At 40.5% G+C, this 71,091-nt stretch overlaps 4 protein-coding genes and 2 long non-coding RNA genes across 11 annotated transcripts in view; 4 read left to right on the forward strand and 2 right to left on the reverse strand.

Annotated features, from left to right (window-relative positions):
* The first annotated feature begins 1,552 nt into the window (after window positions 1-1,552).
* gmps (guanine monophosphate synthase) lies at window positions 1,553-18,141 on the forward strand. The gene is made up of 16 exons (XM_038693269.1): window positions 1,553-1,824; window positions 3,351-3,523; window positions 3,657-3,771; window positions 5,059-5,156; window positions 5,757-5,860; window positions 6,121-6,314; window positions 7,068-7,233; window positions 7,649-7,800; window positions 8,052-8,225; window positions 9,281-9,386; window positions 9,592-9,707; window positions 11,784-11,909; window positions 13,876-13,991; window positions 14,097-14,227; window positions 15,793-15,965; window positions 16,145-18,141. Exons 1-16 carry the CDS (start codon window positions 1,798-1,800, stop codon window positions 16,244-16,246), a joined length of 2,073 nt encoding a protein of 690 aa, XP_038549197.1. The 5' UTR covers window positions 1,553-1,797; the 3' UTR covers window positions 16,247-18,141.
* Window positions 18,142-18,263: 122 nt separating this feature from the next.
* On the forward strand, window positions 18,264-26,207 carry LOC119882910 (vomeronasal type-2 receptor 1). The gene is made up of 13 exons (XM_038693274.1): window positions 18,264-20,066; window positions 20,588-20,879; window positions 20,958-21,497; window positions 21,647-21,772; window positions 21,989-22,173; window positions 22,380-22,500; window positions 22,593-22,820; window positions 22,940-23,063; window positions 23,674-23,834; window positions 23,946-24,141; window positions 24,327-24,556; window positions 24,721-24,920; window positions 25,189-26,207. Exons 1-13 carry the CDS (start codon window positions 19,570-19,572, stop codon window positions 25,508-25,510), a joined length of 3,222 nt encoding a protein of 1,073 aa, XP_038549202.1. The 5' UTR covers window positions 18,264-19,569; the 3' UTR covers window positions 25,511-26,207.
* LOC119882912 lies at window positions 24,821-33,159 on the reverse strand. Its single transcript, XR_005440566.1, has 3 exons — window positions 32,918-33,159; window positions 25,183-25,373; window positions 24,821-24,940 (listed from the first exon to the last, which is right to left on the reverse strand). It is a non-coding gene; the product is annotated as an uncharacterized LOC119882912 (long non-coding RNA).
* LOC119882909 lies at window positions 27,269-33,532 on the forward strand. Of its 5 annotated transcripts, XR_005440564.1 has the most exons (13): window positions 27,269-27,663; window positions 28,642-28,743; window positions 28,906-28,962; window positions 29,048-29,116; window positions 29,247-29,306; window positions 29,381-29,641; window positions 29,758-30,036; window positions 30,153-30,379; window positions 30,470-30,561; window positions 30,874-30,978; window positions 31,067-31,266; window positions 32,528-32,692; window positions 32,832-33,532. XR_005440564.1 is itself a non-coding variant. In XM_038693272.1 (12 exons), exons 7-12 carry the CDS (start codon window positions 30,265-30,267, stop codon window positions 32,863-32,865), a joined length of 711 nt encoding a protein of 236 aa, XP_038549200.1. In that variant the 5' UTR covers window positions 27,287-27,406; window positions 28,642-28,743; window positions 28,906-28,962; window positions 29,048-29,116; window positions 29,363-29,641; window positions 29,758-30,036; window positions 30,153-30,264; the 3' UTR covers window positions 32,866-33,283. The 5 variants fall into 5 exon arrangements, 4 of the variants coding, with proteins under 4 accessions (XP_038549200.1, XP_038549198.1, XP_038549199.1 ...); XM_038693272.1 differs by lacking the exon at window positions 29,247-29,306 and having other exon boundaries at window positions 27,287-27,406; window positions 29,363-29,641; window positions 32,832-33,283; XM_038693270.1 differs by lacking the exon at window positions 29,247-29,306 and having other exon boundaries at window positions 27,295-27,663; window positions 29,363-29,641; window positions 32,832-33,283.
* A 309-nt stretch (window positions 33,533-33,841) lies between these two features.
* On the reverse strand, window positions 33,842-35,067 carry LOC119882911. Its single transcript, XR_005440565.1, has 2 exons — window positions 34,838-35,067; window positions 33,842-34,235 (listed from the first exon to the last, which is right to left on the reverse strand). It is a non-coding gene; the product is annotated as an uncharacterized LOC119882911 (long non-coding RNA).
* Window positions 35,068-46,582: 11,515 nt separating this feature from the next.
* The window catches only part of kcnab1a (potassium voltage-gated channel, shaker-related subfamily, beta member 1 a), a 149,397-nt gene continuing 124,888 nt past the window's right edge, over window positions 46,583-71,091 (forward strand). The window contains exon 1 of one of the 2 annotated variants that reach the window (XM_038693709.1): window positions 46,583-47,127. In XM_038693709.1, the coding sequence (XP_038549637.1) occupies window positions 46,850-47,127 (278 nt within the window). In that variant the 5' untranslated portion in view covers window positions 46,583-46,849. Of the gene's footprint in view, window positions 47,128-53,328; window positions 53,980-71,091 lie in introns of those variants that run through there. The other variant, XM_038693708.1, reaches the window with a different exon arrangement.

Genomic DNA, 71,091 nt, shown 5'->3' on the forward strand with positions numbered 1-71,091 from the left:
CCAACCTCTTTGAAATGTTGCAAATGATTCTTCAAATCTTGATAGCCTTGCAAGCACCAGGGCAGTCTTGTTTCTGAATGAGAATCATATTCACAGTGTAATGCAAAGGTGGAACTAATAACATTAATAATGGCTCTGTTCCAGCAGTTATTGCAATGCTATGCAACAATTATTAAGGTTATAAGTTACACATCAGTGTTTCATGACACATTTCCCCCAGGTTGAAAACTATTGCCTTACCACTTTTGAAAAGTAATTTCTTTAAGACAGCTTGGTATGTTGTCTCTTATACCTGGAGAAAACACTTACTAGTTAAAGGTAGCTAAGAACTACAAACTTGCTCTGTACAAAGTGGAATGTGACATCTGTCTGTTTGACTAACTTGTGTCTTTGCTGTGACATTCCTCTTTAACTTTCCAGGCTGGAGATGTCTGACAGCATGTAATAATCTTCATGTAGAAAAAATGTGCACACTGAAACTACATTATTATTAGCAAAATAAAGAAATTGTGCAAGAAATATATGTCAAAGGCAATCACAAAAGCCACACATGGATATGTGAGCCTGAAGCTAACTTATGTTATTGATGTTGTCTGAAAAAGACATAGAATAAGGAAAAGTCCTGGAACTTACGGTAGAGTAGATGTGCTAAAGAACAGGGGGTACCTCTCACATACCTGCTGCTACTGCCTGACAGAGTCTGAGGTATGAGGCTCTGTAGATTGTATATTAACAGGACTAACAGGCGCTGGGTGGTTCTGTGAGACTATAAAAATGTGTCAACTGTAAGAGAGAGTTATCCCTTTAATACCACCTAAAAGAGCAAGGCTGTATTGAGCTAATATTGCATTTATATGATTCAGTACTGATTAATTTGTCAGAAAATGTTGTATATTATCATAAATGTTGACACAATACTGCAATAAAAATGTAATTAGAGTGATACAAGATGTCTATCCATATCATCCTGTGCCCCTGTCATAACCCACAATTCTGTCTGCCTTCAGATTTACCTGTGTACCTGTCCATAACCAGTCCTCATTAAGCATATACTTTTACTACAGCACAACCTGTCTGCATAAGTGTATTAATTTCATCACTAATATACACCCATCTACCACAGTATTGTATATTGTATTCCTCTATTTTAACAAATGTACTTTTTATGTCTTTGTATTTGATTCTCTTTTTCTCATTACTCTTTCAACTTGTGTGATTTTCTTTCACACATTTTGACCGTGAGAACAAGAATGTCATTGGCAAGGACTGCTTTTCTGTAAATGTTGTGCATATGAGAAATACAGAGTTTGAACTTGATTTGTTGTGGTCACTGAAAGGGGGGATCAGCACAAGTTCCTATATTATTCAAGCATTTAAAATATAATACTTTGGACACCCCTAACTATTTGAGATCCCATATCTCATATGTATATATGTAAAGATTAAGCACCAATATATTTTAACATGATCAGCCAAAGTCTACCATGCTGTCTAAGCCCAGCCCCCATGGGGCCACTCTCTTTTTCTGGATTGAACTTTGTGCTCCACCCATGGAGCACAGACACATTTATTTAGTCTGCTCCTTAGTCTGAAAGTTATTCCCCGACCGGATGAGGAGAGATTGACAGCCCATCTTCCAGCCAACAACCCAATCTGCTTTTGTAACAGTAGTCGGCGTGCCGAGCCAGGAGCTAACGAGTAGCTCTGTCTCTCTCTCTCTCTCTCTCTCTCTCTCTCTCTGAGACCTGGGACACCAAGGCGAAAGAGAGAGCTCATTCCTCAACACGGCAGTCCTCCATGGCTCTGTGCAACGGATACATCAAGGTCAGTGGAGCCGGCAGGACCGCTCCTCCGGTACCGGGTTGCCCGGTCGACTTCGTGTTAGGACCGTGGTTGCTGGTGTAGTCCCTCCCGGTTAATTACGGCCTGTGTGTACCTCGGGGGGGGAAAGTTAGAGAGCATGTAACGTTACCACCAGTTCCGCTCAGGAGCGATGAGTAACGTTACGCTGTTGTGTGCCTGTTGCAGGGTTACATTAACATGTTGCTCATAGCTGCTAACTAGTCGGACAGGACATTTCCATAATGTTTAGCATAAATAAAATATTGAGCCACTAAACTGGATGCCTTCTTATGGTCGTTACCCCCCTAACACCGTTTGCCTCCAAGCACCGCGTGGGTTTAGCATAGCTCCGCTAAGTTAGCCTCTCACAGTACGTGCTGCTAACAGGCTAATGGTGAGAACTAGCAACTAAATACTGTCTGCGAGCTAGCATGCTACAGAGATAATGTGTTAGCTAGCTTTAGCCGGGCAGCCTGGATTTGTAGAATAGCATTTCTAACCGATAGTCTGGTATCATGCTGCTTTGGCGTTAATTTTGGAGAGAGCTTGTGGCAAACTAATGTATTTCATACGACTGCTGTCACAGACTTGAGGCTAACGTAACGTTAACTGACAGGTATGCTAACGTCGTCACTAAGCTAGTATGAGCAAACTTGCGGTCACCGGTCTGACAACTGGAGCCACTACTGCCGTGTTACCGGCAAATTTGGTAAAGTTTCCTGTAACACTGTCGAGTATTTTCTCGTGATTGTACGGCTAACGTTGCTGTGAGGGCTGAAGGGATATAACAGCGTTAAGTGTACTTTTCTAGATAATACATCGGAGGTTAGCATGCTTAGTGCAAGTTGTTTTTAGAAACATCTACAGCGGTAGGGTTTCTACTAATCACGTGGGATCACGTTTCTCTTCTTGCCGTCATCAATCTGCCCAGTTGTATTGTATATGGAGGTTAATTAGATCTCAGTGAACCGACTTCTCCATTGTTATTGTGCTGGCACTTGTTTCCCAACTTTGATCTCATGTGTTTATTAAAATAACACGCAGACATACAGAGTTGTCCCAAAGAAACACCCTATAAACATCTTGAAAAGTGATATAAGGGTCCGTATTATGGCCTTTGACTAACTTGTGGGTTTCATGTGATTCTACTGATTGGCTGAATGGATACAGCACGTTTCACAACAGTGACTGTCTGTCTGGGTTGGAGCTCACATGCCCCTAATTATGTTAGGCCTTACTTACTATGTTAGTCCCATTTTCCACAGGGAGGTCACTGATGGATTGTGTTACCTTGTGCCACCTCTCACCCTAACCACCAACAAACCTGACCCTAAGGACAGCATTAAGACTATATCTTTAGTGTGCTAATCAAAGTCCAGTCACTTAGTAAACACTAGTGTGCAAAAGCAACTCTGAGTGTATGCTTTTCTGCTTGCTCAGCTCAACACAAGCTCTGCTGGCACTTTAAACAACACAATGTGTGTTTTTCTAATTGTGTGTGTCCACAGCTGGAGATCAACAGTGCAGAGCAGAATGGGTCATGTGAGGGGGCAGTGGCGATCCTGGATGCTGGAGCCCAGTATGGCAAGGTGATTGACAGACGGGTGCGAGAGCTGTGTGTACGCTCTGAAATCCTCCCTCTAGAGACCCCGGCCTTTGCTCTCAGAGAACAGGGCTACAGGTGAGCATGAAAGCATATGAACCAGAGATGAATGTTCTCTCTTGCCTCATAGCATTTTTACACTATTCTGTCAAGGTGAAAGTGCTTAAATATACATGTTGGCTTGATTGTATTCTCTCTCTTTCCATCTTAGGGCAATCATCATTTCAGGAGGTCCAGCCTCTGTGTATGCAGAAGATGCCCCCTGGTTTGACCCTGCTATATTCACTATAGGAAAGCCTGTCCTTGGGATTTGCTATGGGATGCAGGTATGTATTAGGGCTGGGCGATATGGACCAAAAAGTTATTTCCCGGTACTGTTAGGCAGAATTCCAGTATAAAGTATATATCGTTATTTTCTGCTGGGCTGGGCTGTATGGGGGGGGGGCGCATGTTTAAGTAATAACTGAGGTGGTTTCTTATTGCACCATTTTAATTATACTTCATTCTCTATCTTAAGTGTCACTCACTTATTGAATCTGCCTCCTTCAGTTCTCTTCACACTCACAGATCTAACGTACCTCTGCTGCTAACACATCAGCGTGCCACCCTTCTTTCTGTCTCCCTCTCTCTGTATATCTGCTCCGGTGATCAGTTGTAAGCTACGTTGTGTAAAGTTGCTTCTGTGATTCCGTTCACAGCAGCAGCTGTGGTGCTTGTTGAGGAGGTGTGTTGACGATGTAGCCTACCACAACAAAATCAACGTGGTAGCTAATAAATGACATCTGCGCCTGTGTGTTCACTGTTGCTTAACCTGGCCCGCTCTTGTAAAATATCCAAATATCTGTGGCGCGATTTGTAACATACCACTCTGTGTTTCTCTGATAAGCGCTACAATACAATGTGTCGCCAAATATACCTGGGCGCCCTGCAAAGTAAAGTCTGTGCGTGGGAAACACTGACTGAACCATTGTTTTTCTTTTTACAAGCCAGATCTTCAGCCATGTGTCTCCCTCCATGTTGTTAGAGACTTTGTGAGTAGACGGCTGCGTGCAGAGGGAGGGCAGGGCTGCGCGGTGAGGGGCCGAAAGGAGCAAATGCTGGCAGGACTTTACGGAAACATTAATTAACTCAACATCAAACTATACTGGTATAAACAGTATTGTGTAATTTTATATCTCTTTTGAAATTATATCGGTATACCTAATTATACCGCCCAGCCCTAGTATCTATGCACACGCATGCATACACACAGCAAAATTCTGCTGCGGGAGGCTTTTATAGTGATTAGGTAGACCATCCTTCTTTCATAAGGCCCTTGTTCATGCTATTCACTTGGAGGAGCTACACTTTACTATCACTCTTCTCCAGGCTGCTGTTCAGCTCTCCTGGGCCAGTTGGGACTTCACCACCTTCGTCAAGGGCACGTTGACACTAGCTGAGGGAGATAAGAGCATTACTTGCTCAATTTTCCCAGCTAGCCTGGAAATTAAAACCAGCAGCCATCCATTCTCTGTCACATTTCTTCAAACAGCAGGCAGCAGTGGTATCTTTGGAATCACTAAAATGTATTCTTTGTGTCCAGATGTTAACTCTGCTGTGTGTTTGTGCTACAGATGATGAATAAAGTGTTTGGCGGCACAGTACACAAAAAGAGTGTGAGGGAAGATGGAGTGTTCAGTGTTGGACTGGACAACACTTGTTCTCTCTTCAGGTAATAACTGGTTTATTTTATGTGTTATGTTTATGTATGTGTGTTCATACTGTACTGTAAAAACAGAGATGTGCTGGCAAGACATTTTGAAGGTATTTACTATCAGTAACTGAAGCTCAGTATTGTTGCACCATTGATTAGGCAGCAGACACTCATTTTGGTGATTTCACTCAGCAACAAAAGTCCATCTGGCATGGATTTAGCTGATTGAAGATAGCCAATGTTATCGTCACTCGACCCTAAAAATGAAGATTCACAAAATCGCTTCTAGATCTGTCAGTGAACTAACAGCACCATCTCTTCTCTCAAGTGTTGTGGACTATGTGTTAAACACAACTGCTGCTTTAAGGGCTTGTCCCAGTGCCATTTTTACTACATAAACTGCAGGAGCATTCCAGCTGTCACATACTTCCCTTGGTTGTAACACAAATACTGCAGAGTCTAAAATAGATGGCTGCAGTTTTTATATTACTGTCTGCCTCTCACACTTAACTCACATTCACACAGTGAAAGCAGGGTCCGTACTGTATAGCTGTTATGAGATGATATTGAACACCAGACATCTTCCTCTGACGTCTCAGTGTGTGTTTATCTTATCAGAGGCCTTCAGAAAGAGGAACTGGTCCTGCTGACCCACGGAGACAGTGTGGATAAAGTGGCTGATGGCTTTAAAGTGGTGGCCCAATCAGGGAACATCATTGCTGGTGAGCAGCACGCTGAATAGACTGTGACCCTGATGAATGCTATCAGAAATTGGATTGGGGTCATAAACTTACTTGCAAGTCCTGAAAAAACAGCCTCACACTGTATATATTTACATCTGACAAGAATGTTGAGTCTGTATTTTGAGTATGTTTTGAAATCCTGATTTTGGCTTATTGGTTTTGCTTGAATGTATTGTTTTAAAAAGTGGCCTTCAGAGAGGATAATATGTCTATGTCAAATATATCTGTTTCCCCACCAGGCATTGCTAATGAACAGAAGAAGCTGTATGGGACACAGTTTCACCCTGAAGTCGACTTGACGCAGAGAGGCATCGAGATGCTGCGTACCTTCCTGTTCGAGATTGCTGGATGCACGAGTAACTTCACCGTACAGAACCGCCAACAGGCCTGCATCGAAGAGATAAGAGAAAAAGTAGACAAGTCTAAAGTGCTGGTAAGTGAAACCAAGTTTCGTGTGTGTGTGTGTGTTTTAGTCTCCAAACAATTTGTAGGGCAGAAAGGTGACCTTTAAAAAGGAATAAAACAAAAAAAAAATTCTCTGCACATTTTAACCTTCTATGGGAGATAATTTGACTACAAGTATAAAGCTGAGGTGTGAAGTGTGTTAGCTGCTCAGGAAGTAGTGACAGAAGCAGTGGTGGGAAGTTAAGTAGAACCAATTAAACTCTCAAATTAAGCCCTGTTTTTTCTGAAAAGAGGTAGTCGACTCCCTGAGCGACTTCGAACTGGGCTTCATCTCTGGGGAGTATGAAGGCGATTAAGTGAGTGTAGGAAGAAGGCTCCAAACACAGGATTTATATTCAAAGAATTACATGCAGCCACTGTTTCTTGTTCCTCAACTACAGTCTAAGGAATACATTTCTCACAATTTGTGATTATAAAGAAATAAGTGTCAAGGCTGTAGTCATATCTGCCTTTTTAATTAAACTCATAATGCTTAACATTTTACAGCCTTCCAGCAGACAAAACATCAGTTGTCAAAGACAGCACGACTAAAACAATGGGAGGCTAACATAAATAGAAATTAGACATACAATTAATTGGAGATTAAGACAGAATAGGAGAGCAGCTAGTGAAAGTGTTGTTGGATTTAATCTGCGATGACAAATTTAGCTCTAAAGAGGTTTGATGTCGCCGCTCGACCATTTGGTTGCACGTTTGTGACGGTTTCTAATGATTTCTTCAGGTGCTGCTGAGTGGCGGGGTGGATTCAACAGTTTGCACAGCTCTCCTCAACAAAGCTCTCAACCAGGACCAGGTGATAGCGGTTCACATTGACAACGGCTTCATGAGGAAGAAAGAGAGTCAGAGTGTGGAGGAAGCCCTCACCAAACTGGGCATCAAACTGAAAGGTAGGGACCAAGGTCCTGTTGATCAACAAAGGATGCTACAATAAGACCAAGCACATCAAAAATACTAATAAAATTATGCCCAAAATAATTTATTGATTTGTTTTCTTGTGATACACAATTGTTGCAAAAAATGTTATCTAATAGAAGTCACTAAGTGAAATAAGAGAGAGCATTATTTGAAAAAATTACTTATTACACTTTATATTTCCATGTGATGGATCATTGTCATTATTATTATTATTATTTTTTTTTTTACATTGAATAGGCTAAATGACTAATCGGTAATGAAACTGCGTATAACAGCATACTGAAGTATATTGATTCTATTTATTTTCTCTTCTGAAGGGATCTTGGGAGGAAAACTTTTTTTCTCTCTCATAACCCAGTTGTGTTCCAAAATTGTTGCTCTATTTAGTGGTGAATGCAGCTCACACCTTCTATAACGGAACAACAACCCTCCCCATCTCTGAGGAGGACAGGACGCCACGAAAACGCATCAGCAAGACTTTGAATATGACTACTAACCCAGAAGAGAAAAGGAAAATCATTGGAGATACATTTGTCAAAGTGAGCACTAGGTTTTTTTATGAAAAGTGCTGTGTAATATTATTGTGTATATTATTGTCCCATTTTTTTGTTAACCTGCCTTGTTACAATGCAATACATCGCCATGTGTCATTATATTTTCTCCGTTCAGCTGAATTCTTTACTATACTTTTGTGTGCGTCTGCCAATATGTCTGCGCTGTTGTTGGTGTTTCTGATTTTACTAGTTCACTGTTTTTGTTTTTTTTTTTTTTAAATTGTCTTGCATCACAGGTGGCAAATGAAGTGATAGGAGAAATGAATCTGAAGCCGGAAGAGGTTTTCCTGGCTCAGGGTACCTTACGGCCCGATCTCATCGAGAGTGCCTCTCATCTTGCCAGCGGCAAGGCAGAGGTCATCAAGACGCACCACAACGACACTGAACTCATCCGCAAACTCAGAGATGAGGTACTGCACACGCACATGCACAAATACTAACTGCATTCATTTCCCTGATACACACTGCTGCTTCAGAGTATGGCCTTATTCAGTTAAGTGGATACATGGAGCAACTGTGCCTTCAATAGTTGTGCATACGTTTTTACCATAAAACAAGAAGAAAAACATAGGCCTTTATCCTGTTCATGTTTAGTTTTAGGTGTAACAACATGGTACTCTACAAACCAGTAACAAATAGTTAATTTGGCAAACGTTTGAACGGGTGCATACAGGTTCTGCTTAATATCCTTACAAATCACCTGAACTGAAGTCATTTAAACTATACGGGACAATACTATATATTTTACTGTTGCTGGGGGTATCACTCATCACCATGGCACTTCGTTATCCACTAATATGTTCATTACATACACATTACTACACATTCTCTTCTGGCGCTGGAAAACGTATTCAACAACCCCTGTTGACAATCAGACTACCATATTATAAAACCTTAAATTTGAGCAGGGGACGTGAGTTGTTTTTGTAGCAGTCTGTGCCTGACAAACCGTTTGACACTGTGGTTTTACAGACAGATGCTCAGACCGTGATGTTGTCTATCTGGTAATGCTCTGAAGGACTGTGATAATGTCAGCTTCCCCTAAAAAAAAACAAAAAAAAAAAAAAAAACACAAGTGTGTAAAAAGAGCATCATCTGCTGCAGTTTAGAGCAGCGATTAGAAATATCACAAAAGCAGAGCTATCATGCAGAACCCCTGAGCTTCTGTTTCCTCACATTCAACAAGAGCCGGCAAACACCTAAACATAATTTACTTTTTATTGAAAATGTATTTCTACTTTATCCTTCATCCCCCAAAGAGGCATCCTTCTTCAACAGTGGATCAGTGTTACACTATACTTAAGGGAGCGCTTAAACATTCTCCCCCTTATTAGCTGTTTAGTGCTCATATATTTGTTGTTTTGCTCCACCCTTTCGTCTCAACGCACAACTATGCAATACCTAAACATATTCCTCATTCCCTCACTGTTAACAATGCTGATCCCATTCCTTTGTGATCCTCCAGGGAAAGGTAATTGAACCGCTGAAAGATTTCCATAAAGATGAGGTCAGAGCACTAGGGAGAGAGCTGGGCCTGCCAGAAGAGATCGTCTCCCGACACCCTTTCCCAGGCAAGTACATAAACACATGCGTATGATGTGACTGAAAAAAAACGTGATACAAGTGATTGTATTACCATTATGATTAGTGATGTTTGCATCTGTCTCTGTTTCCCTCTTGTACTCATTTGCTTATTCGATCAGACAGACTCAAATCTGTCCTCGCATCACTCCTCTATTTGATAAAAGGTGCACCTCCTCTCTCATTTGCCTTTAGGTCCTGGTTTGTCCATCAGAGTGATTTGTGCAGAGGAGCCCTACATCTGTAAGGACTTTGCTGAAACGAACAACATCCTCAAAATCATCACCGACTTCTCTGCAAGTGTCAAAAAGGTACAAAACAATACACACAAATAGGGATGGGGATCGTTCATTTTTATTGATATTGATACCCTTATTGAGACTGCTTAACGATCCGATTCTTTATTGATACCACTATTGATACTTTACTATTATTTATTGATGGTTATTTGGTAAGACCAGACCCAACATGCAGGCATGAGGTAACGTTAGGCCTGCACGGTATGAGGAAAATATTCAATATGCAATAACGTTATATTGAGATGACATATCACTTGCGATAAATAAACATATTAAAGTGTACATATTAACTGCCTGGTTGTTTTTTAATTTAATATTTTAAATACAGCTAAATGTTGTTTTTAGACAACAGCAAAGTTACTCAGTAACTTTATCTGACATCACAAGTAGTGAGTGATGTTTAGAAAGAATAACATCAGTCTGTATCAGTCCCTCCTTCTCTCTCGCTGGCTGCAGGTAACCTTACCAGGTAGAAGGAGAAGCGGCTGGTTTGTCTCAGCCAGCAGCTGAGTTTTTAAGACTACAGAGCAGTCTATGCTCCAGACAGCTTTCTATTTAGCTTGTTTTTAACATTTGGCTAATGCCAAGCTAGCGTTAGCTGTGCTTGTATAAAACATACAGGATGAGATACTGAGGACAGAGATGATTAAATTAACCATTTCTACATGTTTAACGTTCCCTTACAGACAGGAGTATTGATCAAGTATTGTCTTTTTACTTGCGAAGTTTTTATTGCACGTACTTACAGTAACGAGCGTAGCTGTCATCAACGTTACAGTAGTTTGGAGCTAACTTACCCCACCATATTCCACCGCAACGGCGCCGCCTCTTGCTCTGCTGTGTGTGCGTTTGGGAGCAGGCAGAGACTGCAGCCTGATGATTTCCTTATCCACTGCGTTTCTAATTAAATCACAATTGACGCTGGAGACATAACGTTACATCATAGGACCCGCAAGTCTCGATAGCAGTATCGATAAGCTCGAACCTTATTGATTTTCGGGTTTTGAGAAATTTTGGAACCGGGTCTCAATCCCCATCCCTACACACAAAGGTACAAAACAATACACATAAAGAATCTTAATGAATAGTTGTCTGACATCCTGTGTTGGGGAGATACCACTTGTCCGTGTAAGTGGATCCTAATTCATATCATTGCAACTAATGACAGGACATTAATTACTATATTATGCAATTTAAACTAAAACTCCAATTTATGTGTGTCCCCCCACTCAATCGTGACCAATCTGTATCCTTCATGAGACTAAAATTAATACCAGCTCAAAATATCATCTACTGGTGTGAAATATTTGGTCATTAAAATGCCATCGGAGCATAAACAGTGTTTGGACTCATTTATCATTGTGAATTGACCTATCAGCATTTTCCCTGTAGTTTTTGGCAACTTTCTTTTTAGAAATGAACTCGGGGAAAGATCACAAAATGTAGCAATAAAGCTGCCAATTTATCAGCAGTGGCTGTTTGTAGCCAAGCATGCAGTCCAGTGGAAGTTCTGCACACACATCCAATGAGAAGATTTGTGTCTGTTTGTCCTGACTGGTTCATTATGAAGTTAATCATGTGCAACCTCTGCTGGTTGGTTGGCCACACAGCACCAAAAGCTAAATGATTCTGATGATTTTTAAGATGTTTTGCGTCTAGTTTGTTTTTCACTTCTTGCAGACGGGCTGAAAAAAGACCAGACCATGAACAGAAAATCAACATTAGGTTTGATTTTGTGTTTGCAGCCTAATTTCTGACAGTAGAACGGGGGAGTTGTTTGCCCTATCATGCAGAGCAACTGTACATTAGATCAATTATTGAAGTTCTGATGACATGATCATAATTTGATATGATTTCTACTACTTTTGTGGCTCCATTGACAAAGTTGATGGGCATATTTGAAGGTCCTCTGAGATTTTTTGACGCTCCATATTTATCTTAATTTTATTTTGTGGTGAAACAGCAGGTAAATGAATAAAAAGTAGTCACAATGTGGACAGAGCTGTATTTGTGAAACTTTGATTCTGTCCTTTGGGTTCCATTTTTTTAGACACTACTGTTTTAAGTGTTTGTCTCTCTACTCTCCAGCCCCACGCCTTGCTTCAGAGAGTCAAGTCATGCATATCAGACGAGGAGGAAGAGAAGCTCATGCAGATCACCAGCCTTCATTCACTCAATGCCTTCCTGCTGCCCATCAAAACTGTCGGCGTCCAGGTAACCCAGCTGGTCAATTCATCAAACATCGAGTCACAATGTATGTCAGATGCGGGTGGGTTTTCCGTTTGGTGGCCAAATGTTGGAAGGCCACCTGCCACATTGGTGGGTAAATATATTCTGCATGATATTGCCATATAATTTTTATTTGATGGTAATTAGCAGCAGACCGACGTTCTTGTTGGTTGTGTGTCGCACTTAAATTGGTCCCTGATGTACCAAGGGATCTAAAATCGCGTAACACACGTATTAGGGGTGTTCATTGGTTGTTGTTTATGTTCTTTTCATGCTACTTGTGTTTTATTGGTGTAGAGTTGTAAGGGGGTGGGCGTTAGGGGACAGGCGACAGGAGTCAGTAGGGAAAGAGCGAGAGTGTAGCCGCTTTCATACGGAGATCAGCACGGAAAGAATATCCGCGTGTGCTTTCATATAGCGGTCTGGCTTTACTGGAACCAGCAGATCATTCCTACTCTCTGTTTCATGTCTTTCACCAACTTTCCCTGCTCAGATACGGATAAAATCTGCTACTTAGCTTTCATAAAGTGCAGCGATCCAGGCAGATTGGCGCAAAACCCCCGTGAAATAAGGCAACGTGAAAGCTGCTAGTGTTAGGAGCTAATTTCCAAGGTGTAGCCTACGAGGAGTGCTTTTAGCTGGCTAGTTGGCGGTCCAGTCTAGTGTCTGACACACTGTCAGATCTTCTAATGGTCCTGCTGCCCTCCCTGGAGATCAAGGAGAATGATCCATAGGCTGCATAATAAATGTTGATCCACCAAAAGCTGTGATGCTGTGGCACCAGGACTCTGTCAGAACCAGGAGGCCAGAAGAGGGTGATTGTAGAAAGTCTGAGGAGGAGGTTTAAGTTGAATGATTAATAAGCATCTTGTAAGTTTATAAAACAATTTACTGTTGTGTTTTAAGTACATTTTTTTTAGCAATAATATTGCTTCAAATTTCACTCTGGCCTCTTCTCTAAGTTTGTGTTTGACAAAGTACTTCATTATCTCAATTCAAAGGAAGGAAACAAATGTAACAAAAAAGGCAATTTATTATTTTGGCCAGTAAAAAATACGCTTGGCCGGTGGATTATTTTCATCTACCAGCCACCTTGGCAGATGCCGGTGAGTTAATTTTCCAGCCCTGCTATATTTCATCCTCTATTTTCGCTTGATGTGAATAAGGCTTCCAGTCATGTGCAGTCAAAATTGTTTTAAAGCAGACTTGAGGTCATTTTTTAGTTTAGTCCAAACATAGCATATTTGTTTGTTTACACATGGATGTCCAGAAGCAGGCGAAGCTTGAAACAGTAAGTCTCGCTTTTGCTGTTTGTCTCGTTGTGTAACCACAACAATTTAGTGGTTAACCACGAGACGCTCACGCCCACATGACGCTTCTCGTTTATTTTTATTTTTGACTCTGTCTGTTGAGCCAAGGGGGTGATCTGTTGTAACTGGGCCACAATTCAGTTTTTCTTCTCTGATGTTGACTGTTAGTCTCTGACATTTCCAAAGGGTGGGTTCTGTAGAAATATTTAAATGTGGTTAAAAAAGAACAACTTTCCAGTAGTTTATACTGAGTGTCGTCATGACTACTTACAAACATTGCAGTCAACCGGTGACTGTTTGTGAGTGACCCATTACTTCCTGTTGAAGCCAGAGTTTTAAATTTATCCATAACCTCAAATTGCGGGGCAGACAGGAGAGGTTAGACAAACACACGCAGCTTTTCTTGCCTTGGGATTTTGTTGGAAGTGAAGACCAACAGATTTAGCAGACTGTATTTATAGAAACCTTTTTATCAAACAAAAAAATCTAAATGTATGGTTTAAGATAACACAGGCTAATGTAACATCTGTTGGAGATTTTTGTTTCTTTTATTTGTTGCTCTGTAAAGACTGTTTTATAATAAGCCTATTTCTTAACACCATCAAAATTACATAACAATTTATTTTCTGTCTGTCTCTCAGGGTGATTGCCGGTCCTACAGTTACGTGTGCGGTGTCACTAGTAAAGAATCTCCGCACTGGGAGTCGCTCATGTTCCTGGCCAGACTCATCCCTCGCATGTGCCACACCATCAACAGGTGATACACAAGTCTTTGCTTACAGCTTTGCTCTCGTCTATCCTCAGTGATGCCAGTGAGTAGGAGAACATCTCACCCACTCATTCATGTGTCTCCTTTTTCCAGAGTTGTGTATGTTTTTGGCTCCCACGTGAAAGAGCCGCCAACAGACATTACTCCAACCTTCCTGACCACAGGCGTTCTGAGCACGCTCAGACAGGCTGACTTCGTAGCTCACTCTATCCTCAGAGAGTCTGGTAAGTCATTTTAGTTTAGCCCTATGTATTGACGCATTACAAATTATTTGGGGAGGATTTATATTTGGTGAGGATGCAACCACAGGACTATCAGTACAGTACAGTTTCTGTAGAGCCGTTCAGTCCTTTCACAAAGTCCACATACCTAACAAGAATAGTGTACTCGTCTGCATACTTGCATCCACACGGGGAATTTAACGCTCCCCCAGGGTCAAACTAAATATATGTTTGAGAAATTTTGCTAAATGTCTGTACTTTCCTGACTGTTGCTGTGGTTTCACTTTGCATGTCATTGTGCTGATTTAAGATGGGATTAAAAGGGTGAGTTTAAAGATCATTTTGTCCCTATAGTTAAACGTAGGCCATTTGGCTTCATTAAGACATTTTCAAGGTCAGCCATGTGAGCAAACTATTTTTTTTTCATTGTTGACATCTATAATTGAATCAATCCGGGCATCATTAGAAGAACAAAATTTATTTATTGAAACAAAGAATTTGAAGTGTCGACTTTTTCATGTTCAAACTACAATAAATTGTTAAAGAATCTAGTGTTTGCTTAAACTCTTCTGTTGGTGTACACAGTGAAGGTGGTATTTCATAGACCAGCAGACAGGTGCTCTGGGACAAACTTGACAAATATTTCTAAATACAGAGAAGGGAAGAACTTTTCCAACTTTTTTAGTGATTGACATAATCCAGCAAACAGACGGGACTAGGGATGCAGCGATTACCGGATTTCATTATTAACCGCGGTTTGAAACCTCACATTTAATTAATCGTAAAGGCTTCGCTACACCGAGTGTTTCTGTTGCACAGAACGAAACTGTTATAACTTGCACAAAACGAAAACAAAGTTACAGGAGCGGTGCACCAGCTTAAGTGTTGTGCTTATCAGATGCTACTGTACACTGGTTAAACTATGGCAGAGGGACCAAACTGTGAAGCTTTAGTTCCACCAAAGAAACGGCTGAAGTCTTACCTGTTAAAAAAACTTGCCGTTAAAAGGTTCCTGCTAAAGGAGCAAATAACTACATTAAACTTTGCCCAAGTAAAGGTAGGCCTAATACATTATATTTAATAACGTAAGAAGTTGGTATGGAATTAAATATAAACGTGTCACTTACAATCGATGCCGTAGCGGTGAGAGTCGAGCTTTCAGTGCATTTATGGAAGACAGAACGTAGTCCTCTCAAGAACCTTCAGTCACTGAACATTTAACGTTACATCATGTTGTCTTCTCCTGTTTATGTTGAGAAAATGTTGCCAGGTGTCAAACACTAACATACATCAGGAGCTTATAGACTTTCAGGACTCATTTTCACTGAAACAAAATATGTATGGATGAGAGTTTGACGACAGTAAGAGTTCAATTTATTCCCCTCCTTTATAACTAATAATTTCCCCTGAAGGATAAAAGTTAATATTCCTCTTATATTAATAATACTTACTTAGAACTTTAGAAATAGAATTGTTAATTGTTAGTCTTAGTCAATGAAGCTAATTGAAATGTTTGTAATAGCAGCAATAAAAGATTTTCTTTCTCTTTGGCTGTGCTCCTCTTTCAGGCTATTCCAGTAAGATCAGCCAGATGCCTGTCATCCTGACCCCCCTGCACTTTGACCGTGACCCACTGCAAAAGCAGCCATCCTGCCGGCGCTCTGTGGTGGTCCGCACCTTCATCACCAGCGATTTCATGACCGGCATCCCTGCCATGCCGGGCAACCATATCCCAGAGGAGGTATACCATGATTCAACCACTCAACTTTTCTCAGTGTTTTTGCTAGACTTGTTATATTGTCTTCCCATCATGGATACTACCCCTAGATTCAGGGATTGGGTATTATTTATCTTATTAAGACTACCTTACCTTTACCTTAACACTTATTTAAATGAGTCTTTTCTTGTATGTTTTCCCAGGTGGTGCTAAAGATGGTAAATGAGATCAAGAAGATCCCGGGCATCTCCAGAGTCATGTATGATCTGACCTCCAAACCGCCTGGCACCACAGAGTGGGAATAAGGCGCAACATGAAGTCATACCGACAAGACATGCACTCACACACAATACACAAACACGCTCACCACCACCACCACCACCCCCCCCCCCCCCCCCCACACACACACACACTCCTCCCCCTCCTCCCTACTTTACCTCCACCCCTCTCTTAAACATTCCCATGGAAGGCAGACCGTACTGTGATGGGCGCACATGCAAAGGCGCTACTACTCTGCTCTCCCCACCACTCCTCCCTGGTCTTAATATTTTTTTGGCAATAGGGATTGATTAATGTTGTTTATTGATAATATATTGTCCTTTTTTATCCATGTACAACAGTGTATTTCCTCTCTATGAAGAAAAGGTAAATTGCTGCTTCCCTTTTGTGAGGTCAACCATTAAAGACAAGTGGCGAGAAGCTGTGAAAGTTCAGAAAGTGGACTTTGCTGTTGTGCCTCAGGTTGCGTTATGAGTTGAGCTAAACATTGGAGAAAAAAAGCAAACACTAGTGTCACACAAAGAAATGACAGCAGTAGAAGAGTTTGAAAATCTTCAAGTGTTTTCTGCCTTTTTTTGTCAGATGTTTTTGTCTTACTGTTGTAGGTCAGAATGTTCTCAACCTAAGACTATCCTCTATTTGTTCATTTTCAACTTCTGCCTGTATACTGTGCTATGAAGAAGGTCGTCTGTCAAAAGTAAAACTGAACAGAGAACCTATGTGACCAATCAATCATTTTTAAGCTTTTTGTTTTGCCAAAAGTAGAATATGCTGTGGTAAATATAACATTGTGGGCTCCTCTGACGATCTTGTCCAAGCTACATTTGTTGAGAGCTCTTGACTTGTTGCAGTACCCATCTTGGATGGCAATCCACCCAAGATTAGCTTCTGGATGAAAGCTAGGTGCAGCTGTGCAGGAGGCCAATATATGCTGGGTAACTTTGTATGTGCCTGTTCTATTGTTTATTTTTTGGTGTGGCCCAACCTGGACTCTGATGTTTCCAGACAGGAGGATACAACACTGTTTTTCCTCATGCTACATTATGTATGCTTTTTATGAAGAATAAACATGGCAAGAGGACTAACTAAAAGCAACATAAGTACCGTAGAGTTTATAACCACATTGTGTAACTTGCTGTTGTCATTTCATCATTATTCGGTTGCTCTTTGTTGTGCAGGGGGTATATTTTTGCACATTTTGTCTTTTACTTCCACCTGTAAAGCCTCTGCATTATTTATCAGCTTAACAGAAACATACAGCCAGCGGGAACTTCACCGCAAGTGTGTCGCTCTGTACTGTCAAAGGTTGAGAGTACTGTCTGTTGCCATCTCTAACATGACTCTGACACTGCGTCTCAGAAAGGCTTCATTTTTTTTTCCTGTTCTGTACTATCGAAACATTGAGCACATCATAATCTCTGGTCTTCAGTTTTTTCATATAGACCTCAGTGAATACAGTGCTCAGGTTTAACTGAGTTTTAAAAGTGTATTGTACCCCGATAGACATTTCACCCCGATGTGGTGGTTTTCATGCCTCCACAATTTGTCTTTGTGCCTCTCATCCTCTGTTATATCTTTAAGCTTTAGTGGCAAAATACTTCTAATGCAAAATGAACTTGTCTTAACTGCTATTAGTGTTTCTCCCTGTGTTCTGCCTTTTACACGAGGGTCTTTTCTGTTACACTCTCCATAGAAAACAGCTTGATATATATATATAATAATTTGTAGTTGGATTTAATTGCAATATCGATAAGATTAAGTTATGCAATTTATTGTTGGATTTTTTTTTTTAAAAGGTTTATTCAACAACGCTCATTCTCCTTAGTAACGTGCCTCAAAACAAGCCACTGCATGCAGTTTCAACTATGATGACATTTGTACAATAGAAAACTGAGCTTTAATAAAGATCTCCATGTTAAAACTTCTCACTTCTATAATGAGGTACTTATCAAGTTGTTTGCATTTAGTTTGTTTTAACCTGGCAAATTTTGAAGATGAGGATTTTTGCAGCACCGTTTGACTTAAAATAAGCAAACTAAAACGCATAAATTAGCCTACACTAGAGGCAAACTGTCCCGTTGTCTTGCTAGACAAATTAAACACCAAATAAAGTGAAACCACACTGAAATGAAAAGGCCGCAAAACGCAGTGGACAATTATGAAATCAAGATCACTTTTAAAGTAAGTTTTAAAAAAAAAAAAAAAAAAAACAACTTTCTAGTTAATGGTTAATTAACCATTTTTAAATGACATAACTACTATATATGCTTTTACAGAACTTGATGGAAATGGTAAAATAGTTTAATACGTTCTCATTCCTTTTCCCAATTTCTTAGTGCTCTTGCTATTGAATTTTTTTTAACTTACTTCCATTGCAGCTTTATGTGGTTTGAAAATGTTCTTATACCGACTGTAGGCTACTATAAAAAATGATTACTTACAGTAAGTATCACAGCAGTTTTGTTAAGCACGGGAAGCGTAGTCTGTGTCACTACACTGAAAAGTCCTTAGTATTAATGTTGTGGTTTTTATTTAAAGTACGCAGACAAACAACTTGCTGGGGTGTTGAGGGGAATTCCCTTTTTTTCCTTTTAACCACGTGCCTCGTTGAAATGAGTACAGTAGTGTTTTGGTAAATTACTGTACATGGCCTAATAGATTTCTCGCAGAGCTCATCAGTATCAGATATCTCTCGTGGCTGAGACAGATCACAAGGGCACAGTCACACACTCGCGCATACACTGAAGCCTTTAATTTGTCATCAGCTACTATTCAAGAAATACATGAGAATATCCAACTCCTTTTTAAGATGCCTTCTGTGTGACAACTTCCCTTTAGTATAATTCCATGTAATAATAGCGACGTACAACTAACAACCAAATTGTTGAAAGAAGTTTAGACTGTAATTTGATTTTAATAAGAGCCTATAAGTGCGCAGTCGGCCCAACCAGCACTGGTCCCTTTGTGTGGCGGGAGGTTCAGGTGTGTGTTTCTCCCCGCTGACTGAGAGACAAGAGCAGACAAGTTCAGTCACCCATCAACACACCTCAGACCCACACTCAGGGGACAAGGCACGATTTGGGAACAGTAGCCATGCCGCAATGTTGCGTAAATACTATACAAGTCACCACACGCAGCTGCCAATTAACTCCTGGCCTGTGGCAGAATTATCCCTTGCAGCTGACCTGCGTGCAGACTAATAAACTGATGTATTTACAGGAGAAAAGAGAGCGCGAGAACAGAGGGAAACCAAATGAAATGATGGGATGTTTCTTCGAATTTATTTGACATAGAAGTGTTTGTTGGTGCATACTTTGTGCTCTTGGAGGGAGACAAAACCAGTGTAACCATGGTTTTGAACCACACTTACACCATTAATGAGAGAATTATGCTATGGTATTTACTAAAAATAAACAAAGTCCTTCTTGTCTATGTTTCACATGGCATAAAGATCAGTAGGCTATGCCCTCCTCTTCATTTTGCACAGTTGAATCTGTTCTCAGGTTGCCTCGTGCTGCACATCTCCCTTGAGGGTATATTAGACACCTGTCACACTTTGCTGTTGCCTTTCCTCGTCTGCCACAGCGAGAGCTCTCCCGTCTCCTTTCTGCGTCTACATAGCATGGAAATCGGTCGTTTTTTGCTTGTGCTATGTGCCTTCTTCTATTTTGACAGATCTGTTTCAGCAGAGTCCACATGCAAGCTGAAGGCCAAGTTCAACCTGAGCGGCTACAAGAATGTAGAGAAGAAGAAGGTCGTTGTTGGCGGGATGTTTCCTGTTCACAACCGTGTCGCTTCCACTGATGGCAATACTTCAAGGGTGCCCGTCTCTTCGGGTTGTGAGGGGTGAGTCGAGCAGCCTGTCTTTTTTTAAATCTGTCTCTTCCAGCTGTGTGACACTAATCACAGATCGTCTCACAAGCCTATTAAAGTTAAATGATTTCATATTTTAGCCCTTAAATGAGAAATACATTAACTTGAGTGAGTTAATTTTATGTTTCAACCGCACTGTGTACTTCTGAGATCTCATAACCTCATGATTTTAAATCAAGACAGAGCAGGGCAGCACCTCTGGGGCCAATTATCCACAGTGGCCTATATTATTGTGGAGATTGGTCTACAGTGGAGTATACAAGTCCATGAACTGTCCTCTTGAGGCTAATTTAGATGATAAAATAGTCTGTATATATCTTGTGAATGTGAATGCGAGTTTTTCTTTCGTTCTTTCAAATAATATCTACAACATCAAGGCAACACACACTTTTGTACTGTGTGTTGAGGCTGTAAAAGACAAAATATGTGCCTGTTTTCCAACCAGCAGAGAAAAAACATGCTGTTAATGTCACCACTCTCCCATCATGCTCCAGGTTTAACTTCCGTACCTTCCGCTGGACCCAGACCATGCTGTTTGCCATCAACGAAATTAACAATAGGAACGACCTGCTGCCCAACACCGACCTGGGATATGTCATCTATGACTCCTGTTTCACCATCTCCAAGGCTGTGGAGGGCACCCTCACCTACCTGACGGGCCAAGACGAGGCCGTACCCAACTACCGCTGCGGGACAGGGCCTCCGCTGGCTGCTCTAGTGGGTGCTGGGGGCTCCGATCTGTCCATTGCCACTGCGCGGATTCTTGGACTTTATCACTTCCCACAGGTAGGCCTGTTGTTAGTTACGTAAAAGTAAAGATGGAGAAGAAACCCTTGTGTGCCTCCTCTCCTCTGTCATCTTTAGGTCAGCTATTGTTCAACTTGCTCCGCCCTGGAAAGCAAGTTCCAGTTCCCCACCTTCCTGAGGACCATTCCCAATGACAAGCACCAGTCTACAGCTATGGCTCAGCTGGTGCTACACTTTGGCTGGACCTGGGTGGGCACCCTGGCTGCCAATGATGATTACGGCAAGTATGGCATCAAAAGCTTCAAGGAGCAGGTGGAGGAAGCTGGCGTCTGCATCTCATTCTCGGAGACGCTGCCCAAGGTGAACAGTTCATCCTTTCGGTCTGTATTTCTCTATCCCACCTCTTGTTCTGCATCACAGTTAATTTCTGTTGGAAAAATTAATATTGTGTTCAAACAACTTAAGGTGAGTTCCCCAAAGGACATCCAGCGTATCGTTCAAACTGTAGTTGAGTCCACGGCCAAGATCATTGTGGTCTTCTCATCAGACGTGGACCTCAGTCCTCTTATCTATGAGCTGCTCAGGCACAATGTGACCAACCGCACCTGGATCGCCAGCGAGGCCTGGGTCACCTCCAGTCTCATCAACCAGCCTGGGGTGAGTGCTCAGTCGGGCAATGACCGGCTCATTGATTGACTGAGGGATGTTTAAATGAAACAGTTACAGATGTTCCAGGGGCTTTAACCAGTCTCAATTTGTAAATCACATTTTGAGCTGAAGTTAATCATTTGCATGTTTTTCTCCAGGTGAGCTCACTTCTGGGTGGCACCTTGGGCTTTGGGGTAAAAAGAGCCACCATTCCTGGTCTTCAGCGCCATCTACTGGATCTGGACCCCTATGATGACCCACTCACTGAGGAATTCTGGGAGACGGTGTGTTTATTAAGCATACTAACTGGCCAGAGGAACTTGGGGCGACACATCTGTTAGCCAAAGTCTAATTTTTGACTCCGCTTGTAATCACACATCTTGGCTTGGACTGACAATTGCTGTGACAGTTAACCTGACAACTTGAGAGGATGAACCTTCAGTGGAAACATCAAGTCATTTAAATATCTAGAGAAAATGTGACCTTTTTCTGTGTTATAGGTGTTTAACTGCACATTGGACTATGGCAAAGCTTTGAGGCAGGCCAAACTGACGGCCAAGGAGGTTAACGGCACGCTCTCCAGGGCAGTCAAGGGGGTCCCTGATGGGCTGTGTAGAGGAACTGAGTCTCTGGCACAGCTCAATAACACCTACTCTGATGTCTCCCAGTTACGAATCACTTACAGGTCAGTTCTCACTGCTCATGCTGCAACTACATGTATTACTGATTCTAGTAATGTCGCTACTGCAACAGCTCCTAGCACATGCACCACTAAGTGCAAGAACATAGTACTTATCTACCACCATAAAGGAGCAGCAGAACTAACCCATTAATGATAAAATCATACAGATGGATGATGGTGTGATTGATAATGATGATGTCTCCCCATAGTGTGTACAAAGCTGTGTACGCTGTGGCCCACGCCTTGCACAACCTGGAGCACTGTGAGCAGGGACAGGGGCCATTCAACGGGAAAGACTGTGCTGACATAACAAACTTTGAGCCATGGCAGGTAAGCCTGTGTGTGTGAGAGAGAGAGAGATTACAACTGTTTCTGTGTGCATATGTTTAACTGAGATGTGGCTCCCTCTGTCTCTTCCTTAGCTGATGTACTACATGAAGAACGTGCGTTTCAAAGTGCCGCACACGGGCGAAGAGATCTACTTTGATGAAGGGGATGTAGAGGGCTTCTATGACATTTTAAACTGGCAGTTCAATAGTAACGGGGAGATATCCTACATCACTGTGGGACACTACAATGGCTCGGCAGCCCCAGAAGACAGGATGAAATTAATGAATGACTCCATTGTGTGGAACAATGAAGTGTTGGAGGTCAGCAGCATATGGATTAAGACCATCCACACACTCTGTGAGTGATTGTGATTTATAGTTTATACATGTGTCTGTGTATGAAGGCAGCCTATGTGTGTGTGTGTGTGCGTTTGTTGCAGCCTCCTCGGTCAGTGTGCAGTGAGAACTGCCAGCCGGGCACCAGGAAGGGGATCCGGCAGGGAGAGCCAGTCTGCTGCTTTGACTGTATCCCGTGTGCCGATGGAGAGATCAGCAACACAACTAGTCAGTAAACAGCTTTCAAACTGCACCTTGTAGACATGACAGTATCTTCCAGAAAAGTCTGAACTTTTCCTGAAATATAAACCTCCGTGCATAAAGTGAGTCCATTTCAATTAAACAAACTTTATTCATTCACATTCAACACACATGGACAGTTTTCTGTATAGTAGTTTTATTTGACTACTTAAAATTACATAATAGCATGAAGCTTTTTTTTATCTTCAATTCATTTTAACTGTGGCATACTGGTATCTGTCCAAAATGCAGATTTATGATCCTAAAATAATTACAAAGTAGGGTGATAACGACATCTTATAAAGCTTTAACCCGCATTACTGAAAGAACTGCCAATTACCACAGGGAGCACACAACACACACCACAAAAGCAAAAACAGTTATTATTCTACTGTTGTCACACTGAAATGGTGCCAGATCAGGATTATCTTATTTGGGCTATTAAATCCTGTCATGTTTTAGAGGACATTTTCTCTTCAGTGCCAACACACAGTAGACACTGAGACTGTTTCAAGGGTCTCGTGCACGGCATCAGTCTAAACAACTTTAGATAAACACGACTCTGCTGCCCTCTTATCGCCCCCTCACTCTCTGACAGATGCTCGCGAATGTATCCTGTGCAGTGAAGACGACTGGTCCAATGATGCTCATGATACCTGTGTACCAAAAATCATTGAGTTCTTGGCCTTTGGAGAGCCACTGGGGATCACTCTCATCATCATCTCAGCCATCGGAGCTCTTCTCACCATTGCTGTTGCGGTGAGACCCACGCAGGGAAAACATACCTCCTGGTGATGCCAACATATCCCTTGTTGTGGAGAGTAAGGAGCTAAAACATCAAATGGTGTGTTTCACTATTCTTCCTTTCAGGTGGTGTTTGTTGTGCACATTGGCACCCCTCTGGTGAAAGCCAATGATGCTCTGTTGAGTTTCTCGCTGCTCTTCTCACTGCTGGTGACCTTCCTCAGCTCCATCGTCTTCCTTGGAGAGCCTCAGAACTGGAGCTGCATGACCAGCCAAGTAGCCCTGGCTCTGGGCTTTGCTCTCTGCCTTTCCTCTATCATGGGTGGGTATACTTTTACTGTATTGTTGCATGCATTTGTCTTCGTATGTATTCTTTGAATACATAGTAGTGGTGCTTTTTGGTGCACAGGAACCCTGTTACTGTACTATCTGGGCTTTTGTAGTTGCCAGTAGTAAAGAATGGACCTTCACTTGAGCATTTTACATTTTGATGCGTCTTTACTTCAGGTAAGGCTGCAGTGTTGATGATGAGAGCTCAGGCTCTGAAAGCAGCCCGTGTCAGAAACAAAGCAGCTGCTAAAGCTGCAAAGGCTGCAGCTGAAGCAGCAGCTAGCAGTGGCAACCCTGATGTCATTGTAACCAACACAAATAACAACAATGACGCCACTGTTTGTGAAGTTGACATGCTCACGTGTGCACAACAGAGGGCGATAGCTGCTGCTGCAACATTAATACAGGTAAAGACATTGCATTTACAGTTAAATTTACTCGTTTGGCAAACACTGTTATTCAAAAACGACTTACATTTTGAAAAAAAAAAACTTACTCTCACCTAATAATATTTGATCCGCTCATCTTCCTGATCCTGTAATATTGCTGACTTCATCATTCCTCTACCCAGGCTATAGCGTGCACAGTGTGGCTCATCATCATTCCTCCGCACCCATTCAAGAACACCTCTGCACAGAATATTAAGATTATCCTTGAGTGTGATGAAGGCTCTGTGGTTTTCATCTGTTGTATCTTTGGCTATGACATCCTGCTGGCTCTTCTGGCCTTCATCTTTGCCTTCATAGCCCGCAAACTGGAGGACCACTTAAGGTAGGAAACACGCAAGGTTTCTGGAAAAACAGGGAAACATTTCATAAAGAAGGTAATAACATTCATTTCATGGCTAGTTTAGATATACCTCATACATTTTTAATGTATTCCATATGTAAATCCATATTAAAACTGATCTTGAATTTAACTTTAGAAAACATGAATGTAAGAGTAGAATTGTACTGTAACCTCTGAGATATCGGGAATTAATCCTTCTCTTGTTTTGGGGCAATGAACATTTCTTTTGATGCTCGTTTCTTACTTCCAGTGAGGCGAAGTGTGTGACCTTCGGCATGCTGGTCTTCTTCATCGTGTGGATCTCCTTTGTCCCGGCTTACCTCAGCACACGTGGCAAGTTCATGGTTGCCGTCCAGATTTTTGCCATCCTGGCTTCCAGCTTTGGCCTGCTGACCTGCATCTTCCTGCCCAAGTGTTACGTCCTTTTGGTCAAACCTGAACGCAACACAGAGGAGATGATGAGGCCCCGCGCCAAACTGCGGGATGGGACCTCGACTGGGACCTTAGCCTCATTCACTACAGCTGCTACTGACGTCAATAATACGATTGCATCCACTGCTATTGATGATTAGTGGAGCAGTCCTAAGAACTAAATCCATCCACAATACTGAAACCATAAAATAATGTAGATGGCAGATGTGCCTCTGCTATATTGGGCTACTGGTCCAGTTGATTAGGATTCCTAGTCTTGCTATTCACATTTATTTTATAATCACCTTGTTTGGTCTATAAATAATAGACAGGCGATTTCTGTATATTATTTACAAAATATTTTTATTTACACTGATCAAATGTGTGTCAAGTTAAGTGTACCTTCAGATGCATTAGAGCTGAATGCAATAAGCAAATACATGAGGGAAGAAATCTGCTACCTCTTTTTTTGATTACTAAATGTCTCAAAAATGCATTTTCAAAAACATTACTATTTCAGAAAATAAAACTGGTGATCTTTTGACTTTACCCACTTTACTAGATGTATGTAAGTCCTGCTAACAGATATTTAAACAAGGTCAGACGCTGCTGTTGTTTCAGTTGTGGTAGTGGAATTAAAATTAAGGCAACATTTACCTCAGATTTTGTCCTGTTGTATATCTAGTGGCAAATCAATTTCAAACACATCTGGCAATTTTTTAAATTCAAGCCCATTAGCTGATGTTGTTCCAATCAAAATGTTTACACTAACATCTCAATGTGATACAAATTAATGCAACTCCGTTAGCATAATACATTTCCTCAAAATATAATAAATGTTATTTTCAGTCACTATAATACGTGTTTTTCTTGTAAAAGCAATCAATTCGTCTTAAGCTTGTTTTGGGGCAGTACTTTTACTGACTGTCAAATACTGGTAATTGTACTGCATAACTGTCAACTCTGAAATTGAGTTATTGTCTTCTCAGAGTTAGCCAGGATCGCAGAGAATGATCTTGCTTCGTTATATTGTCTCACCACTTTTCCATGCCTCCTTATTACCTTTGAGGGACACCAGATAAATGAAAATGAAAGAATCAACAATACCCAAGTGTTATTCTCTAGTACAAAGAGTGAGCAGTGCTAAGCTATGGAACATCCAAAGTGACAGAACTGAATGAAAGAATAAATAAATAAATGGGGAAATAAATGAAAGAAAAAAGGAATGAATGAAAGAATAAATAAATAAATGGGGAAATATATCAAAGAAAGAATGAATTAATAAAATAATAAATACATACATTTGCTTTTGCCTTTCCCCAAGGAGCCCTATTGTCTTTGCTTTTTCCTTCCTCTTCCTTAACTGTCAATCAACGTGTTGTGGCCCGCCCCCTAAGTCAGGTTGAGCAGCCGATGACTGATACTATCTTCAGTGTGGATGTGCTGTCCCTGGAAGAGTGTTATGATTGGTAGAAAGTTTAGAAGGAGTTATGCTGCGTTTAAGACCGGTCGGAACTGGGATATTTCCCAGTTGAAACTTCCGGCTTCCCACATCAAAGCGTTCCAGGTGCATGGTGGTGCATGACACCGAAAGTGAACGAAAACCATGGCTAACTGTGACGTGTACACACAGTTGCACCCTCAGCAGTGTTTTAGGTGTTAATTAAAAGGATGGCAGTTTAACGGCAACAACTTAATAAAACATAAATAGACTATAGTTACTAGTTAAAGGTTCAGTGTGTAATATATCTGAGGATCTATTGACAGAAATGCAATATATTATCCATAACTATGTTTTCAGTGGTGTATAAAAGACCTTGCATAATGACCCCTTATGTTTTTATTACCTTAGAATGAGCTATTTATATCTACATACACAAGGCACCCCCTGCTGTGGAGGTCGGCATATTGTGTCATCATGTTTCTACCGTAGCAAACAGCGAACAAACAGCACTGCAGAGCGCGTTTCGTTACTACCATGAAAGAGAAGCAACAGAAGAAGTAGGAGCAAGAGCAAGAGCAAGAGCAAGAAGAAGTTGTACGTTTCTAACTACTAGGTAGTAGTAGAAGCTCTCCTTTATTAGTAGTGGAATTTTGGACAAATGGAGGACCACAGCTATTATTTAGCACAAGAGTCGACGGAGTGTGTATCTGCTTCGATGAAGCGAAAGCATGATGAAGCCAGACTTATACGGGAGCGACGCAGGCAGAAATCACGGGTAAACATCGGTGTGGCTTTTCCCAGATAGAATGGTCTAATGAGGGAAAAATGTTTTCAAAGCGACACCGAAGTTGCCTGTTTTCTGATGGATAGGTGAAGTATTCCAACTTTAGCATTGCAAATGAAAACTGTTGTTTGATAATGTTAGCATTAGCCAGAAGCTAGCCATAGACACCGTGAGAAGTGACTTTCCCTTGTTAGTGGTGTAAAATATGTAGTTGGATAGTTTCATGTGGTTCTTCTTCCTCGCTGTGTTATGGCTTCGCTATGTGGGGATAAATGTGCTGGTTACGTTCGTGAGACAATCAGCTAATTAGTATTACTGACCTCAAAACAGTAAGTTAGCCTACAGCTAACAGCTCATATTAGCCAGCTAAACTTTTACTACCCTGTTAGAAGAAATATGTAACGTTAGTTGGATTGTTATTTTGAAGGTTTTTCTCCAGCTTCGGCTTCGTTTAGTGAACAGAAATGTGTCTTTTGTGTTTTTGAGACAATCACCTGATGATTACAATTAGCTAAAAAACCGTAACATTGCATGGAGCATGGTGGCTCAGATTAGCAAGCTAAATGTTTACTGCCCTGGTGGAAAACATTTATTTTTACTGCTAACAGCATTACGATAACAACACTGTGTGCTTATCAAGTGACTAATTATGCTTATTGTCAGAATTTACATTAGAAACAACGTATTTGTTTGTATTGCTTCTACGGTGCATGCAAAGGTTACCACAAGCTCAAATTATGGCTGTCAGTATTTATTTGTGTTATATTATATTGTAGAGCACCCTTGATCCTCACCTGACTATGGCTTTGTAAACTTACCCATGATGTGGTTTATAATGGACTGTGGTACAGAAACAGTGACATTTTTACACACTCTTGGCTTACGTTTTCCATGTTGTCTGTCGGTGATCATACTTGCACTAGATGTGATAGTTTTTGGGATGTTCAATTTATTAGGCAAGATGAGCAAACCCTACCAAGATATAACACATTGTGGATTACAGTACAGTAATGTATTACAGTCATGTAGCACTTCATTTATTGAGGCTGCTGCTGTTTCTCCAGCTACGAGACAGGTCCTGCAACATCGACTCCCTTGGAGAGAAAACCTTTGCAAGTCCCAGCTCCAGCATTGTCTAGCATTGGTGCTTCTAGTGGAACAGACCGGTAAGTCATGCATACAATATATTAATTTTATCCTAATACATAATTAGAAACATGAACTTTATGATTAGTGTGTAATAGTGTGTTATTTTATTTTTGGTCTATATCTACTGTTGAATGAGCATATGTGGGATTTACACAACTTGCTCCGGTTATTCTTTACAGAGATGAGCATCTTGATGTCATTCCAGAAGCCACAGAAATTCAGGGCCTTGAACAAAGGTAATATGTACACATCATAACTTTTAGCCCTATATTGCTTTTCTCCAAATGTTCATAATATATATTTGTAATATGTTTTTTGCAGCTTACATGACATGAGCATTGTTGAGGAGGACTTGGAGGAAAATGTTTTCAATCACCCAATGAACAGTGTGTAAGTAGTACTTCCTAAATACATGTATTATTTTTCATTGATATTGTTCGAGAACTTGTTTTTATCTGAAAGTTGTCATTATGTAAAGAATTGATTGGGCATATAAAGCTTCATCTTACTCCCTTGAAAGAGATGATGGACAGAATGGTTTCAGCTCTGATGAAGAGGATCTTCCACCAATTTCTATACGGTGTGTTATTTGTCAGTCTCAATTTGCAATTGTTTTGTGGTGTTTGTTTACTACAGATTTTTGTGCCTCATTAGAATGGGTGGAGCACCGAAGAAAGCACACTCTATCGATGGACGACCCTGTTTTCCCAGAACCAGAATGTCCTTTGTGAAGATGACATCATAGGTGTCAGAGCCTCCATAGTGTACAAGAACTGCTTAAGACAACTGGCTACATTTCTGATCCTGCCTGTGGATAAATGCACTGGCCTTCTGAGGACTGGTGCGCCGTGCTACTCTGTTGCACCCTTTGAGATCAACGTCACCACCAAGAGCACAGCAGCTACTATTGAATGGGTAAGTCCAGACAATCACAGAATATCACAACTTTAAATTAGTATAAAATGAAATGTTATACCAAAAGCCAGTGTTGTACATGACAAAAGCAAATGTTTCGTCTCTCTGACTTTTAGATCTGTTCTAATGACACAGCTTGTGGAGGTGGAATTCCTAGCCTGTGATGAAGTTTGCGATGCAAGCTGGAGATTTCTTGTCCACCAACATTTTGTTGTCTGGCAACAACTACGCAAAGGTTGCCCTCTTGTTCAAATTCATGAAAATGGGGATGGTGAACAGGAACACCTTCTTCTCCATTCAGGACACTTATTGCGTCAATACAATAAAGGACTTCTGGGAAGAGAGAAGGACAGAGGTTCTTTGTTGCCTTCAAGGGAAAGATGTTGTTGTCCTTGGTGTGTAGTTGATACTGTATTATGTAACCTAGCTATTGAATACACTAAGCAATGACAGTATGGAAACAACTAATAACTGTTTTTCTGTTGAATTATATTTAAAAAAATTTCAACAGATGGCAGAAATGACTCTCCTGGTCACTGTGCACAATACTGCAGCTACACCACCATGGAGAATGACACCAAGGAGATCATTCATGTTGCCACCATAGACAAGTGGCAAACATCATGGAAGTCTGTCGTCTTGGAGAAGGAGTTTCATCCAGACTGGACAAGCTTACATCAGAAATAAAGCTAGTGGAGATCTGCACAGGTGCTCATGCACAGATTGGTGCCCTTATGAGTAAGTATTCATGTGATATATTGTATGGATGCATGTGTATAACAGCAATATAAATATTATAGTAACATGACATTATTTACCGCTTCATAGACCCAGACAAAGGCAAATACAAGGCCCTTGGAATTCATCACTGTCTGGACATATGGCATGGTGCGAAGAACCTTGCCAAACAAATAGCAGCAGTAAGTGTAATAACTGGCTAATGTTGTGAAACAATTATTAACCATAAAGTTACTATTCTGTACATCAGGGTTATTGAACTATGTGCAGTTGATGGATGACAGTATGGAAGTTTTCATTGTACTCAAAGACAACATTTTGTTTACTTTCCTCTGCCAGAAGATGTGTTACTCATTCTAGACATTTGGTGTAGTCATTTAGTGTTTTCTTTTTTGGGGGGGGGGGGGTGTTGAACATTTACACTTTCACCTCTACACACAGACTATAGTTGAATGCCTGTATTTTACAGTAATATTTATTTTTCTTTTTTCAAGGCAGCAAAGATAAAAGGAGAGTGCATCCTCTTCAACTGGCTGAAGGACATAGTCAACCATTTTCGGTGGTGTTGCAAGACTGCCGACACACGTGGGCAGTTTCTTGTAAGCACACAATTTTATTATATCTTTGAGTAATTTCATTCATTGCTATATTAAGGACATATTTATAGTGCATTTTTATGTTTTGCAGGCATTATGGGTTGGCATCCTTCACCATGTCTGCAACATTCACACCTGGACTATGGGAAGTTGCAAACACGGGCACCTTGAATCGGATCAAATGCGGGGAAAGATGTGGATCCAGAGAGACTCCCAGTGCCACAAAGCTTTAGTGGATATAGTTCTCAATAAGAGGTGGCAGAAAGATGTTCACAACTATCTGCGATTCAGGTAGTGTGGCTATACTTTTTCACACTGATGTACACTCACCTAAAGGATTATTAGGAACACCTGTTCAATTTCTCATTAATGCAATTATCTAATCAACCAATCACATGGCAGTTGCTTCAATGCATTTAGGGGTGTGGTCCTGGTCAAGACAATCTCCTGAACTCCAAACTGAATGTCAGAATGGGAAAGAAAGGTGATTTAAGCAATTCTGAGCGTGGCATGGTTGTTGGTGCCAGACGGGCCGGTCTGAGTATTTCACAATCTGCTCAGTTACTGGGATTTTCACGCACAACCATTTCTAGGGTTTACAAAGAATGGTGTGAAAAGGGAAAAACATCCAGTATGCGGCAGTCCTGTGGGCGAAAATGCCTTGTTGATGATAGAGGTCAGAGGAGAATGGGCCGACTGATTCAAGCTGATAGAAGAGCAACTTTGACTGAAATAACCACTCGTTACAACCGAGGTATGCAGCAAAGCATTTGTGAAGCCACAACACGCACAACCTTGAGGCAGATGGGCTACAACAGCAGAAGACCTCACCGGGTACCACTCATCTCCACTGTCCAAAATTGGACAGTTGAAGACAGGAAAAAATGTTGCCTGGTCTGATGAGTCTCGATTTCTGTTGAGACATTCAGATGGTAGAGTCAGAACATGGATCCATCATGCCTTGTTACCACTGTGCAGGCTGGTGGTGGTGGTGTAATGGTGTGGGGGATGTTTTCTTGGCACACTTTAGGCCCCTTAGTGCCAATTGGGCATCGTTTAAATGCCACGGCCTACCTGAGCATTGTTTCTGACCATGTCCATCCCTTTATGGCCACCATGTACCCATCCTCTGATGGCTACTTCCAGCAGGATAATGCACCATGTCACAAAGCTCGAATCATTTCAAATTGGTTTCTTGAACATGACAATGAGTTCACTGTACTAAAATGGCCCCCACAGTCACCAGATCTCAACCCAATAGAGCATCTTTGGGATGTGGTGGAACGGGAGCTTCGTGCCCTGGATGTGCATCCCACAAATCTCCATCAACTGCAAGATGCTATCCTATCAATATGGGCCAACGTTTCTAAAGAATGCTTTCAGCACCTTGTTGAATCAATGCCACGTAGAATTAAGGCAGTTCTGAAGGCGAAAGGGGGTCAAACACAGTATTAGTATGGTGTTCCTAACAATCCTTTAGGTGAGTGTATATTAGTAATATTTATGCTTACTGCTCATGTACACAGAAGTATGTATTTGTTTGTTCTATCAGATCGACTGCAGACCTAGAGTCATTACAGAATCATATGCTGATGTATGCCAGCAAGCGCTATGCTTTCAGCCCCCCAGTTTATGAGGCAAGAGTTCTGCTTGCTGCTTTGGACTACAATTTCCACCGGAACCGACCAACAATGAAAACATTGGACGGCAAAGAGACGTACGTTTTACACTTGTATAATATTCCCATTCATAGTACAATATTCAGCCCATGTTTTATACGCAATTGATTGTCTTTACACTCAAGGTTTTCTCCTGTTCTACTTACAAACTGATGGTTGTAATTTGTGTAATTTCAGTTTCAGAAGATTCTATAAGAACGGTACGCTTTGAAATCTGAAATACATACCGAGTTGCAAAGAAGGATTGTGAAGAACAGACTCACAAGTGGAGGGTGGATGCCTAGATTGAGGAGCCTTCTCCCAGATGACCCCAGACAGCTTGGTTTGGTGCCCACCGTACCTGCACCAGCCACATCAGATTTGTTGCCTATGTTGTACCATATTACATGTCACTATATTGTAATGTAAATATCATTCAGTCTGTAACTGTTTGATGGCACTGTCTTCAACAGGACTGTTATTCCAACCAGCATCTGATGTGGAAGGATCCCCATAGGAGATCACCTTGCATGTGTCCTGGTACTTGTCAGGATCACAAGGGAAAGAACTTCAGTTCACTGACAAAGTCATAGCTTTTACTCTTCAAAAAGAGAAATTTATTAACATTAAATTCTGTTCCTACCCTCCTACAGTGGTTATTTCATGTTTTTCCAGTTTGTACACGTTTCATCTTATTCTGCTAAGTCCACTGTGGCCAGCGCATATTATTTTTAGTAGGTAGCCTAAATTACAGTTTACAATTTGAACAGTAATGATAAGTAAGGCTACAGCTGTCCCCTATTATGTAAATATAAATAAAATTGGTATTGGAAATGTTATGGCAAAGTTTGAAATTCTAAACACATGTTCAAATGTATATAATAAAAATAAAAACACCATGTGCTTCTATTTCTTACCTTTTTATTTTTTCGATGCCATAGAACTGCAGTTGAACAACTATAACACAATATAACTATACAACATACATCAAATTTAAATAAAGAGGAGAGAAATATGAATAAATATATATAGAAATGTAATAATAAATCAAATGTTAACTATGTACATTTGTTTGATTCCTTGATGAGGCTGAGGCAGGTTTGTGAGTATTTGTGTGAAACTGTATGACCATGCCAGAGAGCCTGGAAGGAAATTCACAGTCCAGGAATAAAACCCGTGTAGTGTCCTTGAGGATCAGGGAACTTGTCTCTAATCCTCCAAACACAACTAGGGACGACAAGTTGGTTTCCCTGGCCTAAAGGTCCATGTTGCCAATAGATGAAGTGTCTATAGGCACCATTGTGGTCCTCCCTGTTGTCATCCCCAGGCTCCCTGATGTTGCCTAATGCCATAATGTCCTCCCGGTACTGCCTGTGAATGCGAATAAAGCCTTCTTCAAGGCAGTACTGGGAGAAGTGTGGCAGTAGGCTCACACTGTTCGCTTCCCTACAGTTACCACAAGTACACCAAGGTACTCCTGGCACTCCGGTGCACCATGTCTGCGCTGATGCATCATCAAGGCATCAAAGACCAGGACTGGCTGCCTCTCCAGCAGAAGGGTGGAGAGCTCTGTGTTCTTCAAGGATCATCTCTTGAAGAAGTCTGAAGAAAGAGGACACAGGGAAAAATACTCAATATGCAATATTCTCTGCTTCAATACTCTGGTTACTCTGTCTCGATGTTGTTTTTAAGATTGTATCCATTCCAAATGAAATATACTGGTACTCATTATTACTATTAATATTTAATGCACTACTACTATTTATCATTACACTTCTGTTGATGCTGTAAATTACTTTACATGTCCACATTACCTTTATTTAGATTTAGATTTTATAATTTTTATATTTAATTGACATGCAAGCTTAGCAGTTGTGACCAAGAATTTCCCCTCAGGTATCAATAAAGAATTTGTGATTCTTTTAAAATAAGGCTTTATAAGTTGCATGACATTATGTTGGCAACATGATACTGCATATTAGGATTTGCAGGCTGGCCAGTGTTTGCTCAACTTGTATAATATGGCTTCATATAATCATTGTTGCCCAGTAAATGACATGTTACTACTATCTACCATTACAGTACCAGGGTACATGTGCACTGAGCTGCTATGTACATAACGTTATCACTGTGTGCTGGGGTTTGTCATAAAGTGCAAACAGGTCAGAATATAATAACGTTACAACAACCTTATAAATACAAACCTCGGTAACAGCCCTCGGGTTCCTTTGGAGGGCTTCCACTCTTTCTTCGTCCTCTATTGAGCCATCACTCCAGGTAGGTCCTCTGCCTCTCCTTGCCCTGACTGCACCTCCAACACTTCTGCCTCTCCGCCCTGTTCCTCTCCCTCTCCCTCTCCCTCTTACAGTTATCTCCGGTAAATGGACTTCTGCATTTAGATCACATTGACATGAGCTGGTTCTGTCTAAAATTAGCTTCTTCTTCTTCTTCTTCCTTGTGCTTTTATTGTCAGTTGGCAAACAACAAATTGTTGTTCAGTTGTTGTTCGTTACCGCCACCAACTGGTATGGAGTGTGTATCAGACCTTTATACACCTCTGATCATGCAGAGAAATACTTCTGTGAGTGATTAGTTGGACTTAGTGGGCGGGCCACAACAAGTTGATTGACAATTAAGGGGGAAGGAAAAAGCAATGACAATAGGTCTCCTTGGGGAAAGGCAAAACCAAATGTATGTATTTATTCTTTTATTCATTCATTCTTTCTTTGATATATTTCTGCATTTATTTATTTATTTATTCTTTTATTCATTCATTCTTTCTTTGATATTTTTCCGCATTTATTTATTTATTCTTTTATTCATTCATTCTTTCTTGCATTTATTTCCACATTTATTTATTCATTCTTTCATTCAGTTCTGTCACTTTGGATGGATGTTCCATAGTTTTCAGCTAAAAAGACAAATGATACCTTCTCAGCACCACATGACACACATGAGTTAGCAATATTTAATGTGGCTCTAAAATACAAACGGATGCCAACAGGAACAACAGAATAGTTAGTGTAAATGTAATGTGACGCCACATGTTACATTGCTGTGACAAGCAGTGCTAGTTAGCATATTAATACTGTAGGTTAGCCTTGCAGACCTAGTTTAGAGGCAAGTAGGAGAGGTTGCTGCTCCATTTTTGTTCTAGTAGTCTGGCTTCATTCTCCAAACATGATCAGTAATAGGTCAGTAATACAGGAGGATCTCAGAGTAAAGGTGCTGCTCCTCCACATAGAAACTTGCTGAGGTGTTTCTGGTTGGTGTTGAAGGTTCAGTGGACTGGGAAGATGAGCAAGGACAAGGTGGCAAGAGAGATCCAGCAGAGGGAGCTGGAGGAAGCAACTTTATGTTTGTGTTGCTTTGGCTGTGCTGGAGTTATTTTAAGAACTTGATGGCTTTATCCAGTTTGTTATGATATATGTAACAAACGTTATCGCATCTCTCTTCATTATACTTCCACACAAAAAAAGGCTGTTTTTAAAGGTCAAGCATAGCCTAAAGATTTTTATTATATTCCAGTCAAATCTGATGTTCATTTATAAATTTTGCTCATGGATAGTAGTGCCTGTGCATCACTTTGTATGTTGTGCAGGCCTACAGCCTATGTCAGCTGGTTAATTTGCCTAATCTTCACAGGTCTTTAGACCATGGTGGAAACGCACACAACAATGGGCTCAAGGAACCTTTTAGTCCACCACAACCCATCGTGAGTTTACAGATGGATTGTGATAAACTTTACAGAAATATTATTATAATTTAATAGAAGGAAATATTCACATGATCTTGTTATTTATATTTTTTGAATTGCATTTTAAATGTGGGTGAGACGTTTAATATTAAGATTATCTTCCCACACTTTTGCAACAGACAGTAGAAAGCGATGAGGAATGTATGAAAATGATGCTCCCTGAAACTTTGAAGATTTGAAATAAGACTACTTTTAAGTTGAAGAGAAATTCATTATGCTGGGATGTGTGTGATGGATGGTGTTGACAAGATGAAAACAAGCATATAAAACGAGAAGAAGTGCGGAACAAGGCAGAGACTGGTGATATTAATGTGCTGACTGTCTCATAAATCATGGCAAGCTTTGTTAACCTCATTTTGCAAAGGCAATGAAGCAATAATGAAACAATATTTTGTTGTTTTATGCATCATTGTTCTGTCCTCGCAAAGTGTTGTCCACACGAACCTATACTCAGCTATTCAGACAGCTAAACACTCTCCTAATCAAACTCCAAGGAACAGGCTGATGTGTTGGTTTTGGCAGTTTGGGGTCCACAACAATCATGTATAATATTTTCATCATTTCCCTGTGTTTTTTTGACATGTGGACAAATGTTGCATTTGTGGGCAGTTGACCCTATTATCTATTATCCATGTCTGTGTGTGTTTGTGTGCTACTAGTCTGTCTGTGTATTGTAGCTACGGTCACTGTGTGTGTGTGTGTGTGTGTGTGCTCTCACTCATGAGCACGTGGCTTTCCAGGAAGCTATGAACTGTGTCCAACCAAAGCTGTCACTGTGGACGGTAATACATTCTCCTTGTGACATAGAGGTGAAGGAATGTGATTATAATTTATCGTCAGCTGACGAGGGTGGACAGTAACAGTAGTGCTAAATCAAGACTAAATGTTCCCACATTCATCACTGCATGTGTGTTCATTTTAATTTGCATTGTGTATGAGTGTGTTTCCACACATGCACTAATGTTAACCTGCATCTGTGTTTTGATATCTTTATTTTTCTTTGTTTCATATTGCAGGTCCTTGTGCAACATAGTGAAATGTGCTCTGCGTTGCTTCTAGACCACTCTTGTAACTTATCCACATAACATGCCTCAAGGACTTTACATCTTCCATTTCTCTTTGGCCTCCATGTGATTGACAAAGAGCTAAGTGAGTGTGACACGATTCAAATAAGCCAAAGAGCTAATGTCATTTGTTTCTTTTTCCAAATGCCCAGCCAGCTAACATCCTTAGAGTGAAATGTGTTTATTTACTGACCGCTACTGAACGGAAGGAGAAGAATTGATCAACTTTCAATTGCTGGAGACAGAAACTCTCAAGAGATGCAGAGAGGATCCTCGCTAATTATCAAGGCGGGATGGTCTTGGTCTTCTTATTAATCACTGTAGTGTGCGTATGTGTGTGTGGGTGTGTGGGATAGTCAAAATGATTTATAGACAAGGTGAAACTCCTTTCAGGTGTCCCTGCATAGTTTGTGTGCATGTGTTCACAAAAGTATTAAAGCTTAATTTCCAGACATCATTGTACAACATACACTGATAGGCCATAACATTATGACCACCAACCTAATATTGTGTGAGTCTCCCTATTGCTGCAAAAACAGCCGATAACTGTCGAGGCATGGACTCCACTAGACCTCTGAAGGTGTGCTGTGGTATCTGGCACCAAGACGTTAGCAGCAGATCCTGGAAGTTGCGAGATAGGGGCCTCTATGGATAGGACTTGTCCAGCACGAACCACAGATGCTCAATTGACTTGAGATCTGGGGAATTCGGAGGCCAAGTGTTCCTCAAACCATTTCTTAAACATTGTTGCTTTGTGGCAGGGCGCATTATCCTGATGAAAGAGACCACTGCCATCAGGGAATCCCGTTTCTCTGAAAGGGTGTACATGGTCTGCAACAATGCTTAGATAGGCGGCACTCGTCAAGTAACATCTACATGAATGGCAGGACCCAAGGTTTCCCAGCACAATGTTGCCCAATGCCTCTGGTGCTTTGCCTTCTTCCCATAGTGCATACTGGTGCCATGTATTCCACAGGTAGGTGACGCACACACACCTGGCCATCCTTTTGATGTAAAAGAAAACATTCATCAGACCAGGCCACCTTCTTCCATTGCTCCATGGTCCAGTTCTGACAACAACAAACTGTGATGCAATGTGTGTTCTGACACCTTTCTATCAGAACCAGCATTAACTTTTTCAACAATTTGATCTATAGTAGTTTGACTGTTGGAACCATATTTCCTTCCTTGGACCACTTTTGATAGGTACTGACCACTGTGGACCGGGAACACCCCACAAGAGCTGCAGTTTTGGACATGCTCTGACCCAGTCATCTAGCCATCAGAATTCAGCCTTTGTCTAAGTTGGTCAAATCCTCATGCTTGCCCTTTTTTCCTGCTTCTAACACATCTGCCTAATATATCACACCCACTGACAGGTGCCATGGTAATGAGACAATCAATGTCATTCATTTCACTTGTCAGTGGTCATAATGTTTTGGCTGATCGGGTGTATACCAGCAGAGGGAGATGCATGTTTCACATTAGGGCCTCATACTAACAGATCAGCATAAAATGAAAGGACAAACCAACATAGTGTCTTTGGGAGGTGTTTGGCAATCACAAGCCTGCAGAACAAACTTCATGATCCTAACCTATTAAAAGACAACAAAAACCAAAGTAATAATCATGAGTGGTTGTAAAATGTTCATAACTAGATTCAGGAAAAAAGACTACGCCTTGAACTCATCTCATTTCCGCATCTTAAGTAGGCTACTTAAGTACATCTTTTCAGTTCACGTCCCTTTGGCATTCCTCCCTCCGCAACCCCCTCTTTCCCTTCTCTCTCTTTTGTCTGTATACAGGAACCTGTCGGATCTACGAAGAGACTGCTCCCCCACTAAGAGTCTTGATTCCCACAGGTTCCCACCTGTGTTCCTGCCACCACACAGGCCTTCTTCATTCTCCTCCATCTAACATTCCGCAAAGCAGATTTCTCCCCCATCCCTCTATCCCTGTATTCATAACTCCGGACCGTAAATCATCTCAGCTCACCTCCATCCATAACATGCAATAAACTATTTTAAATATTTATCTTTGCTGCCGAGATCTTTGTTTGTGAATAATAGGCTGCTGAATTATTAACCTTACAAATGGTGCTTGTATAGGCTAGATTTGATCTGAAAGTTACATAACAGCTTGAAACAGCAACATCCAGGCAGTATCAGTGCAGAATGTGTGAAAGGTGATGTGTTCACTTACTGATGTACGTACTGAGGGGCCTTTGAACTGTGATGTGACCACATAGCGTAACGAAAATAAGTGAAGGATCTACATTGTCAGTGACAATGAATCTTTGAACTGAACCGAACGATATAATTTGAATCAGCAGAATGAATCGGACTTTACAGCTCCACTAAGCAGCGTCACTGGCCCATGTAAGAGATATTGCCAACTGTTTTAATGATGCAGTTGGAGACGTTGTCTAACATGTCACACCAAACTCTCCCACAGAAGTTCAACTGGGTTGAGGTCTGTTGACTGTGAAGGTCATAGCACATGATTCACATTTTCATACTTACCAAACAACTCACTTACCTTTGCACCTCATGCAGGAGCAGCTGCATTTGTTATGTTTCTCCACTCATTTATTTACGTTTCCTTTAATTTGTCACCAAATTGTGAAGTCAAATGATTGAACAAAAGTGCATATAGCAAAAAAAACCGCTTCCTTAAAAGGCCCTTTTTAAAGATATGTCTTCACCTGTTTATTACACCCACAGTGCTCCAGCTAAGGTCAACCACAGCATCACAGGCAGACTGCTGTAAACAGTAAACACTATCAAGGACCTCTCATCATCCCCAGACCACTTATGAATAGTTTCCAGGGGATGTTTCTGTTATTCTTCATGTGAAAATTATACCTTGCACTCAGCAACTCAAGAGTGTAATGGATGCTTTGAGCTCCTGATGAGTCACAAAGTGTGTGCGTGAGGACATCACAAGACTTTTATTCTCCAGCCATTTCATCTGATTCACCAGATAAATTATCTGCCCTGAAGACAAGTTTATTTTCCATTTTCTCTTATAAATAGCTTGTTGTGTCCTTAATGAAAAATATGATTTCCGTGATAGCAGGCTAGTATTAATCTGACTTAAAAGAGATAAAAAGAAGATCCCCGTACTGTTCTTGAGAGCGCAGAGACGTAGAGTTGGAGGGGAAGAAAAAACTGTCAGTAACCAAATTCAGGGTGGTTTCTTTTTTGCTGGGGAGTAAAAGAAACACCTGCAACCAAAACATAATTTCAAAAAAAAAAATAACTTGAACTTGAAACTTGACTGACATGTTGTAGAGATGAAACTTTACCTGCCACCCCAAGACAATGGAAAAAAATGTTTTTTCTAAAGAGATGTGCAGGGGCTTTGCTGCTCCTAATTTAACAGTGGAAGGAACAGCTGTTGCTCCATATAGTTTGGCGTCTCTGGGTGTCTCTAAATGTTTTACTTCTCTGATGTCACCAAATTTCCCACTCTCATCTCTATCGTTCATTGCCCTCTCACCATTCCTTCACTGCCTCTCTCTCTGGCATCTGCACCAATTATAACCCTGCTGAGTATTTGTAACCTCTTCCATCACCCTCTGGTTTACCTCTTTTTGTAACCTTTCTTTTGTGCTCAAAGTAAACAGCAGCAGAGAAAAACAGCAAACATACAGCACAGATTCCTCCCAGAGTTGATGGCTTTAAGTTAAAGAAAACAGAAACAGGAAGCATCATAGTTCAAAAAGATAAAATTTTCATGATAACACTACAGATTTATGCTCATAAAAGGTAAGTAAGGGCTCATGAATGATTAACCGTCCTGTCAGGCAATTATCCAAATATGAGCATGTGAGAAAAATGAGAAAGAAAAGTTGGAATTCTTCATGGAAGTTTTAAGGCTGACATAATTTCACCCAGCTGCTAGAATTTGTGCAGCAGTAAAATATGCTACATCCAATATATAAAATATGTATTGTGAAAAAGAAAACTGCATATTGGGTGTGCAGAATAAGGACAGATAAAAAATGCCTGTATAGGGATTTCTCATGCTTTACTAGTGATAGCACAAACAGGTATAGAGGCGGGGAGTTTCATATTTTACTGTGTCATGGAATTTTTCATTTTGTGTGTGTGTTTGTGTAGTGTAGGAAATTCATTCTCACCTGTGATAAAGAGAATTCATATTCCTACAAGTGCATAGGGTGCTCAATCCTAACCAAACCTGATCTGGGAATGTGTCCCCACAACATAATGTGTTTCAACCCCGATCATTTTCTTATATTGTAGTAAATTTATGAGGTAATTTTCCTGAAATACAAAAGCATTGGTTTAATTTAAACAATGGAGGGGAAAAAAGAAGAGGCGGGTCTGGGGGTCCTCCCCCATTAAAGACTTAATTTCCTGCATTCTGGTGAATATTTCTTCACCAATTTATGGTTCATCTTCATCTATATAAAGCGAAACATATGATGAACAAAATGAACAAAATGTTAAAATTTAATACAATATAAAGCAGTCAGGCTTTCAGGCATTCTGTAGCTATTGCTTTTAAATATGTTTTCTCCTGTAGACTTTCCTAATTTAATAAAATCCCTGCTGAGTCAGTGCACATGCTTAGCCTTCCCTTCTCTTTTGAGTCTCTGTTTGGAGAAATAACCTCTTTTAATAAGCCTACGTGGGACCTTTTCACCTCAGTGATAAATTAATTAATTGAGGTGAGAATTTAGTTATAAACTCATGGACTTTAATAGCTCCTGTGTTTCAGCTGGTTTTTTTGCTCATGTTCAAAACTTTCTGCACATTCAGAATCTCTCCCATAGTGTTCTCTGACATGTCCCGAAAAAATATTACGAGACCAACGTCATCATTTAATTAGAGTTCAGAATATTTTTAATTCTAGCTGACCTATTCTCTGCTGTGCATTATGTTATTGATCCACTGGTAGGCCTATATAGCATATCCCCTTCAGACCGTTAGAGCGACACAGTTTGGGACTGCATGCTGCATGTGAAACCGAAACCAACCAAAAACACTACTGATAAGGCAGAAATCTCACCATAAATCCACACATTAACTTTAGCAGCTCTGATAAAATGTAGCTCGCAGTCAAAAACAGAGCAAGTTATATTACTGTCTGGACTCACAGCGCGAGGTGCACACAAATTTCTGGTGTCGCATCAGCTTGGCAGAGTTGATTCGCGCTGAATCGAAAACCTTCTCTTGCAGTGCCCCCTGACATTTTGTGCCCTAGGCAACCGCCTATGTCGCCTATGGCACGGGCCTGCCCTGGTAGAGTCTACGTTTTGTTTTAAACCGCTCACACATAAGCACCCATTTGTCCACTAGTAACCTCAAAAAAAGGTAGTAGTTAATACTAATAAGTAACTAAGTAAGTAAATGATGTAAACTTTAAAGCTGATTATTTTAGAACAATCCATAATAACTTCATGCAGAAACCACTTAACACCTGTGTCATAAATTGACTTTTCGTACATGAAAATTATGCAATCAGATACCACAATAGGTACACTTCTGTGTACAACTTTACTGTAGTGCTGCACAACACAACTGCACTGCCTTGACCTGTGAGTGTGGTGATAATAGCTGCATTACTGATAAAGACAAAGGCTGTCACCACACCAGGCAAACTGCCAGTGATAATTAGACTAATCGAAGTGCGAACATGTTAAGAGAAAGAGTCAGGTGCACCATGCACGCCTGTGTGTGTATGTGTGTGTGTGTTTGTGTTTGTATCAGTTTGCGTCTCAGTAGGAGTTAGGGATAAAGGACCTGAATGACTGATTTTGTCCTTGCTAGAATTTCTCTCTTAGTGACAATGACATTATAGAGAAGTAACAGATAGGATTCACTTTGTGTGGCGAATCTTCTCAGGCAGCAACCTTGAGGGACAACAGACCATCCAGTCGAAGTGCTTTGTGCAGACCTGTCAAATGTGCCATATGTTGTTTAATCCGAAGAGACCTACAGTCAGTACACTGCATATGACCAAGTGGGAAATTAGCCCCTAACAGTATTTAAGTTCTGAGGCGTGCAAGACCCTGTCAAACTAATACATACTACTACTGCTACATCTGCTGCTACTACTACTACTACTATTACTACAACTATTACTACTACTGCTACTAATAATAATAATGTTACTCATTTGACTCACATTTAATAAGAATGGGCAATATGGATAATACGATGGTATCTATCACCCCATATGTAATTTCATATTGATACCGGTGTATTTTAATGTAGTAAATTCTTGGGAAACTTTTATACATTAGATAAAAATAATATGGTTAGAATTTGATTTTGTTTTCCATTGAATTAAATACCTCACAGTTCACTATCACAGTGATTCTAAAATCCCAAAAGCCGTCCCAGTTTATGGCAAAACTGAAGTGCAACAGTGCCTGCAATGCCCAATAGAAACAGAGATATTGAAGAGACACCTTGGTATAAATGGTTTGGCAAAATCTCTGTCAGGTGATATATTTCTAGAATTTCAAGGTAATATTGCCCAAGTAATAGCTTTAAGTGCAATCATGTTGTTTGAGTGATATGGTCTAAATACAGTGCACAACCCTTCAGCAAACTGCAGAACTCCAGCGAATATCTAATACAAATTAGCTGCTGACGACACAGACAGAGGTCTGTTCTCATCCCTATAAACTGTACAGTACTGACCTTTCCCCCCCAGGCCCCTCAGACATGTCCAGCGAGGCATCGGGGTCTCATTACCCAGCTGAATAATTCAGGGCTGACACTCCATCACTGATCTATTCACTTGACCTCTGAGGACACGAATCTCTGATATCAGGAGGATTCTCAGACCACACAACTTGACCACAAGGAGCCATTTAATGGGTGAGTATACACACATCTAGCTCAATCTAACTCACTAAAAAAGCCCCGTTAACTACTAGTACATCCACTTCAAAGTATCTTCCCACTGTGTGGAAGCTGGTGAATGGCGCTATCAGAGTTTTAGCTTTTTATTGGATTTGGGGAAGTTTACACAGAGACCTTAGCCAACTCATTAGATATAGTTATGTTAGCCAAATCCACGGATAGTTAACTTTCTTAAAGCCATGTAATGTTAAAAACATGTTATGGTTTACAAACAAGTAAAGCTTATAGTAGCTAAATACGGTTACGTTTGAATGACTAATCTTAAATGTTTCCTTATCATACAAAAGCAGACTAGGTCTACATCACAATAAAGAACAATGCTTCTTCTTTATTTCTGTCTTTTATTCATGTGCTGGTGATGTTGCAGACCTTTTGCCTGCAGCTTTTGACTCATTGTAAGCACAGCCTAATATGGTCATCAAATGCACATTTAAGACCCCTTTTAACAAGATTCACATCTTGAAGCGTGTCACTGGAGTCAGCAGGAGACAACCAATTATGGCACTAACGCTAGCTTTGTTAGCTTGCCAGCAACATCTGATTAAAATCTAAGTTCCTGTTCAAGTGGTAAATCTGCCAGTATCATCACCATAGATTGCATTAGGCAAGCTGAAAACGTTATGCCTGACAGGTGTAAATTAAAATAAGTAATAAAAATTAAGCAGGGTTACTGTCAAGATTTCTGAATCTTGACTGAGTTCAAGACTTTGCGTGGATGTTCTTATTCGCCAAATTCATTGTGTGAATTTAGTGAAATTCTTTCATCTTTGTTACAAATGTGTAATCAAACTTTATTTGATCCGGTCATATTAAATTCATATAGCTGTTCAAACATTTCAATGAAGGTTAAATGAAATTCAAGAGCAGTGCTCCCTGTCTCGCCTCCAACAGAGCGCACTCTCCTCCTTTGGTTTGGACAAGTGAGCCAGCACTTTCTTAGCCAACTTCCATAATAAATTAACTTGGTCCAAAGTCTCTCTCTGGCTCTTTCCTTTCTTTTTTACCCACCCTCCTTTTATAACAGACTGACTTTGAACTTAACTCTGTGTATTTGACTAAACTTGAGTTGAGTCAGGTGGTTAAGGGCCACATAAGCCCCCAGCTCTCCTGCAGTACCTGGCATGAATTAGCATCTCATCGGCATGCAATCCCTCTGCACCACACAAACGATGATTGAGCGTGTGCACCTCCGTTCTCCTGGTCCTTCCACTCACCTTCAGTTTTTAAACTTTCATTGCATAGTGCTTTGCTGTTTTGTGTCCCTCTCTCAATAAAGTTTATTCGTGCTTGTGCACATCTGTGGCCAGAGAAGTTTCCTGAAAGTCCTTGAAGTTGTCAGGAGGGAATCCATAAAGTATCTTTGGTGTTTGTGTGTAACTTTGAACTTCCAGCAGAACAGACACACACAAATGGAAACACAGTAAAACACAAAACACAGAACCTCACATTTACATTTAAATGTAATTATATACTCAAGCTAGGCTGCAGTGCTGTGCTATCGCTGTTTTTATGTTCTGGTGAAGCTGAAAGTCTGAAAAACTACAAATATTTAACATAGTGTGTGTCTGTGCTCACATTTTTTGATGTGTGTGTCCACATTGTTTTGCCTTGCAAAGATGTAAATTTGTGTTTCTCTCACACCAGCGCAGAGTCTTATGACACAAGGAATGGTGTTGAGACAGCAAGACTCTGAAATGGTTCAGGAGGAGTGTAAATATAGAGCTGTTACTAGTTCCAACCCTGAAGATAAAAAGACACTATCTGTGTGTACATGTGGTGTGTGTTAATAATTGTCATTAGCTCTGCTTCAAACTATTTTTCACTGTGTTTATTGCCTACATCCACATTTTTATATTTTATTTTTACTTTACTAACTTTACAGTTTGTCAATGTACATTGTATGTCTGTGCTCACCTGTATGCAGTGTGTGTGTGTGTAGTGTGTGTGTTTATTTATATAGGTTCTTATATGTTGTTGTAGCTCTTGGACATTATGTGTATCCCCATATCATGTATGCAGGGTGTGTGTGTGTGATTGTGCGCATTGTGCGCATTGGTTGTGTACGCATTGTCGACACCCTGGCATGTTTGGCTCCCTCCTTTTAGGCCAGGGCAGGCGGTGACGAGGCAAGGAAACCAGGATCCTGTTTCATGCTGGATGAGGCTATAAGAGACCAGAGAGCACTCCACAGACAGACAGACAGAGAGTGAGAGACAAACAGAAAGAGTAGAAGTAATAATACTATTAAACAGATAGGAAACAAGCTTGAAAACAAAAATAAGGAAGTAAATGTGGAGCGTCTGAGAACCGCAGAAGATGGCCAAAAATTAGAGAGACAAGGGTCAAATCAAGCTTTCCTTAGACATGAAGACATGAAGCTGGAGTGACCAGTCAAAAAAGGAGACAGAGGAAAGACTTGGAAACCTGAAGCTGCTCCTCTTCACCTTGCACTCTGAACTCTGCCCTTGAGGGGAGGGGGAACCCTCCGGGGCCATGCTAGCTGCCCGGAGCAGTGGAGGGGGTGTAGGGGGGCCTGGCGGACACCACCCACACCACATGCACCGCAAACAATCCGTGGCCTCTCTCAGCGGGACGAGAGCCCACCGCAGCAACTCCCAGGATGCCAAGCGCGGTTCCTCATCTGGGAAGCAGGGAGCCCAGCACAGACACAAGGTGGCGCTGATCAGAGAGATGGAGACCAACTGGTACCTGAAAATGTTTGGACTGGGCAAAGAGGACACAGTCGCACAAAAGACTGGCATGCCTTACAGGTCAGTTACGCCCTGAGAGTGTGTGAGTATGTGTGTATGTGTGTTAGAGAGAGTTAGCTTAAATAGTGCCCATGGTGTCATACAGTGCAAACGGATTGAAGGCCTAATGTATTAATGCATTCATTCACAAAATCATTTGGCTCCATAGACAGATTCATCTCAGAAGTGCTTACCCACTCACACACACACAGAAGTATTTGCTTCTCTACACATCGTTAACACTGCAACATACAGTAAATACACATGGTGTCCATGTACACTGATAAATTATTCAATTATTTTTGGGCTGGATCTTCAGCGCCATCTGATGACAAGTGGTTCACCTCCTGTCCTATCATTTCATTTGCGAGCATTGTGTGTCACAGGAGTCACACTGGTCATAATGACCCCTGGCTTAGAGTTGTGTCACCTGATCTGGCCGTAATGCTAATAGCCCGCATCTGTCTTGCTGCATTAGACTGTGTTGACATCTTCTAACACCATGGTGACAAAACATATGGAGGATGGAGGGGCTGTTTTGATTCTTGCCTGTGTGACTGACAGGCAGAAAGCACCATTGGCGTTGGTTTCCAGGCATTGACGTGCACAACAATTTCCACTTTTGGAAGTTAGAATATTAGTGCAGCAAGTGGTCGTCATCTTGTTTTCCCATTTCTCCCTTTCTCACTCCCCTCTCGTTTTTCTCACACATGGATATTTTCAGTATTGGGTTACCCACTCCTTCCCTTGCCATTTATTCCTTCTCATTGCTCTACTCTCCTTTCTTGTTACTAAATGTCTAATCCGTCTGTCCCATTCCAATCATTCAGGCCTAAAGCTCCACATTCATCAGCCTGTAGTCCAGCCTTTCTTCTTTCCTCTTATCTACTCTCCTCTCTTCTTCCCCCTGTCTTTATTCTCCAGCCTCTCTGCAGGTTTTGGCTCTGTTCACTCTCTAATTTAGAAAAGCAAAGCAGAGCCGAGACAAGAGACAAGAATGATTAAGAACCAAGGGCCCAGTGTGGCGCCAAAATGTTGAGGTCTCCCAAATATTATATGGATCCATTTATTTCATAGAGCAACAAAGCAGAAGATTTTGTAATTCAAAAGGACTTCTATAATCCACTTTTGTTTGTTCTCCATTCAGAGAAAACTAATTGGCAGAAGGTTACATGCACATACTCAGCTGTGAACTGACAGAAGCAGAAAGATATTTTCGTCACATGTGTTTCATGTAGCTTCAAGTAAGATTTCTGGCAGCTACAGTGTGCTGTTTGAGCCCTTTTTTTTGGCCTTGTGAATATCAGAGGTAACAGAATGCAATGTAAATGTGGGGTTATCTTCAAAAGTAATTCGCTGCTGACTATTACGTGTCTTAAATAAAATGTTTTATTAATAGTAACTCATCAGGTTACGTCCCCACGCGTCAAATACTACCTAGTTAGTACTACATAAGTGGTTATTTCAGATGTAACTTCTAATGTTATTTGAAAGTTGGCTTGGTGACATGTTGGTGGCTGCACACTTCACAGGCTCTTTATTTACAGGCTCATAAAGATATGATATGAGCCTCTTGTGGCTTGACAGACAGACTGACAGGTGCATGTGGAGTGCGAGGAGTGTGTGCATGTGTGAGTGTGTTTAATAGGTATGTTTCCAAAGTGATGGATCACCAATAAAACGGACTACACAGTGTGAATCACTGTAAGATTAGCACGGCCTTCGCACTTACACACACTATCACACACACGGACATTTTACATTTCACTGTCTGTGGAGAATCAATACTGATCATTAGTGTCTGATCATTGGGACTCCACTATCACAATAGGGAGTCAGTCTTCTGCTTGAAAGAAGGACTAATGATTGACTCTGACCTAGAAAAAGCGTGATCATGAGATGAAGCCCTCCAAAATTCATGTTCTTGCTGATCAGCCAACCTGTGCTTCCCGCGCACACACACACACACACACACTGTCTGCCAGCTCTCCTCTTTGAGCCCCTGCTGACATGGATGCCAAACAGCATGCTATGGCTGGATATCTGTTTCTCTCATTTGAATCAGAACAATTGCTGCAATTTTTAACTCTCCAGTTATTCTGCATAAAAACTGGGGCAGAATATCACCACAGAAACCCCAGGCTTTTATAACTGAGCTAAAAATAGCAATTTCTCCCCCTAAAATATGCAATTTTTTTCCTGCTACAAATGAATCTAATGTGTTTTTGATAGAGACAGAGTATTTAAACTATTCCTTCTCTTAATCCTCTTTGTGCAGGTATTGAAAGTCAAATTAATGTATTCTGCCTCACTAGATCAATGTAACTGTATGGAATTTTCTGTCACTGGCAAATAATAACACAAATCAGCTTGTAGAAACCCTTGTATGTTGTGTGACATCATGTGCACATATGGCCTGCTATGTTCGTGCTGTATATTGGGATCATACTGTTTACAGTACCTATTTTAATGTACAGGACAGTACGTTACTCAGATTTATGTTACTCTGCTGGTAAACTGTCATTCTCAGATGGCTGCTAATGATTCAGCACTCAGTCAGTAACAAGATGTGTCATCTTTTAAGGAGTAGCACCGTTGTGTTAGAGACGTCTTAAGAACACCTTCATGCTACAATAAGTAGTTATTACTGTTGTTGATTCATTGTTTTGTTTTTGAGGTTTTTTTACATTATGATGGAATGTTTATTTGTGTGGACCCCAGGAAGAGTAGTTTGCTACCTTGGTAGCGGCTAATGCAAATGTATAAATAAAAATCAACTCTGAAAGTTGCCAACAAAGCGAGGATTCTTGCTTGTAGTTGTAGATGCGTTTTCTCTAACAGACCTAATCTTCTGTATCGGACCTTGTGTCTGTTATACTATTGGGACACGGGAACACGGGAATACAATATTGAAAGTGTTTTTCCTCTACAAACGTCATCAGCAAGTAAGGAAACTTGATTGCTTGAAACGATGACAGCCAACAGTATTGTTTTCTTATGTTCTCACAGCCTTGGCACAGGAGACAAAGGTGTGACAACATGATACTGTTGCATGGAGAACAGAAACACATGTTCCAGCAGAGCTTGATGGATGCAGCACGGGGATGCTGCCAAGATTAGTTGGTTGATTTACACAACAAGCCACTTTTGCACTTGCACTGGAGCATGCTATAAGTATTCATACTTCAAGAGATTAAATATTGAAACATTAATTCTGATGCAGCCAAACCACAAAATGCAGTTGAATAGTGTTTTCTCTTCTTGGTTTATCCTTTAAAAGCTTTTAGATGATTAAAAGAACAATGAGATAAATAGAGGAGCCTTAGGATACTTGATGTACTGAGTATATGTTTTGCACAGTATTAGGCTGGTTTACATTTTCAATGATAATGACAATGGGATTTAGTAGAGAATGTAGGCCAACACACTGGTGTTAAACAGGAGTAGGACAATCCCTGAGGGCTGGAGACTGATCACTGACATAATTATTGCTGCCATAGAGTCAGATGGCATAGAAAGAACTTCCTCTTTCAAGTAAACAACACTGATTTATTGTTTCACACACTTGAGATCGTTAGAGAGAGGGTCTAATGTGGGTATGAACTTCAGTCATCTAATCTTTTTTTAAATTCATCCACAAAAATAATATACAGTGTTGTGTTTTGGCATGTGGCTCTGCTTGTTCTGTTTCTATCATGCTGTGCACACTGGATAATTATCAGATGTATTCAATCATTGCATAGGGATTCACTCACTGGAAGGAGTACATGTGGGGGTGGAGGGGGCAAAAAGGAGACAGAAAAAGATGGCTAATTAGTCTCAGGGAACATGAGGCTGATGGAAAAAAGTTCAGAATGAAAAATAGTTAAACAGTTAAAGGGAGAGTAAGTGAGAAAGGTGTAAAAACATAAAAGGCAGACATGCAGGAAAAAAAACATAAACAGAGACATCCTGTTATCCAAGTTGTACTTTGGTTTGTCATAAGCCAGGGTTCTCATACTCACTGCAATAACCCCCGACTGGACCCGCCAAACTGTTGTCTCCCTGTGCTTTCCTCCTCCCTCTATCCTCTCTCTGTTTTTGGTATTCTTGTCAGTGACTCACCTGCCCACGTGCTGAGCGGCTCAAACGGGAATGTCACTGTTCTTAGAGACCAAAATAAAGTTAAAGAAAATAGCACAAACAAAAAAACAAAACAAAGATAGAAAAGTGTCACAACTGTGAAATGAATAGTAAATTTTATTGCAGAACAGAGCATTAATTCTTCGTCGGACTGATATTAAAGTTTACTGCATATGCATTAAATGTGTGTGCATGTACATGCTCCATGTGTATGATGCTAGTGTCTATAAATACACCTTAAACACACTCTGGCATTGCATGAGCTCAGCTGACATTCTTGCTGCCATGCAGGCAGGATCAGTTTTTCCACCCATCCTGCCGGACAATGGACACAGCTGCCTTACTGCCAACCGTCCTCCCTAATTCTGTGTGATTGGGGTGTGTGTGCATGTGCACAGTTGTTTTTGCATCAACATCAATTTCTGCCACAGTTAAAGAATATTTTTAAGAACACCTTATTCCAGGATTAAAACAGAACAAAACCAATAAAACATAAACCCACGCAGAAGCACTCACCAGAACCAGGTCTATGGACAGGTTGGGTTTGGACCCAAAGTTTAAGAAACAAAGGACAGTCAAGCAGTCAGTACCTGATACCTGCAGAAGAGAATACAGAAACTTGAAACAGAAAAGTTAAACTTAGAGGATGGATTTATATCACGATAAAGAGCATCAACAGCACATTCACCCTGGTTACAGACATAATTAAGAGAATTAATGTTTCCATGTATCATTATTGTTCATTTGTTTTTGTGTGCATGTGTATGTTGGACCCATTTAGGTATGTTCCAAGTAGCCAAGTACAAATGCCAGAATGATTTGTTGAATACCAATGATGAAGCTCCAAACACACAACCGTGTGTTTATGTGTGAGAGAGTGTGTGTGTGTGTGTGTGTGTGTGTGTGTGTGTGTGTGTGTGTGTTTGTAGAAAGAGTGACAGTGTGTGTCGAAACTCAAATTTCCTGATATGGGAGAATGGCATTCCTCATGATTCCCACAATCCACTGGAGGACCAGACATGATGTCATTGAACACTCCCAAGAGGAGGCCAGAGGTGACAGATGTGTGTTGACATGTATTACTCATGTTGTGGGGACTCGCAAGTCTCCATAACTTAAATCATTACATTTTAGGGAGAAGACTTTTATGGTTTATGGTTAGTGTAAGGTTAGGTTTAGGTAAAGGTTTGTTTAGGGTTAGGCAAGTAGTGGTTAGGGTTTGGGTTAGTCTCCAGAAAATGAATGTAAGTCAATGTGATGTCCTCTGTGTGTGTGTGTGTGTGTGTGCATGGAGAGCGGGAGAAAGAGAGAAAACAGTCCTGAAAAGAGATTTCCCCATTTTATTTTGTGGTTCACGACATTACAAAAACACTGCCCTCAGACTGTATGCAATTGTGCATAAAATGCTGTTGCCTGTCTCCGTGTGTGTGTGTGTGTGAGAGAGAGAGTGTGTGTTTATTTTAGGTGTTTGTTATGGGCAAAACTCCAAGGTACACTTTGTTTAGAGAGAGACAGAGGAGAAAGGGAGGGCAGGGTAAGAAAAGAAATACAAACGAGATGAAATAGATTAAAAGGAAATATTAATGGGGTGGTTGGGTATGGGGAAAGTGAGCAAAGCAACATAAAACATGCACACATACAAAATGTAATGTGTGTATCTATAAAAAAACAAAACAACAACTGATGGGTGGAAACTGAGGAAATGGCAGGAGACATAAATGCTGGAAGAGAGACAAGAGAGGAAATCAGGAGTAAGTGAAGGCGCTTGTGACAGAGGGAATACTGAGAGACAAAGGAGGGATGATGGGAAAGTGAAAGTGGGAGAGGATAAGAGGGACTTGGAGTGAAAAGGGGTAAAAGGAGAGAGAGAGAGAGAGAGAGAGAGAGAGAGAGAGAGAGAGAGAGAGAGAGAGAGGGAGAGAGAGGAGAGGGAGGGCGGGAAAAAAATGTCCCAGATTCCCATGCCATTTAATAGGGAGCAAAATCAAACTGAGCTTATAATGTAGACTAGCTGAGCAAGGGGCAAAGTGACAGCATGAGTGTGTGTGTTGTGTGAGAGAGAGCAGAGGAGAGAGAGAGAGAGTGCCATATATGTGTGTATGTTTCTCTATTTCGACCTGCATGTGTGTATGTGTACAGAGAACATAAGTGGCGCAGAACATGTAAAGAAAAGTCCTGTTTTTCCTGTGTGGACACGCAGCCTGCAGACAGATTGGACTTGTTTTTCTCTCTTCACGTTGGATTTTTCTGCATTTCTTCTTTCTTTTGAATATGCTTTATGTGGAGCTCTATCCTTTCCTTTGAGCTTTAATTACACACTCACACACATAGTCCTCGGCTTCATGTAGCGCTGCGTGGGCGAGGAGCCTACCTGGATTACTCTGAGCGTACATGTTTGCGGGACAGACTCACAGAAGACGGGAGAGACTGAAAGAGAGGATAAAGTGAAGAAGAAAGTGAGAAGATGTACCTGTACAAAGCAACATGCCCAGAGATCCCCAACCCGAAGCAGAAGGGGCCCAGAGGCCAGGCAGGAGGTCAGGGCGGGGTCCAGGCCCAAGGCCCAGGCCAGGGGAGGGGAGGCAGGAACACATCCGTTGGGATGGCGACGCGACCCTATGCTCCTATGATGTTGTGGACGGCAAACAAATCCAACAGAGTGGTGGAGCTCAAACAGCTGGAGGAGTTTCTCAACTTCCACTCGCTGTCGCTGCACGACACGGTCAAGAGCCAGACAGGCATGCTCTACAGGTAACCTCACATGTGTGTTAGTAGGACTTCCCTGCAGACTAGCACTCCTATGTATGCAAGGCTCACAACCACAGACTAATTTGTTGCCATGGCAATCCCAACTCGTTGTCTCTGCCCACCCCCTCTGCCTTGTTGATATTTTTATTACTTTATCATCAGCTGTCTGAAGCTCCAGACTTGACTTCCTACATGTCCTGGGTGAAGAATTTGTTGCTCTGGTTAGTTGGATGATGGTTGGTGGTTGGTCTTGTAGTTATATGGCCACTGTTTGTTTGAAAATGATGTTTGCTGATTGGAAGTTTTTTTTTCATTCTTGTTTCACTGGAGAAGTTTACACACCAGTAATTGGAATAATAAGACACAGTGGAGAGCTGAGGTGTGGAAAACGTTTTGAACTCAAGTCAAGACTAGAAAACCAGCCCATTCACCCACTGAGCCCACATGCTCCATCTTTGTTCCCAACAATTTTAAGGTCACCGTGTTATATTATGCAATGTCCACTGAACCATGGGTACTATTGATCTCAATGTGAAGCCCACCAGCTGACTGGTCGCTCTATGAAGGGGTATATTTTTATGTGAGTGCTTATTGAAAGAATGCAGCAGCTCTGATCTGATCCGTTACTTCTTGACAAATTAATCATTAAAAATAAACAAAAAGAAAGAACATTTTTCATGTTTTGTCACATGCTGGATAAAATACCTCATACCTCAAAATGTCAACAAACTACATGGAGCCCAAAACATCTCCTAGAGTACATATTTATGTAGTAGTTTTATTGTAGTTCTTAAAGTGAAAGCACAATTTAGATTGCCACTAATGCTTTTTACCAGCATTATGTTTTTTCCCCTTGATATTTACTCTAACTTGTGTTGTGGATATCCGGTACTAAGGCTTACTCTATAATGTATGGAGCAGCTCACATCTGTGTTCATGTTTGCTGCACAACCAAAGCATTTTAAACTGGGCATGTGTTTCAAAACATGTAATGTGCCAGTAACAGAAGTTAATAGTTCACCTGGGTCGTGCATAATAAGAATGACAAGAGAAGTATGGAAATATGGATTGACTCATCCTCCGGCTCATGTTAAATGTTAAAAGTTGTTTGTTTTGAAGATGATCCCCTTCATGACTGAAGTGTTCTCAGACACTGGTGGAGACTCACTGCTGTCATGTGTTCGTTGTTTTTCTCTAGTCTTGTCATCTCTGCCAAAGCATCATGTTGGTGAGAGGTCTGAGTGAGTGTGATTTGGACATTGTGGATCACTGCTCAGCCCTAAGGCTAGAAGGCAGCATGTTGCTGCTTTGCCTTTCACTGTATTGCTGTTTCCACTGGAGCAGAAAGGAGAAGAATGATCTTGAATAAAGAATTGAAATTCTCAGGTACTGAAAATCACTTTGTGTTGTTGGTTGTAGCTTGTGATTAATCTTTAATATTCATTTATCCGTCAAGGTTGCCTCAACATGAATGTTCTTTTACAGACACCACCTGCTTCACACTCACAATCTAAATAAATCTAAATTTCCAATAGATAAAATACTGGGAAATACACCTGTAAATAACAAGCATTTTTCAATTTTATTAGGAAAATCAGAGAATATCCATACTAAGCTCCACAGTCTTGTTTAGAAATGAGGTGTACATGTGAGTTTTATATTTGGAGAGTCTTAACATTTCCATGAACTGTATTTTGGTCATTTGAGCAGCCCGTTCATTCCCCAGGCTGTCTCATCACAGATTCTGTGGCTATATTCTGCAAACGTATTTGACTATATTAAAATCTGTGTAATAATAACACGACCTATACTTATTCTGCTGTGGTGTTGGTACAGAGGAAATGACAGGACGGAGTGTGACTTTTCCATCCCTCGTCTGTGTCCTGCAGTGGAGAAGGAGAAAGGGGCAGTATGAGTGTGATGGCAGTCTGTATCCCTGTTGACCTGGCTCATATGGCCATGTGCTGTTAGCATTTTGCCTTGGGACCTTGGCACATGTGTGTACAAGGCCCTATGTGTGTGTGTGTTTGAAAGTTTGTGTTCATTGCCATGGTAACCGAATAAAACAGCTGGCTGCCCACTTTCTTTTCCAGGTCAGTGTGTATCAGTGGTCAAGACCTGTGCTGGGCACTCGTTCCACAGACATACTTACACTATAATTACTATAACAGGGCAAAAGAATATTTTAGTTTGAGGAAGTATTACTTCTCTAGCCTACAACTGCTGAAATGTAAATTCCTTTCTCTAGCTGTAACTATAAAACCCACAAAAAACAGCCATGACTTCATCTAAACAAAAAGAGTCAGCTACAAAAAATTAATGTGAAATGCTTTTATTAACATATGAATGAATGAACAGATTTCCTCAGTGCCCTTTCAACAAGTTTTTCTTTAAAGTCGGTCTGGCCGGTCAGAGAGGTGAGTCTTGACATGATAAAGGTCTGTGTTGACTTGTGGCCCCTGGAAACCAAGAAATGTCTACTTATGACGTCCCATCAAAGGCTGTGATGACTACTCCACCAAAGAGTGATTTTTTCCCCTCTCCTTTTGAATACTTTATAGGGGTCTGAAAAGGTAAAACTGTACAGTGTTTCACAGCAACAACAAAAAAACATGTGAGAAGAGTTATAAAACTTCATCATGAAGATTGTGTAGCAGGAATATGTTTTTTCTTTCCTATATTGTTAATCATACCGCAACCCCATAAGAACCACTGTCCTAACTACATTCCTAACCTCGGATTACAATCCCTTAAATTAATTCAAATTTAAAATCAATTTGCTTAACCTTAGGCTTCATTTCTACATGTAGCACCGGACCACAATTCTACCCTAAAACTGGTAAAATATAGTCCATTTTATTGTCCTTCCCAATGTGAAGACCAGCTAAAATGTAGTTTTCTATTTTTTCCCCGTTAAGTCTTTCAAAATTATGCAAAGCGCAAAGATGGGAAGAAGAGACAAACTATGAGCACATATGCGCCTCAGCTTTACAGAGTGCCCTGACATGCCCTAAAGTTTATTATTCATGAGTGTGTGCATGTGTCTGTGGGGCGTGGGTGTGTGTTTTCAGTTGTGAAGGAGCATCTGTGTGTGTGTGAGACAGCAACTGCTGCTTCTTGTGTGCATGTTCATTGTATCGTTCTTGGGCATCTTGAATATGTAGGCCGTGGTGACAACTTAGTGTGTTCAGATTCCGCACATATGCATTCAACATTTCCTCGGGGATAATGTGGCGAATGTTAACGCTAATTATCTAGTCATGGCCAGATACTGTTGCTGTGTCGATGTTAGTGAATCATGTTAGAAAAGCAGAGATCAGCCACATTGTTCCACAAAAACTTGATAAGAAAAAGCTTTAGAAGATGACTTTGACAGTCAGCCAGTGCACATGTTGGTCCTGAACGCCTCACCGCTGAATGAACATCCGGCACAGGTTCACTCTGGTGTTTCACTCGGCTCTGTCATTCTCCTTCTTTGTTTTCTTTGCGTTCTCAGTCTAGTCTTCTAGCATTGTATTAAAGAGGGTGCAGCTGTTACAGTTAGCCTCCACCATCTGGCATTTGTGAATCACTTCAATGTGAGAAAGTCTTCTTCCGGCTTTGGTTATTACACTTTATTTGTGCCAAAAATCAACTCTGCACAGTTTGCAGGAAATGACACAGAATAAGCTACATAGTTTTCCTGCAAATGGTCACAGTTTGCTCTTTTGTTATCAAGTTTCTATTGCTCTTTTCACATACAAAACGCTGCATTACAGTAAGCCATTGCAGCAATACTTTCTTGTTCACTGTTTTTGTACTTTCTGTGACATGTTTTCCGGTGTTCCATTTGAGCTGGTGCTAGCTGCTTACAGACAGGAAGGAAATTGCAAGTTTTCATTTCGGTAACTAAATGAAAATTAAGCTGAAAAATTATTACTGTGTTCAATCAACCATTCCTGTAAAAAACAAAAACAAAAGCATAAATCTAGTACATCCCCTTTTAACCTAAATGCCAGAGTAGTTACAGAATCTGCAGATGCACTCTGCTGATTTTTGATCACACACACCAAATTAAAGCAGACATCAATTTAATCAGCCTTGTGGGGAAATTATAATATTGGGTACAGAGCAAGGAATGCTGGGTAAGGCAATGACAGCAAGGGAGCATTTAGACCCCCCAGGGGCAGAAGGTCATGTTATGAAGCATCTGCCATGTGGACATGAGTGTACCAGTGTGTGTGTGTGTGTGTGTGTGTGTGTGTGTGTGTGTGTGTGTGTGTGTGTGTGTGTGTGTGCAGACAGTCTGGATGTTTGTCAGTCCATCCGATTAAATGAGCTCTGCCTGCTGATAGACCGCGCTGTGAAGGTGACTGAGTTACAGGATCCCCACAGTTGTTTCTCCACTCCTCTGTCACTCACTTTTTCCTTTGTGCTTTTGTTCTTTGTCATGTTCTTATTTTTCTGTTTTTACATCATTCATTGTCTTACCTTCAAACACTGGTTTTAAAAACATGCGAAAATTAGTTTCAAAAAGCTAGTTTCCACAGTTTTTAATTATCATTTAGATAAATTGTGAGGGAGGCTGATCTGCAGCATAATCAAATACATTTGCATCACCACTCATATTCTGAGCTGTTCTGTTGACAAGAAGACAATTTATTATAAACTGCAGTGTCATCCTGCAGCAGGAAACACATTTTCAAATCACTTTAAACTGATCTACTCATTATAAAAATATAATGTTTTTATATGAACTCTAGCACTTTATCTGAAATGGATGTACAGCTAAAATTTACAGTTGTTTACTATAGACTCACCATCTGATTGACTGAGTAATTTCACACCTGTCCTCCAAACTTTGTTCTGTGGGACTGTTTTTAGCTCCACTTTGCTTTAAGGTAGGAAAAGAAAATTACAACAAATATAATAGTGCTATATTTGAACCCCAAATAATATAGAGCAACAGGGAATGTTTATAGACTACATCCAATCACAAGCCTGTCCTCTCTGAACTGGACCCTCGTGTTCACAGAAAGTGTTTAGACTCTGGCATCTGCCTATGTAAGGAGAAGCTGTCCAGGCTTTACTTATGTTGCCAAACAGACAGAAACAGCTAGAGTGAAGACTTGGTGAGGAGTGAGTGGAGAGAGAGGAACAAAGCTGTAAAACACATAAAGAGGTCTATTTCTAAAAGAATAGAAGAAATTAGATAATGACATAAACAGTAACACTCTAAAGGAAGCAAGTGGTGTTCATGCTTAAGTACAGGAAGATGGAGACAGATACGTTGTGATCTTTATGTGTCAGTTTATCTGTGTGTGCAGTAGTTTGTGTGTCAGTTTGGATTCTTAATCAGAGCCTAATGAAGCTGTGGTTTGTAACCAGTCGACACTCGAGAAGCAGTGAGCAAAATTGTGCACTCATCCAGTGAGTCGTAGATACACAAACACAAACACAACACACACACACACACACACACACACACACACACACACACAATCAGACACAAACATACGCATGCAGATAAATGCGTCAATTGCTCATCCTTTATTCATCTTGGAAAACAAGTGAATATTTAACATAGGAGCTGGTATCCTCACTAAATACTTAATTGGTCAGGCGGTCACAGAAACGTGTGTGTGTATGTTTATGTTTGTGTGTGTTGAGGCATGTGTCCAACTATATATATAGCACTAGAAACTTGCCATCTTTTCACGTTTTTATTTGTAGGAAAGTCCTTACACTGCAGTTTCAAATGGTGAACTATACGTGTGTGTTTGTTTGTTTGTTTTATTGCATTCTCAGCTTCTACCAACAAAACTGACTTTCTTCTGAAAGTTATTGCATCACTGTGCCTAAATTGCTCAAAGAAACACCAGCACTAGAAAGTACTGATTTGCTCAGTTAGCGCTTTCAGGATAATTCAAAGTGTTATTATTTCTACCTGTATTTAGATTTAGCAATATTAGTCTCCCTACCAGAGCCTTTAAAAAAATATGAATACTTTAAAGCAATCACAGTAAACACACCTTGTTGAACTGTAATGTGCTTTACACACAAGTAATAAATATCTTTGTACCGAGAGAAAGACAGCATTATTTTGAAATTAATAGATTGTAAAATCCCTTTAACCAGGGCTTTATCGTTTTTAAGGTACAGTGAGTTCAATGAAGTTACGCTGTTAAAGTAACATACTCCATGGACTAACCATCCTGTACTCCCTTGGTTCTTCCCCCACAAAGACAGTGAGGTTTACTCTACAACACTATCTATCTTTATTAATTAAAAAGATTAATTCAACAATGTCTTACTGTGTTCGCGGGCATCACTTCCTCAGTTTTCATTTAGTTTCTTTGAACAGGTGAAACAGCGCCCATCTGGATTGTAATGGCCTTTGTGGTGAAAAATGATATCGCACCCCGATACGACTGTGACGTCAATGCATGCTCGGGGGAAGCCAGGTGAAGTTCACATCCTTTGATTTGCATTAAACAATACCAAGTATTAATAAAGAAAAGGAGACTAGCCTCTTCAAATAACGTGAGTTAAAAACACTCTCAGTCTGTACTTTCTCTGTGGCTGGTAAATGTCCCGCCGTGGCTGTGTAAGGTTCATCTTCTGTTGTGCAGTAGACCTAATATTCCAGGATGTTTGGTTAAGTGTAAGTTAGCCAACTGTTATTTGCTTGAGTTGCTTGAACGCTGAAGTGTACCAGTTGGGATTTTTAGTAAATTATCACTTATTATCTGTGTGATTGTTTGTTGAACATAGTTAGTTGGACAAACTGCAGTTGGTTATTAGTTTTCATAGGTTTCATATCCACTGGGAACGCTGGGACATGTGCCCACCACATTTTGTAATGGCTGATTTTGTCCCCATCACTTTTTGAAAGCATTTCTAAAGAAAATTCAGAAAAATAGCTAGCACCAAGAAATGTTAACTAACAAATGAAAATGCTTTGAGAAAGGTTTATTTGCACAATAAGAAAACATGCAATGCAATTTAAATATAACCCTTTTGTATCCCTAAAGACAAAAACACCCTAAATTGGAGCAGAAAAAGGTCTCCAGAATGCAGGTAATTACGAGTTTAATGCTCAAAATCTTCTGGGGGAGCACCCCAGATCCCCCCATTCATTTCATCATCAAATATTTCTTCAAAGTAGTGCCAAAAAACTTCTTATCTTGTTCTACTGCATAGTCAGTCAGGTCTCCTAACCCAATTGTATCATCGTGCCCCTAATCTGAGCCCTTATGTCCGCACCACTATTCAACACAAAGTGATGCCCTTGTTAGTTTTCATCCATCTTTAGGTTTTAAGTTGTGCCACATAATGAGTAGTTAGTTTTAATTAGGAATTTCTGTGTAAGTCATGTATCTGATATCAGTGTTTTTATGTGACGAGACATTTGTAAATGATTCAACTCAACATTAGACTGAGAAGGCCTAGATCACAATTTGATACCACCACAAACTACATCCTCCAAAATTACCTTAAAGTGAAATCAGTACCTCAACTGATCAGCATAACCATCAGGAAGGGAGCATTTATTGCAGGATTGTTGTATAAACTGGGTGCTCTTCAATCGCATGACCAATGTTTTGTAATTCTAAATGTGAGAAGCATGTCCAAACTGGTTTAACATTGACCGCCATCTACTGCAGGTAATACACTGACTATGGATAAGTACCTAACACAGTCCTACTTCAAAAATCCCAAACTAGCCCTTTAAGTTAATTAGTATTTTATCAATCTTACTGATCAATGATTTTGTGTACTGCCTGCTCCCTCCCAAACTTACACACATTGACACATTTGTTTAAATGTTACTTAGAGACATTTCACTGACTAACATTTAATCACCCTATTCTAATCGGGTTTCGGCTACGCCTTAACATAAACCCAAAACGGGCAGAAGCAATCTTATTGTACCTGAACATGTACTGAAATTGGTTCTTAGATGTCATTAGTGTTGAGCTACATTAGTCGGCTATTAAGTTAGCCAGTGTATGTTCTTCACATGACCCTCATTAATAAATCAACTCTACAGCTTGGATAGTTTACTTGTCTCTCACACGCATCGCTGTAACTGTCAGTCTCTGCAAACACACACACAGGCACAGACCTCTGGTGTTTGACTTCTGTCAGCAGTAGATCAATAGGGCATCAGTTTGTCCTATTGACATGCTCATTTAGGAGAGTGCCAGACAGCAGATGATGACTGTCGGGACGGGCTCAACGGTCACTGTGCTCGAACAGTTTAGAAAAACAATCTTGAAACAAAACTTCATTAAATCTGAGACCGACATAAAGTGAGACAGAAATTTGAGCAGTGGCAGAGAAAACTCTTGTATTGTCAGATAGTGGTGAGGTACATTCCCTCTTCTCCTCTCTTTCTTTGCTTTTTTAAATTGTTTTATCTTCTCATTCACTGGATACAGGCTGTCAAAATAAGGATACAACATCTTCAATAATGATCCATCTCTTGTCTTTTGTTTCTCTTGCTCTGGTCTGTAAGTTTCGCTCCCTTTCTTATCCCCTCTCTTGGTATTTGTCCATTATTGATGAGGGCTGATAGGCGGTTATTTAAGAGGCATTGCTCTCCTTCGGTCTCACTGAGGTCGCTCGAGGATAACTTCCCAGTGGAGCATCATCTTACTGTGCTTCACCTAAAAGGAAAGGAGCCGTGCCAACTTTAACATTGCGGCACTCACACTCATCCTTTTACTTTAAATCTATGAACTGATGTTCAAGGTGACTCTGTAGCCTTTGGCAAATCAGACCACAGCTAAAGTACCATAACTCATAATGATAGCCTGCAAGGTCTGAGCACACAGGCATGTAACTCAATTAGAAATCCCCACAGGGACTCACTAATAGGTTTGTGCATGTGTTTGTAACAAGGATGGGATGTGAAACTGAACCATTTTCTTTCACCCACTCTAGATCTTTCACGATAAGAGTTAAATACCTCATTTTTAATGATGATGCAGTGCACATGAGGGGTATGAGCGTAGGTATGTGAAGAACCCCTAGAGGGGAAGTGGAAACAGCTACATGGCACATGTGGGTGGTTGAGGAGACACAGTGGGTTAGTTACAAAAAGAGAGTCTTGGGGGATGCAGAGAGAGATCAAAAGAGAGAGCCAGAGTGTAATTTGTTTAATAGTGCTGATTGGTGGTGTCACCACTAGGGGGAGCCGTGGACCTGACAGTAGACATGAAAGCATGGGGATACAAGTGTTTGTGTGTATGATACTTGTCAGCAGTAGACTGAACAGCAGTGAGTGTGTGCAATCACTCCCACTTCCTGCAACTAACGACAGTCCGATTAATCTATTGATTATTGAAACAAATAATCGACTGTTGGTTTTAAATTAGTTGCCAACTAATTTAATAATTGATTTTAGTCAACTACGCCGATTATTTGTTGCACCCCTACCTCCTTTGTGTCATTTTGAAAAACTAAAGTCACACTACTGCACAAATACAAACTGTAGCACCAGAGATCTTGATATTTAATTTATGTGTCATGGTTTCATATTTGTCAAGGCACTATTTCCTAATTGTATTTATAGCTTACATTTACAGCTGAAAAACAAAAAGCTTGTGCTCCGCTGATAGCAGTGAAGCAGAACATCTAAAAGTCAGTTGTTCATGAGTTCCTAAGAGATACACACCGGTGTGTTTGCCAAGAGATGAGGAAATGTTTGACCAAAGTGAAATACTGGATTGCTTTAAGAGGTGCTGCAGTGCTCAGTGATGGAAGCAGTATGAGTTGTTGCCTACTGTGAATTGCAGAGATACCTTTCAAACCTCAGCTCAAGAGGGGGCAATATAATATCCAACCTAGCTCTCCCAAACAAATAAACAGTTAACGTTACCTCTCCTTTGCCTGCCCACTTCCCTCTTCCACTAAACCAATTTTCTCTAAGCTCATTTTTTATCTTACTGTTGCTACCATGCTATTTCACTTTACCCATGTGTATGTCCTTAATCTTCTTTCTATCATTCAGTCTTTGTTTCTTCTAACCTCCCTTAGTCCAGTCATTAGCGTTATCCCTCCATCTCCGTTCAGTTTTAGTGTCACCATATATCTCCACTTTACAGCACTAAGCTGATACACTGACGCAGGCAAAGTTAGTACTTGCCTTGAATCAGCACTTTTCTTGTTTTTTCTGTGTGTGTATCTTCAGAGATTGTAATGTATAAGAGAGGAGCTTGAGTCTTTGCCAGTTTGTGTGTGCGACTGGATGTGTGCTCTCGGGTGCAGTGCTATCTTTTGTAAGAAAAGGTAATACACTGTCTCCCCCAAGGCCTAGGAGGGGAGAGGTGAGAGATCAGGGGACAACGAGTGGGGTATGAGAGATTGCCAGCATAATAAAACTAAAGTGTACACACACACACACACACACACACACACACACACACACACACACACACACACACACACACACACACCCACCCACCCGGGGGACTTGCAGTATTGTCACTGTTCAATACTGCAATAAGTGTAGGGAAACATTGTGATGCACAACAATACTCTTTGCATTGTGTGCAAATACTGGACTAGTAGTTGCATAAATTCAAATCCATAAATAAACAGTTAAGTGCTTTAGTGGCTTCAGTGCAGCAATGCAGCAAAGATGCAGCTACCTGTGGCCAGTGACTTCAGTTTCCCATTTCAATGTGTAGTTTCATGAGTATTTACACATTGGGCTGGGCAATAAAACGATAACAATTATTATCGTGATATAATTTCCCTCGATATAAATGCAAACAAATGTTCAATGAATGTTCAATTTAATTCATTTGAATCACAGACAAATCAGCATTTCATTTTTCTCAAGATATTTATTTTGTTGAGGAACTTTATTTTGTTGAAGGACTTTATTCATGCATATTTTTATATTGAAAAAAGATTGACCATTGTTCATCTATCATTATAATTGTTTGGAATGTTTTGTGAAACGATCCACTGTTTTGGCAAGTGTTTTTGATGGGTCTGACCATAAAGAATAGTTTAAAACGAGAGTTACGAATAAATCTGAGGTTCTATGAATTCTGGATGACATCCAGAGTTGTCTGTCACTCAGAATCTGGGCAAGAAGATGAGAAGATTCTGTAGGAACAGACTGCGTGATGACGCAAGGGTTTTATACTGGTGCGTGCGCCCTACGTCATCCCATGGTCACAGGTGATTTATAATAGTTATAATTACTCGACCTGCGCAAATGTGAGATGGAGACATCCAAATCCAGTGCTAAAGCACCGCCGTCTGACTGTCAGTAAGAATGAAATAGAACCACAATTAACCATCTGGTTTCTTCAAGTTTGACTCAGAAGCAAAAAATAGCCTGTAAAGTTGAAAGAAATATTGATTTTGACAATTATCGTGTTAATTATCTATTGACTGATATGACATTTTTTCATTGTGATAACATTTTTGGCCATATTGCCAACAGTTACAAGAGGAGCTTTGTGACCATTTAAAACATTGCATAAATGGCACCCTTTACACCTGGTATTAAAATATGTTTTGGGTGATTGGATTGCAATCGGATGGTGCTTGACCTCATGAAAGTACAGGTGTAAACGCACCCAAGATGCATTGAGGACAGATTGTGATGCTGTCGACCAACCACCTCCCGAGGGGGTCAGGGATGCATTGTGACCACTCTGAACACAAGTGTAAATCCAAATGCGTTATCAATCCACAGCAACTAAGTGGGTGTAAATATGTATTGATTGCACTCTTCTACAAATAAAATCAAAAGTTTGACGTGCAGACAGGCAGTGTATCCATACATTGTTGCACATGAATGCAAATAATTCATGAACGTGCTCATTAATTTGGGTGCACGGTGAACTGGATGTATCCGTTTGTGAACGTGAAGTCACGTACTGTTGAATTAAACTCAATATAAACAACTAAATATTATGAAGAAAGGTTGTGCTGGGAAACAATGCCAGGTGGAACTTTCACTTTCCGGCTGAGCGGAGAGGAAAACCTGGGTATATAAATAATGGTTCAGAAAGTTTTTGTCAAGTCAAATTTATTGTAAAGTAACTAGCTGCGTGGCCCCGGTACACTTTACAGAAAACAGAGACACAAAGATTGCAGAATTGGATAAAAAGGCTGAGAACATATAACAAGATACACACATTAAAAAACAATAAAATACACAATTATAAAACAAGTACAAAATAAAAAAATGTAAAAAAATTCATAAAATACCCTAGCCCTTACTATAAGCCTTCTCACAAAATAAAGAAAAGAAATCCCTAACTAAAAGCTTTACTAAAAAGAAACATTTTTAGCGTACTCTTAAACATGGAAATGTTGGTAGCTTCCCGAACCCAGACAGGGGTCTGATTCCACAGCCAAGGTGCCGGATGGCCCATTCTACATCTAGAGACACTAGGCATTACATGTAGCCCTGCATTTCGGGAGTGCAGTGTTCTAGTGGGGCAGTATGGTGTCAGGGGTTCTTTCAAATAAGATGGTGCCTGACCATTAAGGGTTTTGTATGTAAGAAGAAGTATTTTAAAATAAATTCTCGATTTTACCGGGAGCCAGTGCAAAGTTGCTAAAAAAGGGGTGATATGATCTCTCCTACTGGTTCTTGTCAGTGTGCGTGCAGCAGCGTTTCGTATTAACTGGAGAGACTTGAGAGAGACTTTTTTGAGCAACCTGAAAACACAGAGTTACAGTAGTCAAGCCTTGAGGTAACAAATGCATGGACAAGTTTCTCTGCATCATTTCGATGCAGAAGGTTTAAAATTTTTGCAATATTGCGAAGGTGTAAATAGGCGCTGCTTGTAGTTTGCTTTATGTGTAAATTAAGACATGTCTTGATCAAAAATAACTCCCAGATTCCTCATGGTGGTGCTGGAGGCCATGGCAATGCCATCCAGAGCAACTATGTCTGCAGTCAATGTGTCTTAGAGGTGTTTGGGTCCAGGTACTACAACCTCAGTTTTTTCATAGTTCTACATCCAGGTCTTCACATCCTTAATGTACGTTTTAAGCCTAGCTAACTGGTTGTTTTTGTCAGATCTGATAGAAAGGTATAACTGAGTATCATCAGCATAACAATGGAAATTTATACTGTGATTCCTAATGATATTACCTATCGGTCTATAGTACAGTCTATAGTTATAGAGCTTTGAGAGTTTTGGACGTGACATTTGGTTGTTTTAACTGGATAGAGCGATTGTCTCTTAGTGTGGACACTGGAGACACTTATTTATATCAGGTGTAAATTTTTCCAGGTTAAAATCATATCTAGATACAATCAGGATATGTGATGCATTTTACTGGCAAGTGTAAATGGGGGCAATAAGAGACTTCTGACTTGTATGCTTTTGTAACTTGTAAAATTTACTGCTGTGATTGAGTGATTTCAGTTCATTCAGTATGCTGCAGAAAAGAAAGTACACTATGTCTGCCCTCAAATCACTGCACTGCAAACGTTAACTTGCTTGTGACTCTCCTTGCTCCACAGTATGTGACATGCTTAAAAGCTATAAACCAAACCTCTCAGATCATCTAGCCCTAGTTTTGTTGCTGTTCTGAGTGTCAATAGAAAATCCGGGAAAGCTGCCTTTTAGTTTTTATGCTCCTAGCTGCTGGATAAGCCTCCCTGAGCACTTGAGATGTGTTCACACTCTAATTTCTTTTAAAAGCAGCATCAAGACATTTCTTTTTATGTTGCCTTTCAATGACTTGTATTCTATCTTAGTCTTTGAATAGTTTGTGTTTGTACATTTCCTGTGTGCTTGTTATGTCCAAAAGGTTGTGAATTTCTTTCTTTCTTTCTTTTACTCCTCTGTACAAAGCGTGCTATATAAATAAGTTTTGCCTTACTTTGCCTAACCTCTATCACTGATACATAGTAATGTCTTAATGTAACTTTACAGTAATGTATACCTTTGTATATGTTAGTATATTTGCGCTGTTGTTTCTGTGGTCTATATATATATATATATATATATATATAATGATTTAATCTCCCCTGCAGGAACAGATACTATAGGAAACAATCTTTATTGTTTCACACAGACGTAGCCAATAAATCTTACTTGATGAGTTGTATGTTGCACGGGTGGTAAATGGTGATGTGGTGCAGAAATTCCCTGTCAAGCACACAGGAGCGATGAGGAATCCCTTGAGTGTAGATCATTAGACACAAGTGCTATGTCTTGTGCGCACGCACACATGCACACATGCACACATGCACGCAGAAATCAATACACACACACACAAGCATTCATCTATATGTTTACAGTTGTTGTTTTTTTTTATTTCTTGCACAGTAAACCTTATATTTAAAAAAGCTTTTACAAAGTTTGGGAAGAACTTACACAGTCAGAAATCTCCCAACAGACTTGGGCGGTATCTACTTTTTCATACCTTTCTGGCACACATTTGATAGTGTACAATACATCTCCTCAATACAGAATCTCCGTATCAGTTTAATTGAAAGACATACTTTCAGGATTTCTAAAAACTCTGGTAGCTATACCATAATACCTTGCTACGGCCCAAGCCTATCCCCTAATATTATAATTTTTGCGTTACTTTATGATTTAACATTTTTAGGTCTTCCTTTTTTAAGTTTGGACTTGGGTTTCAATCACAGTGTGACTGCCCAATCACATTAACAACACCACCACCACCACCACAGTAAAGCACTTATCAGAAGAGCCAAGTGGTTTGGCAGGATGTCTGAGCTCTCCTTCATGCGACTGCTTCATCTTCCCTTTATCATTCAGTGGTTTCATTTCAGAACTTTTATGGTTTAAGTAATTTTGCTAATGATCATTTTTGACAAAGTGGGACAAGAGAGGAATTTCTGAATAAGGGTTATACTATAAAAAAGGTTCTAATATCTCCAGTAGCTACTTTAAAAAAGTTTTTAATTTAATTTTTATTATTTCATGCAGCCCTATTGTATAGTCCATAAATGTCACTATGTATTACAACAGAAACATTTCCTAACTGCATGTCTTAGCTTATGTTTCAAAGAAAGGAAAAATCCTATTATTCTATCACAGAAACAACTCCTCAACTCATGGTTGTGTGCTGTCCTATCTCTGACTTTATCTTAACTTAAAAAATCTAACTAGAACTGTGTCATGAAGTTCACTGACTCATGCTATAATTTTACTGTTTATTAACAGTTGTAGACATTGTTGAACAGACTATTTACCTAGCATGCTTTAGATGCTAAAAACATACAGCGAACTAACGTTACTCAGAAGCCCCTTGCTTTACTCTTAAAACAAATACTGCTCACACACTGCAGAGACCTCTATTGTTCAGTGTAGGGTTACATCTGAATCGCATCACAAACTGTAAACTCGATTCTTCAATTGACACTCGTCCGGTCAGTCCTGTATCTGTGTTTAGAACGTACACAAGACTGCCCGCATTCTTAACAACTGCATTCTCACCTTGTCACTGGCTAGCTAGTTTCTATGATGAACAAGAATAGAGGGGTGTTACATTTCAGCTTCAATTTTAGCTTCGATGAGTCGGAGGATTTAATCGTGTTGGTAGAGGAGAGGAAACCTTTTCTGGGAAGTATTTTTCCAAATCATTGGCCCAGGATAAAGATTTGAATGGACATAGTGTGGGTGGTGATGGGGCAGTGGATAAGACACAAGCCTTTGTGAGAGACCCGAGTTTGAATCCACTGAGACACCAATGTGTCCCTGAGCAAGACACTTAACCCCTAGTTGCTCCAGAGGCGTGCAACCTCTGACATATATATAGCAATTGTAAGTGGTTTTGGATGAAAAAGCGTCAGCTAAATGAATAAATGTAATGTAATGTACCATAGCACATCTATCACATTCAAAATGAATTGTCTTGGCAATCAATACATAGCCATTAATACATGGGCCTGGAAATTTAAAGCGTTATCACACAGTTAGGGTAGCCTTTAAATAATAATATTTTGGTGTTTAAGTTGTTCCCCATCTTCATTGTAATTGTCATACAGACCTAACAACAGTGGTGCTGCCATTTTGGCAGTTATTTTGAAAATAGAAGGGGCCTATGCCATCCTACCTTAGGATTCCCAACTTAGGAAATTCTTCAGTTAGATCCTGTAACAGCTAAATTCCTATCATAAGATAAGATTTTTTTACTGAATGCAGTTAGGAAACATGTTTCTGTATTACTAAAAATCCTAAATGTCACTCTAAACTGAGACAAGATAGGATTTCAGACTTAGGAAGTAACTGTAATGAGACTCTAATGTAACAAGAGAATGAGGGAGATGTCAATCAAGCTCAGTCTTGAGAAGTGGTCTAATTAGCAAGTTTCTAAAAGAAATCACCTGCTTGGGTTTACCATAATGGCTGTTAAGTCCTTAATTATATGCTTACTTAAAGCAACATTTTTGAGTCAATGTATCTTAAAATAACAGCTTCAAAATTATTTTGATGGTACACTGACTTGTAAAAGCGTGAATGGCGTCTCTCTCTTTGCCACTCTGGGACTGCAGTGCCTGCTACTGCTCTATGTAACAATGGAATCCTGGACAGGACATTTATCACGACAGCAGCGTAATGCTTTACAGTAGAGCTGAAACAATTTATCGATAAATCGATAACTAAAATTCTTTGCAATGACACTTCGTTTAATCCATATAATTATAAAGCGCACTGTTTTGCACAGACATTTATTACTGTCACACATACGCTGTGTGGACGCGACGTGACCATGATGCCGCTGTTTGCAAAGTGGAGGGAGAGAGAGAAAATAGCGAGGGACGAAGAAGAAAGTGTCCAAAGTATGGGATTATTTCAAGCTAAAAGAAAACAACAACTCCGTAATGTCACAGTCCGTCCACTGTAAAACAAAACTTATGTCGCCTACCAACAGCGCGACGGCACCTGATCAGAAAGCACCCGCTGTTCTGCCAGCGGACCACAGACAAGGTAACCATAACAGCAACTTTAGCATTTAACTGAAATCATGATTGATTGTTGAGTTGAAGGCTAGCCAAATGTAAATGCACACGTGTTTGTTGTTCTCCTGGTTGGGCTGAGTTGTAACGTCACACTCATGAGTTAACTGGGTGTCGGGGAGCTGCACCTTAGTTTAACTTGTACAGCACTC

The sequence above is a fragment of the Micropterus salmoides genome, unplaced genomic scaffold, assembly GCF_014851395.1.
Source record: "Micropterus salmoides isolate LMB-PRFRI ecotype aquatic unplaced genomic scaffold, ASM1485139v1 Ms_hic_scaffold_3, whole genome shotgun sequence".
NCBI lineage: Eukaryota > Metazoa > Chordata > Actinopteri > Centrarchiformes > Centrarchidae > Micropterus > Micropterus salmoides.

What these genes read in the sequence shown, in the direction of transcription:
- LOC119882910 (XM_038693274.1), top strand. Translation starts at nt 19,570, where the DNA reads ATGGTTTTGAACCACACTTACACCATTAATGAGAGAATTATGCTATGG. An exon ending in AGAGATCAGCAACACAACTA is followed by an intron (nt 23,064 to 23,673) that starts GTCAGTAAACAG and finishes ACTCTCTGACAG; the next exon opens with ATGCTCGCGAATGTATCCTG. An exon ending in TTCTCACCATTGCTGTTGCG is followed by an intron (nt 23,835 to 23,945) that starts GTGAGACCCACG and finishes TCTTCCTTTCAG; the next exon opens with GTGGTGTTTGTTGTGCACAT.
- gmps (XM_038693269.1), top strand. Translation starts at nt 1,798, where the DNA reads ATGGCTCTGTGCAACGGATACATCAAG. An exon ending in AACACTTGTTCTCTCTTCAG is followed by an intron (nt 5,157 to 5,756) that starts GTAATAACTGGT and finishes TTATCTTATCAG; the next exon opens with AGGCCTTCAGAAAGAGGAAC. An exon ending in CTCTATCCTCAGAGAGTCTG is followed by an intron (nt 14,228 to 15,792) that starts GTAAGTCATTTT and finishes CTCCTCTTTCAG; the next exon opens with GCTATTCCAGTAAGATCAGC.
- LOC119882909 (XM_038693272.1), top strand. Translation starts at nt 30,265, where the DNA reads ATGGAAGTCTGTCGTCTTGGAGAAGGAGTTTCATCCAGACTGGACAAG. An exon ending in ACAGATTGGTGCCCTTATGA is followed by an intron (nt 30,380 to 30,469) that starts GTAAGTATTCAT and finishes ACCGCTTCATAG; the next exon opens with ACCCAGACAAAGGCAAATAC. An exon ending in ACATTGGACGGCAAAGAGAC is followed by an intron (nt 32,693 to 32,831) that starts GTACGTTTTACA and finishes GTGTAATTTCAG; the next exon opens with TTTCAGAAGATTCTATAAGA.